The sequence below is a fragment of the Erpetoichthys calabaricus genome, chromosome 1 (genome assembly GCF_900747795.2).
Source record: "Erpetoichthys calabaricus chromosome 1, fErpCal1.3, whole genome shotgun sequence".
In the NCBI taxonomy this organism is placed as follows: Eukaryota; Metazoa; Chordata; class Cladistia; order Polypteriformes; family Polypteridae; genus Erpetoichthys; species Erpetoichthys calabaricus.
In genome coordinates, this window is record NC_041394.2 from 307,501,987 (window position 1) to 307,574,075 (window position 72,089).

A 72,089-nucleotide genomic window follows, 5' to 3' on the forward strand; every position below is an offset into this window, starting at 1 on the left:
TTTTACTGATTCAGCACACTTTTTGGGTGTTACTTTTGATACTAGCATGTCATTTAAAACACAGGTTACAAAACTATCCAAAACACATTTTTTCCATCTTAACATGTTAGAAGATTAAAATGCTTTCTAAATATGCAAGATACTAGGAAATTAATTCTTCTATTTATTAACTACTGCAATGTGCTGTTTGCTCGCTGTTCTGATTGCTCTTTATACAGCTTTCACTTAAGTCTTGTAGCAGCATTTTGAATTATTACAAAAACAAGAAAAAAGAAAAAGTCAAAAACAAAGTCACAGCCCTGGGGACCTTGGCCTAGCCCCTCCTGAGATTTCTATATTTGAGTCTTGTAAAAGACTTTTTTATTTCTCTTCAGCCGTGGGGCATGCCTTCCTCGTGGCCCACAGGCCCAACACAGTCCCAAAAGCACTTTAATATATAGCACAACAAACCACACTTCTCTTCACCTCAGCACCACCACTCCTCCTCAGGCTTTGTTCTCCTTCCTCCCAACTCTGGCTCTCTGAGTGGTGGTGGCTGGCCCTTTTTATATCCCACCCGGAAGCGGTCCAGGTGCTTGGACACCTGGTCCTAATTACCCTTCCGGGTGGGGCTGAAGGTATGACCAGCCAGGCTGCTGACTCCACACAGCTCCCCCTGGCGGTCATCCGAGCCCCCAACCAGGCTGTGGAGGACTCCATCTCCCATGGAGCCATGCGCTGGGCTGGGGAATCATTGGCTGCCAGGGAGGCTGCCACCAAGCGTCCCGGGGGAGGTACTGAACAGTCCATGGCTGCTCCCCCGGAACAGATGTAGGAGAGGCGTCCCTGCCGGGCATGGGATCCGGCTGTCCTTTACAGTGCCCCTCTCTCAGATGAGGCTTCTGGGGCTCATCGGCCTGCCCCGCGAGGGCTGCTCCTCTCCAGGACAGGGAGTCGGCTTCCTTGGCTCCGCGGCTGTACCCTGTGGAAACATAACAGGTCTGGGGGTGTTGCCCCGACGTCCCTGCCACTCGGATGTCCTCTCTGGACAACACCTCCAGAAGTGACCACCGCGGCCGCAATTAAAGCGCAACCGACCCCCTCCAGTCCAACCCCTGCGGAAGCAGGCAGGAAACCCTTGCCCCTTTGCCCGCTCTGAGGAGGGCACGTGTCGTCTCTGCCCCTCTACAGCGTAGGCCTCCTGCGACCCAACGGGCTTACGCTGTGCTTTGTTAGGAGTTCCCGTTTTCTTCTTCCGGGTCCTCCTTTTCCTCTGGGGTGTATTGACAGTCTGGACCCCCTTATGGGAAGAAGGGAGCCCCTGAACCGTCTACACCCCTTTAGACGGTCGTAAGACAGGGGCGGGCAGTCGGGGCGGAGTTGTTTGGCAGCTGATATTCACCAGCTGCCTCCCCGCGCACTCTTCTGCCACGCCGTCTGTCATTACAGCCACGTCTTGTGTTGAGGACGGAGCGGTCTGGCAAGCAGTACTAATCATCACTGCTGCCGCTGCGCACCGTCCTCCTTCCTGTTCGACCCAGGCTTTACCTACCTGAGTCGCTGCATCCTGCAGGCTGGAGGGTGACGCCCCACGTGTCCGAAGCCATTCAACCAGGGCTCCGCACGGGCCGCCGAGCTTCTTCTCAAGCCCCTCCTTTCACTCCTGCAGGACCTGAAAGACTTTAAATAAGGACTGCAGGGCGAGGACAACTGATTGCACCTCCCCTGTAGCCCAGGAAAAGTTAATAGTTTCGGTCGACGGTGGACTCGGGCTCCCCTTGTCCCCTTCCGCCGATCGCGAGCCATCAAGGCCCTGCGGCATCTCCGCAGGCCCGTTCGGGCATTTCGGAGGCTCAGGGAGAAGATCTGTCAGCCCCACCTGCGACCTTTCCTCGGCGGACAACTGACACACGCCCTCCCCCCCCTTCACCTGTTTCCAAAAGGAGCTCCTGCTCCTTGAGCGGTGACACCACGCTGGGAAGCATATCCGGGCTCTCCTCCTTCACTGGCTTCTATCTATCTATCTATCTACTTGGGCCGAAGAGAAGACACACCCCAGCCTCGCTCTCTCCTGAGCTCCCTTCGCCATCACGCCACAGACAAACCTCCTCAGGCCAGCAACGGGTGGTTTGCCCCTCGGCGCTTTGGAGGTAGGCTGACGCGAACGCGGAAAACCCTTCCCGCGGCCCATCCCCTTTGGGCTCGTCACCTACCTCCGGCTGCAACCCGTGAAGCTGGGTGACTTGACGGCGTCTGGCTTCTGTGTCCTCCCGGCTTTCTTTCTCCCCATTGCGCGGTGTTTTGCGGCTCCTGCCGCAGGTGGGCTTTTCAGTGCACTGAGCTGCGCGGCTTCCCTGCAGCTGTGAACGCGCTCTCCCCGCGCTGTGCTGCGCGTGTCCGCCGGCTAGTCCCGTCGGCGCGTACCTCGCGCTGCGCGCCGGTGGCGTGCTTTCCTCGGGAGCGCACCCCGCTCTGAAGTCCAAAGGGCTTGTCTGCTGGAGCACCCTCTCTGCCAAGGGAGTGCGCTTGACGCTGCTGAGCTGTGTGCGCTCTCCGCGCTTGTGATATACGTGCCTCTGGGTGCTGTGCCGAGCTGATACACAAAGTTCTATGCAGGTTCCGGTCCAAATGGACGGACCGGGCTCCTGCCAATTACGGCAGTTGTAAAAGGTGCTATATAGCGCCCGACCCGGCACAGACTCAGGCAGAGGCACGTACTTAAATAAAAGACTTTTTTATTTCTCTTCAGCCATGGGGCACGCCTTCCCCGTGTCCCACAGGCCCAACACAGTCCCAAAAGCACTTTAATATATAGCACAACAAACCACACTTCTCTTCACCTCAGCACCACCACTCCTCCTCAGGCTTCGTTCTCCTTCCTCCCAACTCTGGCTCTCTGAGTGGTGGTGGCTGGCCCTTTTTATATCCCACCCGGAAGCGGTCCAGGTGCTTGGACACCTGGTCCTAATTGCCCTTCCGGGTGGGGCTGAAGGTATGACCAGCCAGGCTGCTGACTCCACACAGCTCCCCCTGGCGGTCATCCGAGCCCCCAACCAGGCTGTGGAGGACTCCATCTCCCATGGAGCCATGCGCTGGGCTGGGGAATCATTGGCTGCCAGGGAGGCTGCCACCAAGCGTCCCGGGGGAGGTACTGAACAGTCCATGGCTGCTCCCCCGGAACAGATGTAGGAGAGGCGTCCCTGCCGGGCATGGGATCCGGCTGTCCTTTACAGTCTGTATTGTTTGTCCAATCTAATGAGAGAATCTTTCAAACCAATAATTCAAATACTTTTTTCCAAGATGACTTTTCCTTATGCAGGAGAGCAGCCTGGCAGTAGAGCAGTGGCACCAAGTGCCACATCTTGATACTGGGAAGAGAAGATATGTATAGTTAGTAACGGTTTATAAATAATGCTTCACTTCTATGTCTGTGCAAGTGGCTAACATATAGAAATGCAGTATGCACAGCTAATCAGCAGTTCTAGTCAGGGTATTCTAGACTAAAGTAGTAAGTCTTCAGCCTGGATTTAAAAGACTGAAGGAGGATCTCTTATATTAGCAGGCATATAATTCTACAGATTCAGGGCTCTGTAACTAAAAGATCAACCTCCCACTGTTATTTTATTAATCCTTGGAATCATAAGTAGGCCAAGGTTTGGTTTGTAAGTAATGATTAGTTCAAATAAGAAAAGAGGGCCTTGGCCATTTAAGGGTTTATATGTTAAAAGGAGGATTTTGAAATCAGCACTAAGCTTAACTGGAAGCCAGTGTAAGAAGTTGAGAACCGGAGTTACTTTTTTGGTTCTTTTAAAAATAATTCTGTCTGTCTATATTAACTTTGGTCTAACAGGGCACAGTGTGACAAGAATATAAGTGGGTGGATTTTTTTAATTTTATACACTATTGCTTAACACTAAAATTACTAAAGCCTACGAAAAACACTTGTAAATCGGTCCCACCTTAAATTCCTTTGCACCTCTCCGTCAGAGTCTTTTGTCATGTAATTTTGTCGATAAGCAGCAAGCAGCCTGCTATCACATCCCCCCACCACCGCACAGTTTTCTCAGCTCAAGTCTGTTTACCTGTGTGTCAGTTGCTTAGAGTTGTATAGAGTGAGAAGTCAAGCAAAATGACACCTTTTATAAATACTATATTATTATTTGGAACACATGCATTTCATGTGTGTTCCGTGCTTACAACAATCTATGTAAACACATTGTTAAAACAGAAACGTTTTTCATGTTTTAGTAATAAATGACAAAATGTAGACATGAAGTGTGTCATGTGTGAAGCCTGAAGTCCAAATATCAAATAAACACTTTCACAAAAGGTACAAATATAACAAAACAAGTCTTGCTAGCTGGGCAAACTGCCACAAATAATACATTATTTTTAACAAAACTGAGTACACTGCTAGTTAGTTATGAATTAAATAATTAAAATCATTACAAATACAGTGAGTAGAAATGTGTGTGAATATGTATAATACAAATTGTAATGTTTTACAAGATTTAAAAATACCTGATATATTCAAACAGTGTATTGCAATGATAAAGGCTAGCCTGGTGTAAGTTCAATATTGCCACATCTACAGGTATTCTGTACTAATAAAGTGTTAACATTTTCTAGGCAGCAATTGGGTAAGGGCTTATTTAGGTTCATTTAAGATTATTTTAAAGCTGCCATGTGGAAGACAGAAAAGTTAATTAAAACTGAATCCCCCTGTAGGTCATAAAGGAGTAAAAGACTACAGTATGAAGGTAGTCTGTAATTAATTAAGACAGTTTTAGAAGCTTGACTGAACAGGAATGTTTTAATCAAGCTATGGGTAATGCATATACTCTTTGCTGCACACAGGTAATGAGTTTATTTTATTCATGAAGGTATTTCCCCACTCATCATGAATATTTAAAGACTTTTTTAATGTAATGACTGCCAACGTGTCATTTAAAAATACAGCGCAATAAACACTGTTGCATGGTTAACTTAATTTTCAATAATTTAAATATTAACTTTTTTGCTTTTAAATTCTTGATCATTACTGTTAAATATGCATGACTTTCAGAATTTAAGTGTGCCAATTACAGGTATAACTGGGCATTAAATTTAATAACCAACAATATATCTCAACATAAAAAGATGTTTTGAGGTCCTGATGTTACATTTTAAAAATGAAAGAAATATATTGTTAAATGAAAACCTTCCTGCTGATTTTTTTCTCTTCGTCCTGTCTGAAGGCTGTTTGTGTCACCACCCTATAGAATGGGCCATTGCATCTGAATGTGTGACTCCCATCTCTTAAGACAAGTCCTCTGCTCTCAGCTAAGCCACATGTAGAGAGTGGAGGGTGGGCAGAGGAAACATTGTAAAGACACACTCAAGAACTTCAATTAAATTACATTATTATATTGCTTTAAAAAATGTAGTTGAGGAATTAAGCCCCATTCTTTCAGAAAGCTATTATCTGTTAAAAACAGGGGTTTAAATGGCTTTTATTTTTAAACATACTTTACACGTTAAAAAATTGATACAAATTTATTTAAAGAATATGCAAAATATATAGTATGTATTTCCCAAGTACATTGCATAGACATTTTGCTCATGTCTAATTTTCATGTTGGGAACATTTCAATAAACCTCCATAAACAAGTTTTGCTTACATAGTCATTTATGTCCATGCATAATTTTCCCCACATAAAAAACACAATCTGGAATAAATGAGATATATAATTTTAAAATACACATATACAGTTTAAAGCCTGAGCAGTAGTATGAGTGCAAGTGTTGTCACATGCATAAAGTAAAACAAATGTGCAACATGTCGTCACTCTTCCATACCATAACAAACAAGAATGTATTAAATACAGTCGTCAAAAGAACATATAAGCTATTTCCCATTGTAACTAAAAGTATAATTTGGATTAGACAATTACTTGACACTAATGGCAAAATATATAATTGCAGACTTTATTAGGAGTTACCTGTGATCATGTTGTAGGTTATCCCTAAAGAAGTCCTGCCTCTTTTAAAAGACTTAAATGCTAGGACCACAGAGACTTAGTATTACATATTAGATTACAAAAAATGACAAGAAATGGAACAGTGAGTACTTAAGATCACTTAATGCAAAATAACTATTATTGCAGTGCAAGCTTTTTAGAACAATTTATATAATATTCCAATTAAATGGAATAGACTGCTGATGTTATCGACTAAGTATTATGTAAATATCAAAGTTAAATATGTTTTGTGTAGAACTGTTCACAGAATTAAACATTTTTGAAGCATAGATGTAAATTTGACATAGACCAGAAACTTTGCACTATTCATTTGGGTCATGTCCAATACTTATACAATTTTGGTGTCATTTACAAGATGGCATAAAATAACTATTTAATAGAGGTGTCTCATTTAGTGAAATGGAGATTAGTGTTACTTTTTATATCCACTAAACAACATAACTTATCGTTTATCATTATTATAACAGGGTAATTACTAGCAATTTTATTCATAGCAAATTTATTCTGAAATAGATTAGCAAAATTACTACATAAATCACATTCTTTAATAGCTATATGTGTTCTTGTTGTTTGCATTTGTATGTGCAATTATTTATGAACTTTGGATTAACATTAGTTGCTGAGGGGGCCTAGCTACAGAATGCACACCATGGTGCTACATGGTTCATTGGGCAACACTTCTTTCTCTCAACACAGACTTCTCAGAAGCGGATAAGTGATAGCAATAGAAGAAGAGGGAGCAGAACTTTAAAAAGAAACTTTAAGTGGCCGGCAAAAGACATAAAAACTTTGTGCTAAATATGTTCAGAAATCTTATGATAATTCTCCATCATTCAAATTGGCAATTACTGTAAGTACATTATACTTCAGTAGTCAGCACTGGGAATGTTTTTCAGTATGTACACTCAGTGGACACTTTGTTAGATACAGCTCTCTATACTATGCTACACATGACAGTCCTTTGTCTCCAGCATAGCCTAAATTGTTTGAGACTTGGACTCAAGAAGGTGCTGTAAACATTCTTTAGAATTATGTTTTGTGCTAGTGCATTTCCAAATTGTTTTTGATAGGGTAGGACACTGTACTCACTTAAATCTTGGCTTTCTTTACAATTTCTATTAAGGAAAGAGCAACACTTTTCAAAGTTATAGTATTTGGTCTGTATTCCTTAGTTAATTGCCTTTTTCTCAACATTACCATAGCAATATTGTCTAAACGACGTTTTAGACGGTGTAGCAACACACTTTGTTACAACACTGCTTTTTTGCAGAAGGAGAGTTTTTAAGTAATCAACAAAAGATGGGACACCTGTAGGAATTGTTTGCATCCACATTTAATGCTCAATTAACTTGAACAGCTTCAGATAAGCTGTAAGTTGTTGACCACATTACTTATTCTCTGTAAAAGTCCTTTTTGTAAACTCTAACCTCTGGCAGTTGGCCTCTTATCTTTCTGCTAATTCACTGTCTTGAACTGCTTTTCAATAAAAAACTGAAAAAATGGGTGTGTTCTAAATGTTTTAACTGGTAGTGTGTACTTACTGTATATACTTAATGAGGGAATCACCCATTATCACAAGCCCTCTTTCTGGGGATTGGTTTTAATGTGGCCCATTATGGTTCCTCATGCCTGCCTACCACCTCAGAGTTTTCAGAGAAACCGCCCAGCTGTGCAAGGACCTGAAAATGGTTTGACGCTTCCGATCCTGGGTTTGATGCTCCTGGACAGTATGTACCCATTGCCTTGCTACTCTGCCCAACTGTGACCCACCTATTTCTATCTGTCTGGTCTGGAGTGTCTACCCATATCATCCTAATGATATAAACAGTCAAGCTCAAGGTGGGGGATCAGCTGGCATCTCCTGCAGATGTAGCCTTCAAGGAGGATAGACACCCCCCCAAGACATTCTCCAAAAAGTCCAACATGCAACAGGACTTGCACTGCACTGGACTCATTTTTTAAATTTGTCTGCGGATTAGTTACTAAACTGATCAACCATTTTATTACATTTTAATCATTTAACTTAAATAACAGCAGTAGTTCTTTAACCAATTTTTTAACCAAAAGTTATTTAACCTTATCTTTTCCATGTCTGTTTTCCTAGCTTTGCACCCCACTTATTACATACTTACATTAAATTTATTTAATGAGCACATGCTTTTATCCAAAGTGAGCTACAAAAGAGGTCAACATAATCGAGTAACATCAGTATGGGGACTGTTCAGAAACAAATATTACAGGACAAGTGTACAAAGTTAATTTCCACAAATACAATGTTTAAAACAAAATATAAGCTAGTTACAATTCCCATATATATAAAATGCTTAAAACAAAATAAAAGCTAGTAATTCTCAGATATTTAAAATCTAACAACTATCACTTAGAAATACATCAAACAAGAGAGTCGTCAAACACTTCTTAAATATACTGAGGGAGTCAGACTTACGAATGGAAGTGGGCAGCTATTTCCACCAGCCAGAGGCTGCACATGAACAGGGTCTGGACTAAGATTTAATACCACACAGAGGTGGCATCACCAGAACCTGTTCATCAGCAGATCTAAGTGGTTGAGAAGGAGCACAGAATCTCACAAGTGTCTGCCATAAATATATATAGGTTCATACCCACTGACTACTCTGTAAGCAAGCATCAAGGATTTGAACTTAACACATGCTGCAACAGAAGGCCAGTGTAGCAATTTGAAGTTAGGAATGACATTTGCCTGCCTCAGCTGGTTGAACACCAGACGTGCCGCTGCATTTTGAATCATCTGTGACGGCTTGATAAGATGTGCTGGTGCTTCTGCGAGCAAAGAGTTGCAGCAGTCCAGCTGTCTTTGTCAGGTAGAACTGGAGATGGTGCTCCTTCATATCCAAGTTGTAATATCATTCTATTTGATTCTGTGTGGTCCTCTCGAGGGAATTACAGGTACAGCTGGGTATGATCAGAATAGCACTGAAAACAGAAACCATGAGAATTGATGATAGGGCCTAGTAAAGGAATGATGAATGGTATAAAAGGAACCATATTGCAGTTTAAAGTACAATTTTAATTCAGACATTGAAACTCTAGTTTTTGGAATTTTTCCACAATATTTGCCCAGGGAGATACTGTTACTAGCACTTTACTGACTCCTTCTGACCCTGCAGTTATAATATGTGGTGACTTCAACCATGTCACTTTGGAAGGAACTATGACACATTTCTATCAGTTTGTGTCTTGTCTCACTCAAGCCTTTAAATCTAAACTTCTGGCAATCTGATTCATCTTATTCCCACCTACAAGCCTATTATTAGACAACAACCTGTTACCAACAGGATAGTGAGACAGTGGAGCCTGGAGGTTGGAATGCCTCTGAATGACTGCTTTCAAATGACAGACTGGGACATAATGTGTTTGTACCATATTGTACTATAGGGACAATATTGAGGGACTCGGTCACTGCAACAAAGGCTATATTAAGTTCAATATGTTTCTTTTCTAACAACAAGCCATGGATTACTAAGGAGCTAAAAGGTCTGAATGAGAAACAGAGAGCATTCAGATCTGGTGACAAAGTGGCTGTGAATGGCGCACAGTGTTTCTAAAGAAAAAGCTGAGCGAAGGAATAAAGGATTTCAGAGCTAAAATAAAAAAACAAACTCACTCAGTATACAGTAATATGAAAGATGTCTGGAAAGGACTATGCATAATTACTGGACTTAAGCAGGTGCTAAAAGGGGATGTGGACAAAGATAATGCTCTGAACCAATTTTCAAATAGATTTCTAGAGTTCACCTCTGTTATAGCACGTCTTTATTTGAAATCTAACAGTGTCAAATTGGCAGGAGTGTGAACGTGACTGAGAGAATAAAGCTGAATTAAAAAGAAAAAAGCTAACTTTTACAAGTACCATAAATTTACACCGGCTGTTACAGACTCAAATCAAATGTATGTTTTTATAGTAAGAATAAGAGCAACTCACTACTCAAAATGGAGGCATCCAGGATTGAATCGCGAACTTCTTGATTATGAGTCAGTAGTTCTTACTGTTACACCACCAAAGCGGTCATATTAGGTGTGTGTCAATGTTGCACCCTAACGTGAGTTCTTTTTCTGCAGTTACAGTATATTCTTGAATAAAAGCACACTTGTTTTGCTATACTTGTACCTGTTGTGAAAGTGTATATTTGATATTTGGACTTCAGGCTTCACACATTATATACTTCATGTCTACATTTTGTCAATTATTACTAAAACATGAAAAACGTTTCTGTTTAATGATATGTTTACATAGATTGTTGTAGACAGCGAACACACATAAAATGTATGTATTCCAAATGATGATGTATTATTTACCCTCTACAACTCCAGCACTTCACTTCAAGATAAACACTGAACACTGAGAATCTTCTTTGCAAATTGAACTGCGGCAGTGGGTAGGGGGGTGAGATAGCAAGCTGCTTGCTGCTTCTGTTGATTGACACATTTACAACACAAAAGTCGATGACGGAGAAGTGCAAAGGGATTTAAGGTGGGCCGGGATTACGAGTTTTTTCGTAGGCTTTGGTAATTCTAGTGTTAGTGGACCTGGAGGGCGGTAAAAAACAACAGTGTTAATGTTTATAGTGTAGGTGACAGTGATTGGGTGGTACTCAGAAGAAGTGTAATTTGCATATATAAGCCAGCAGTGAGAATCTCCAGTTCTTAGAGACTAGTAGTACTTTCTCTCCACCTCTTCCAGCAGACCGACAGGTATGAGAGAAATGGAAACCAGAGAAAAGCGATGCTGTTATTTTCTGACTGGATCCATATCTCAGTCAATGCCACAACCTGGAGTAAACTTTGGGTGGCAAATGCTACAATAAAGTCCATTTTGTCCACTGTGGACTGGTAGTTCCAACAGACCAAAGGAGAAAGGAGTTTTTGAAGTTGTGTCTTATCAATGCAGTTGAGGGTTTTCTACATTGCCTCCTCTCCAGTTAGTGGGACAAGAGAAATTTCTAATGTCAATGATGGGAATATATTGAAAAAGCATACTTGGTTGGGGAAGAGTATCCACAGCCTTGATCAGTGTTCCTGCTCAATGGACTAGCGTGGTAGAATAGTGGTCTTTACACAAGCTTGACTTCACATGAGAAGGGCTTCACATGAGAGCTGAAGCTCCTTAAATACAGAGCAGCTGATTGAGCACAACTGCAAGAATCATAGGACTAAAAAAAGACAAAGCACTTGCAAAAACGACAACAAATGAAATTGGTCAGTGAAACAAAAGATGTGGAACAATCACTAGAGTAAGCACACAAATGCTAACTGAAAACAATTAATCTAACATAGGAATAAACACTTCAGTACACAAAAGTTAATAATAATGAACCAAGCTGATATACACTTTGCTCTCAAAAAGATACCTGAAGTGCAGACATTATTTGCCTCCTTGCTTGAAGCTCTCCACTTGCATGATATTTTTTTTTACTTCCTACACTGCAAAAAATGAAATCTTAACAAGCCAGAAAATCTTGAAAAGAAATAATAGATCTTGTTTTTTTATTTTAAGAATAACTGACTTGAGTAGATTTGTATGTGTAAGATATATAATCTCATTTTTAGAAAATTTAACAAGTTAACAAGTTAAACTTTCTCACTATATTGGCAGATAATTTTGCTTGATTCTAATACCTTTTTCTTGTTTTTCTTGTTAAAACAAGAAAAAGGTATTAGAATCAAGCAAAATTATCTGCCAATATAGTGAGAAAGGTTAACTTGTTAAATTTTCTAAAAATGAGATTATATATCTTACACATACAAATCTACTCAAGTCAGTTATTCTTAAAATAAAAAAAACAAGATCTATTATTTCTTTTCAAGATTTTCTGGCTTGTTAAGATTTCATTTTTTGCAGTGTACTAATGAAAACTTATGCTGTCACTCTCCTAATAGCACTGACTTTCCTGACAGCTAAGAACTTTTCTATCAAGTAAAATGTTTGACGTACTACTGCTGCTTCAAGGCTTGATGTGTTGTGCATTCAGAGATGCTCTTCTGCATACCCTGGTTGTAATGAGTGGTTATTTGAGTTACTGCTATCTTTCTATCAGTCTGACCTCTGACCTCTGGCATCAACAAGACATTTTCACCCAGATAACTGCAGCTCACTGGATATTTTCCCTTTTTCGGACCATTCTCTGTAAACCCTAGAGATGGTTGTGTGTGAAAATCCCAATAGATTAGCAGTTTCTGAAATAATCACACCAGCCCGTCTGGCACCAACAAACATGCCACTTTTAAAGTCACTTAAATCACCTTTCTTTCCCATTCTGATGTTGGGTCGTCTAGACAATATCTACATGCCAAAATGCGTTGATTGGCTGCCATGCGAATTGGCTGATTAGTCATTTTCGTTAACAAGCAGTTGAATAGGTGTACCTAATAAAGTGGCCGGTGAGTGCATATGTACATGCAGTACATAAAGAGAGAGTGCTACTTGATCAAGTGTTAGAAGGATCTGTCAATCTCCTTAATGGACAGATTTAATTTAGTTATTTAGTTTAATATGCATTTATATATCACAATCAGGTTGAATAGAAAAACAATGTAAACAGTTCATTTTAAGTTTAGCTTGCCAATTTACTAAGTAGGTAACTGGCAAAGATTATGTACTGTACATAGCTAACCTCCTAACCAAAATCAGTGTACTGCAAAAATTGATAAAAACCTTCATTTTCAGACTCCTCTCCTCCCCATCCAAGTGATAAAGTCCTTAATTTTTACTTTCAATTCCCTTTTTTTGCCAAAATGTCTATCCGATACATCCTTTTCTCATTCAGATATCTGAGAGATTAAGTCTCCTGGCCATGTGTCTTTTATAAGGATTCCCATGGAATGGAAACATGCCATTCCAGATGTGCCTAAGTATATCATTAATATGTGATGGTCTGGCACCACAACATAAACACACTGAAGGAAAATGGCAAAAATAAATGTGGATAATGCTTTGAAAGTAACAAAAAACTGAATCCACACTACTAATAACAATCATACAGCATGTTGAGGTTCCAGGATATTGGGCCTTAGACCTTTTTTGTGTACTGCTTACAACATTTTGAGAGCCCTTACACTTTCTTTTAGGCATTGGTTTGGTCTCTGCTGGGTTTTTTTTTCTGGTGTTTTCTATTTGTTTTTTTTTTTTGGTGTTCATGGCATTATGCAGCAATGGCATCATCAGGCTGTACCACTGGCATCATTGTTAATACTGCAAATGAACCACAGCCATTGGTCTAAACGTATGTGGCAAAAGCAGCTCCCAGGATGCCACAGACAGGAGATAAAAATGGCCAAAACATATTATAGTTCTGGGTCAAAAAATAATATTTGTGATTATATTTAGTTCCAAGTGAATCCTGTTTTGTTTTGATTTTATGCTAATTAATGTAAAAACCTTGGAACATTTAAGCAGCTCAAACTGAGAAGCTGCTCTCTTTCAGTTCTCAAGTGGAGCATCAGCAGCATCGCGTTCCTGTTCATGTGGCCATTTCACACTGTGTATTGTTGTAAGATTATATTTGTGTCTTTTTGAATAGAGACCGTACTGCATTGTTAAATGAGTTACTCAGCTAGATATAAGCTCTTGTTTTTATTCAGTTCATTTAGCATGGTGGTCACTGTCTTGTATTTTAGCTTACAGCCATTCATCTTTTTTTCTGTCAAGATCTAGATGGGTTGATTATAATGAAAAAAAAAATTATCATGTTCATTATATAACATGTTGGGTCAAGTGTCTAAGTGGTAGGTGCAGATGTCAAAACCTTATAGAACATGTTATTGAGGCTTATGCTAAAATTTAAAGGGAGTGAAAGTGTCACGTCTCAATGTCTTCCATTTTTTTAGCAAGAACTGGAAATGTTAAGTTTGGGACAGAGGGCCACCAGAACAGTAAGGGAGGCAGACACACAAATAATTCAAACAATTAAGTTAAAACTGAATAATAAATATTGATGTAAAGATAATGAATAAAATGGAACAACAAAAGCATAAAGATGTTTGTAAAGGCCTTTAAATGTTCTATCTAAAAATAGAAAAGAAAAATTCTCAAAGTGCCGTAATATTTATTAGTGTTACAGCTAGGCTCTAAAAAAATAGCCCAAGCACAATAGTGTCTTATACTCCTTTTCTCAATTATCACGGAGAAAACATGGCTCACCCCTGACTAAACAGGAGCTTGCAGTGAAATATTCCATCATGCAAATCAGTGTGTCTGTACCTGCCACATCGAAACCCAGCCATCCTCTGGGTAATTCACTTTAATGAGCTCAGGAGCTCCAGTTCCAAAACAGAAGTTGAACTAAACCTGAAAAAACCCTCGGCATTCACTGCTGGCTTTTTAAAGCCAATCATTCCAGACTGTTGTTTAAAACTGCTCTTTCTCTCTCAGGTCACATGCACTTGAATGCTTTGAACAAGGCAAAGTACGATACCTCAGTGTGTATGTATGCTGCTTCCATCCAGGCAGCCATTTCAGCTTATAACCAGTCACATCGTCTCCTACGAGAAACAACTCTGATGAACTGAAACCAAAGTTAAGTCAGCGACAGATGTTCATGCATCCAATGTTTGTAGGCCTCCAAACAATATACTGTACTTACACACTTTTTGAGCAACACTACCACTCTCCATAGCATACTACATGAACACCTGGAGGAGCCAGTAAGTTTTACAGCAGTAAGAATTACTGCTTTTGCCACTCTTATCTTTGACTGATCTGCTAACAAAAAATAAATTCCAAAGCAAAGGTCAAAACCAGGGATATGAACAAGTACATAAAGCAAGAAAAAATATGAGAACAAAAATAGAATAATAACCAGAGACAGCAGAACTCAAAGCCAGGAATACTAAATAGCCTTTAATGCGTTCAGGTAATAGCCGTCTGAATGATGCTGAAGACCATACAGTAGAGGTCATCAAACAGATTTGGCCTAGAGCCGAATTTACACAGAGGATACAGTCATTGGGCCAGGCCAGGCCAGACACAACATGATGTACCTTCCCCCAAACATAGCTTCACATGCAATCCTGGACGCTCTCATTTAATCACTCACTCATTTACATCTCACACACATTACCTCAAAGGAATCATCAAGTTTATACCACCCTGGATCCAATCTTGTGTCTTTATATTTCTAAATGAACAAGCTCAACCCTTTAACGTTATTTTTTCTTATTTTCTTGAAAACTCACTGTGTTTTGAAAGAGAAATCTTCTGATCCCCGGTCCAGTAATGGTCTCGTACACAAAGGCTCTTTAGACTCCTGCAGTGTGCAAAAGATTTTATTTAACTAAGATGCAGCTCAGGAGCAGAGCACACGTGTTACCTACATCATGCTGCAAACAGCCACTATGTTAACATTTATTCTGCAAGCAAAGGCTTTATAGAATATTCTAATAACACAGGGGGTTTCTTTTACATATAACTGATAACACACAAAACGTTGGTAGATATAGACTTATAAGGAGTAATAGAACCATCTTGAGCTTAGCTTTGTGACAGATTCATGGCACTGATTCAAGGTCAGAGGATATTGGATATGGGCTGCCTTCCTGAAGAGCACTAGATTACGTTAAGGCAGACAGATAAAAGACAATATGAGCTTTAAACCCTAAGATGCTGAAGTATTAAAGAAATTAATTTCTTATGGATTGTACCCAATTACTGTATGTAACTTTTACATACATTTAGCCTGTGTGGCCTCGAGGGGGGGTGTCACTGAGTCCCATACTCAAGACACAACTGCACCAACACAGTCCCGGCTTCAAAAGAAAAAGACTTTTATTTATATGTACCTTACCACTGGTTCCTTTTTCCAGCACACAATCCAAAACAATAGAATTCTCTTCTAAGCAAGAGTTTTTCACCTCTTCATGAGTCCAACTTGCAGACCAAGGTGAGGCGGATTCTTTTATGCTAGACAGGGGAGTAGTTCTGGTACCATTGCATTGCACAGTGGAAGCAGTTACAGGTCATGCAGAAAATGCATAAAGCTGAGACGTCTTCTCCTGGCAGTACACCCTTAATGGCATCCAGGACCCCAACAAGACTGCCCTGCAGAACTACAAGTCCCATCCAACCCTGCAGGGGTGTTACGACCTACTCTAGATCTTTTTGTTAAACTCAGCTTGTTTCCTATAATTTGGTGCAGATGACTTAATTGAGTCCTGCCCTAATTACCCACCTATTGAGTTGCTGTTATTAAATCACCTGGGTTGTGGGTGGGGTGTAGGTTATAAAAATTAGCTTGTTTGGGTTTTTAGAGTAGAGAGAATGTGTGAGAAGAGAAGGATTTGGGTTTCACAGAGAAAGGTATGGAGAATTAGGGTTGGATGGCCTATGTTTGGGTTTTCGTTTTTCATTGCTAGTTAAAGAAATATAATTGTTGTAAGATAGCCATCTATGTGATAAATGTGTACAGTGTGTATCTAGCTGTGTAAACTTGGTTTAGCTAGATAACTAAGTTAGTGTTGTCGTCCTGCCTTGTTTCTGCTTTGTGTGCAACTTTCTCCATATTTTGTGAGGTTTTTCTTTTTGACAATAAATGGAGTCTTTTTAGTTAGCTGGTTTAGTATTTTTTTTTTTCTTGTTTTGTCTCCCTCTCTCTCCCTCACTTGTGTGCGGCCTATTTATATACCCCTGGGCCTTTTGGTAGGCCGTAACAAGGGGCCCTGTCAAAGGAGGTAGTGAACAGCTTTCTGTTGGCAGCATCTTCCCAATCTGTCCATTATTACTTCTTCCTTAGTAACAAAAAGAATGGGAATCATACCATTCGGGTTGCACCTCCATCCATGCAGTCCATCCTTTAAGCACTTTGTTCCAATCTGGATGGCCATCCATCCATTACAGCAGGAAGAAACCTTCAAAATTCAGGTTACAGAAAAAGTGATGCAGAAAATTGTGGTTTCAATGACAGATGGACCAAAAAGTATGTATTTATAAGGTCATCTTTCCAAAATGCTCAGTTAGATAATCTGCGATGAAACAATCACTGTCAAAAAAAGAGGACAATGTCAGGCACTACTATCTTCAGAAACGGATGGATTAAGTTATCAAATCTGTGAAATAAGCACTTCTATCAGGTGTAAGTGCTATGCATTGTGTTCAGCACAAAATATCCATATTTGGGTGATAGATGGTGTCATTCAGTTTGATAATACATTCATATCCAATAATGAATTAACAGACAACACAGATGAAGTACAACCGATGAGTTCACTTCCTGACGTTTTTATTCCATCATGTACTGTACCACTGAAATATGGAATGTTCTCAATGTGAACGGGACAGAGGAGTGTATATGATGTGCTAAATTTGTGCAAGTGAAATTGTTGAAATAGTCTGGTACAGAATTGAGGAGGATGTTTCCCCCTGGTCATACAGGCAAATTGGTGTTAGACAAGAAACAAAAACAAAGCAGCAGCTGCTAGAATGAACCGCAGACTGCACAAACTAAAATCTACTAACAGGAGTGCAAGCAAGCAGACAGGGACAGATACAAAATAAGCTGCGTATTAGTTAAGAAGGTCTGCCATGGAGTGGCTACTGTGCAGTTCTTTCAGTTTGCCATATACTTTTCAGGGAGGTTATTTCAGTTTTGGGCAGTCATCATCAAGTGAAGTAACAAATGTTACTGTTATGTGAGACTTTGCTAATCAATCCAGCCTAGTGGGCACTTACCATCTTTCTGTTATAGTTTCCATAGCCAGTCAATCAAATTTAGATGACGGCAGCCATGATATTGTCGGGTCTGTTGCCAAGGTAAAGGATGGTGACTATCTTGTCTGTTCTGCCGGATGATCTCACAGGCAGCCGTTGATGTTCTGATGTCTAAGTTATGTTCCTGTCACCTGATGAAAACTTTGGTTCCCTCTTTAGTGTACACCCCTAATTTAAATACACACTTTCCTTAACTGAGATGTCCAATTGCTCCTCTATACAATAATATTTGCATGTACAGTATATCTAAATTTCTAGTTATTACTTTGTTTTGCAATTTCATTATGATTCTGTTTACTGCTTAAATAACCTTTAACATTTAAAATTACTACCAATGATTCTGCCGACCCAACCAAAAATGATTATTCTTCATTTGTAGTGATAAGCCACTCAGCTCTACTTATCAAAAAGGCAATGCCATTAACTAACTTTTTTGGTGGTGTGAAAAAATTGAAGAACTTTGCCTGAATGGTAGTTCTGCAAATTGGAATACAAAATAATACTTAAAATAAAGCTCTTGAACTTTTAGTTTTGCTGATTCTGCATGAAGTTTAGGTGTTACTTTTGACACAATGAATTAGCCTTTAGTCATCACATTTTCTCACCAGTCACAACCTGCTGCCTGCAGTACAGAGATAATGCAAGTTTCTAAAAATACAAGATATAGAAAAGCTAACTTGTTTATGGGAAGATGGGTGACATGGAAATAAGTGCTGCTAACTCACGGCTCCATTAGACTGGCTCTACATCCCACACCAGTCACTGTGTAAAGATTGCATGTGTTACCTATGTTAAAAAATTTGTGTTAGGAACCACATCCCACTCAACATATTTTCTTGCTTTTTACTGTTTCTGTGTATTATCTTTTTTTATTTGTTTGCCTTTATAAGTTATTTGCCTGGCTGACTATCATATTGTTTATTGTAATCCAAAATAGCAGCATTGCCATAATATTATACAGTGAGTCAGCTCAAATGCATTGTATGTGATTTTAATATTCTGTATTTTTACTATAAAATAAAGGTTGAGAACAGTAAAATTTATTGACTTTTACTGGAAAGCAGAACTCTGTCAATTAATATTTGTTTTCATTTTGTCAGCAATTAATATTCTTTTTGTTTCTGCAGTTTGCTGGATGCATTCTGACCCTTTTTTTGCACCTATTTAGATGTTAATTTTCTGATTTAATTGTCAGTTCTGTACACACTTTGTTATATTCACCCAAGTACTCACACTAGTCATGTACTGCCAGGTAAGATGCCATGTTGGCTTATGCTACTAACTCCTTCTCCAAGTAAGTGATGGAGGTTGATAGAGATCCTGAAGTATCACTTTTATTATTTCAATTTAAGTGATTTCACAATACCACTTGAAAGTTATTTTTAAAATCGTGTGCCAGTTGGATTGTGCCAATATGTGTCTGAGTCATCCTTTCTCCTGGTATTTCTCTTTTCTTTCCAAACCTGAAAAGATGTGTTCATCTCTAAGCTGGCTGCACATAAGTGATGTTAGTGTTGTGTACTTGAGTTTGTACTGCAATGGACTGACACCTTATCCATACATGCTGCAAGGAAAGCATTCTAAATTGGATAAATGGGTTTAGGAAATGAATGGAAGGTTTTTATCAAGCCAAATTGGGTACTGTGATTTTATATTGTCAGGCAATTCAAATCATTCAATTGCCACTCAGACCACTGACTTGCTGACTTACAGAGTTGTTCCCCTCATTGACAATGTCTACTAAAATCTGATAGTTGAGTTTGGAATATAGAAGGATGGTATTAAACACAGTGATAATGCTGCAAAATAGAAAAAAATCATTTTTAAAATGCTTACTTCCCTTCATTTTCTTGCATCCACCCTGAGTTAAGGCTTTATAATTTTATCAGATTGTACTCCCCACCTCAAGTCTTTAAAAATGTGTGTTTTGACATCTGTTTGTGCCATCGCTGCAGTCTTTTTAAAGAAGCCTCTAATTACTTAATTGACAGCATTCTAGACCTAGTTGGCTGCTCAACTGAGTCTGCTGTTTTTCCTAATTACCCACGGATTTAGAAAAATAACCTGAACCAGTTTGCTTTGGATAGATTTAGACCTATATCTCTATCTTACCTCTGTTAAGCAACATTTTAGAAAAGCTGTTTTTTCATCTTTTAAAGGATCATTTCAATAAATTCTATTCTTGAAAAGTACCAGTCATCCTTCAGAACTAAACATATCACCGAAACTGCACTCATTACTGTAAATGACTAATAGCTTCATGACTGCGCTACTGCTTTTGTTGTGTAGAAGGATGTGAATGCTACATCTATGGATGAGACCCACTGCATCAGATGCTCTAGAATGGTGTGTCATAGCAATAATAAATAACTTTGGTTACATTTATTTAGAATGCCTTGATGAACTTGTTATTCTCCTCTACAGGTTTATTTTTTCTACCATCTTCTGAGCATAGCATAGCATCTCATCTCATCTTCTCAATCACTTTTCCTATTGAGGGTCGCGGTGGCAACAGGCCAAGCAGGTCAGTCCAGACTTCCCCGTCCCTAGCTACAGATTCCAGTTCTTCAACTCCTGGTGTTCGAAAGCCAGCTAAATGATAGTGTCACCAGTGGGACAGGCCTGGAACATCTCTGGGGGAGCTACCCAGGGACATCCTTATGGCATGTCCAAACCAACTCAACTGGCTCATCTCGATGTGGAGGAGCAGCAACTCTACTCAAAGGCTCTCCTGAATATCTGAGCTTCTCACCCTTTCACTGTGTGTCAGTCTAGCCACCCTGTGAAGAATCCTCATTTCTACCACTTGTATTCGCATAATCTCATTTTTTCAGTTATTATCCACAGCACATGACCATAAGTGATGCCAGGGATGTAGATTGACCAGTTAACTGAGAGTTTTGTCTTTAGACTCAGTTTCTGCTTCACCACCATTGACCGCCAGCATAACCACGACCATTGCTCAAATCCTCTATACTGATCAATCTAATGCTTCCTTTTCCATAATTCATGTACAAGATCATAACATGCTTGAACTCCTCCAATAAGGGCAGTTGTTCCCTCCTCACCTGGAGAGAGGAATTCACTCTTTGCCGAGCGAGAACTAGGACCTCAGACTTGGAGGTGCTGGTCCTCACACCAGCATCTTCACACTTGGCAGTGATTCACTTGAGTGTGTGCTGAAAGTCATGAGGCAAAGAGGACAACATCATCTACAATAAAGCAACAATGCTATCCCTAGCTTCCCCAAGTGGACAACCTCACCTACTTGACTGACCCTTGATATCCTATAAGGAGTAGATAGCATGCAGGAACTGCCTTGGTGCCTCATATTCCTGCAGCACCTCCCACAACATATGCCAAGAGACACAGTCATATGCAAAACACATGTACTGTACACTAGGTTACCATACTCCCATGCACCCTCCAGCAGTTGTGCCAGGGACAAGAGCTGATCAATTGTTCCACAGCCAGGACAGAATCTACATTGTTCCTCCTTTATCTTTGTCTGAAACATCGGATGGATTCTTCCCTCCAGCACTTTTGCATATGCCTTACCTGGGAAGCCAAGAAGTGTGATCTCTCTGTAGTTGGAACATACCCTCTGGCCACCTTTCTTAAATAAAGGGGCCATCACAACAGTGTGCCATTATAAGGGTGCTTTACCCATCTTCCATGCAGCACAGAATATATGCATTAACTATGCTCTCCCAGCATCTTCCAGTGCTTTCAACATTCCCTATTGGATTTCCAAATCAACAGCCTTACCAACACGGAGTCCTTGGACCACCATGGTGATTTCAGCAACAATGATGGGATCCTCCCCCAATAGACGTGTCCAATGCTGCCTCCTGGTAAAAGGGTATGTCCACTGGTTTGTGGAATTCCTCAAAGTACATACTTTATCAAATTAGACTGATTTTTGCAAATATAACTATTTGATTATTTAAAAACTACCTACAGTCATTACTGATTTAATATGCTTCAGTTTTGGGGTTCTTTGGTTTTTACTTATTTATGTAAGTATATTTTTTTTAATTGTCATTTTCCTTTTACTGCTTGAAAAGCACTTTGCACTACACTTTTTATGAAAATGTGCTATAGAAAAAAATGTTGCCTCCTTTTGTTTGTGTACTGTCTTTTTGCCACAAAGCTCAGAGGCATGTTTCATACAGATAAATGTTCTGGTTTTGTACATGTGCTTTCTCTTATGAAAACAACAATCTGAGCTTGTAAATAAAATATACAATATATAAACTTAAACAGAATATACAAAACCTCTACAGTCAGAGGTTTATTAAGTTTATGAAGTTTATGTTCTAAAGTGGTGATTTTAGCTTACTGTGTAATTCAAAAGACATTTTTATTATTGTTGCCATGTGGCTGAATGCAGCAATAACAATACAACATGTATTTGTCACAATACAAGGTTATATATTTGTACTTTCTTATCATTTGCAAAAAGTGATTCTGCAATTGTAGTTTTGATTCTAAGAATATACTGTGTAAAAAGATGTGTTGCTATGGATATGATTCAAGCAATTACAATTAACAGTTTTTTCAAAGTATGTTTTACACTGCTCTCATGATAGTGGAGTTGAAAACTCAATTAGAAATCAAATAGTTGATTAAAAATCTTGCTTTGATTTTTTCCCTCCTTGTGAGTTTGCTCCTGCTGTGTCACAGCTTTAGATAGCGACATTAAATTTGTAGCCCATTATGTTCTGTAAAGTTTACATGCTCTTCCTGTGTTTTTTTCCTACATGTAGTGTGGGTTTGTCCTGTTAGCCCAAAGACATGCAAGTAGACTAGCAGTTTTAAATTTAATCATTATAAGTGATAGTTGATCCGTGAATGTTCCACAAACAGGCTGTTGGTGTTTAATCTATTAGGAATTTTAAAGGTCAGGTAGGTTTTATATAACATCAACTACAGGAAATATTGCACTATTAAAAATAACAGTTCAATTTACTAAGAATTTATTCATGTTGTCAACAATAGTGTTTAAAGTTGAAATTTATTTAACAATTATATATGTACAGGTATATATACCGATTAATACCATGCATGGGCAGGTGTCCTAACTGGAGATGTCTGAGGTACCTTTCCTGGATGGGAGCCCGACCCTTAGTAGGAAGCAAGAAGGAAGGTGAGGATCGTCCTGCCCCAGCCACTAAATAGGCAGGAGATGCCAGTGCACAAATGGGTACACCAGCATCCTGCCAGGATTGAACTGAGAAACAATACCCAGTCAAAAGGCCAGTGTGATAGAAGGACATGGGGAGAAAACCTGTCAGGGCTATGTGCTCCCCCAACACATTAGGTGGTAACATCTCTGAGCGGTGTTACCAGTATGGACACCCACAAGGCATGCTGGGAACTGTAGTCCCATAGTGTGGCGCTTCCACATGTCCTGGAGGTGCTTCTCAGGTCTCAGATAAAAGGAACCACTCTGCCTCATTCAGATGTGTTGGAGTCGACTGGAAGAAGAGGGAAAAGAGAGAATGAAAAGAATACTTGTGTTTGTCACTTTTGAAGAATTTTGTAAGATATTTGTGTTAATAAGCTTTTTATCTTAACCTGGGATTTGGGGTGCCTGCAATGTCCAATAGTGGTCACTATACTGTATACATATGTATATATATACAGTATATATATATATAGTATATGTGTATATGTATGTACATCTGTATGTATATATATGTATGTGTGGGGTGGCACGGTGGCGCAGTGGGTAGCGCTGCTGCCTCGCAGTTGGGAGATCTGGGGACCTGGGTTCGATTCCCGGGTCCTCCCTGTGTGGAGTTTGCATGTTCTCCCCGTGTCTGCGTGGGTTTCCTCCGGGGGCTCCGGTTTCCTCCCACAGTCCAAAGACATGCAGGTTAGGTGGATTGGCGATTCTAAATTGGCCCTAGTGTGTGCTTGGTGTGTGGGTGTGTTTGTGTGTGTCCTGCGGTGGGTTGGCACCCTGCCCAGGATTGTTTCCTGCCTTGTGCCCTGTGTTGGCTGGGATTGGCTCCAGCAGACCCCCGTGACCCTGTGTTCGGATTCAGCGGGTTGGAAAATGGATGGATGGATGGATGGATGTATGTGTGTGCATATATATAAATATATATATATATATATATATATATATATATATTGTGGGAGATGGCCGGCTGTTCATCCCGGCCAATACCCCCAGGCCGCTAGATAGAGCCCTCCCTGTAACATGGGAGTGCCCCAAAAGCCAGCAGGGAATTATGGACAATTCAGTTTTTATTCCCAACCCTGCTGGACACCGTGGGGCCCACCAGAGGATGCTACAGGGAGGCTCAAGGACTTATACGTGCCCTATAACCCGGAAGTACGTCATGATCACATGACCAGAAGGAACGACGTGCTTCCGGGTTGAAGAAAAGGACCTTTTAATCTGACCCGGAAGTGATAAGGAATCATGGACTGTAGGATTGGAACCACTTCCGGGTCAGGGATTATAAAGGATTGTGGGAAACCCCAGACGAGTGAGCTGAGCTGGGAGGAAGGGTGTCAACGTGTCTGGGAGTGGAGGATTGTGATTATTGCGATTATTGATTGAGTATTGATTATATGAGTAGTGTGGAGTGGAGGGTGCTTTGTGCACTTTGTTATTATAAAAATAAAAAGTCTTGGACTTTTACCTGGTGTTTGGCATAATAATAATAATAATAGGGTTCAAGGGTGCTCTAGCGTCCCCTACTGTTACAATATATATACAGTGCATCCGGAAAGTATTCACAGCGCATCACTTTTTCCACATTTTGTTATGTTACAGCCTTATTCCAAAATGGATTAAATTCATTTTTTTCCTCAGAATTCTGCACACAACAGCCCATAATGACAACATGAAAAAAGTTTACTTGAGATTTTTGCAAATTTATTAAAAATAAAAACACTGAGAAATCACATGTACATAAGTATTCACAGCCTTTGCTCGATGCACCTTTGGCAGCAATTACAGCCTCAAGTCTTTTTGAATATGATGTCACAAGCTTGGCACACCTATCCTTGGCCAGTTTCGCCCATTCCTCTTTGCAGCACCTCTCAAGCTCCATCAGGTTGGATGGGAAGCGTTGGTGCACAGCCATTTTAAGATCTCTCCAGAGATGTTCAATCGGATTCAAGTCTGGGCTCTGGCTGGGCCACTCAAGGACATTCACAGAATTGTCCTGAAGCCACTCCTTTGATATCTTGGCTGTGTGCTTAGGGTCGTTGTCCTGCTGAAAGATGAACCGTCGCCCCAGTCTGAGGTCAAGAGCGCTCTGGAGCAAGTTTTCATCCAGGATGTCTCTGTACATTGCTGCAGTCATCTTTCACTTTATCCTGACTAGTCTCCCAGTTCCTGCCGCTGAAAAACATCCCCACAGCATGATGCTGCCACCACCATGCTTCACTGTAGGGATGGTGCCAGGTTTCCTCCAAACGTGACGCCTGGCATTCACACCAAAGAGTTCAATGTTTGTCTCATCAGACCAGAGAATTTTCTTCTCATGGTCTGAGAGTTCTTCAGGTGCCTTTTGGCAAACTCCAGGCAGGCTGCCATGTGCCTTTTACTAAGGAGTGGCTTCCGTCTGGCCACTCTACCATACAGGCCTGATTGGTGGATTGCTGCAGAGATGGTTGTCCTTCTGGAAGGTTCTCCTCTCTCCACAGAGGACCTCTGGAGCTCTGACAGAGTGACCATCGGGTTCTTGGTCACCTCCCTGACTAAGGCCCTTCTCTCCCGATCGCTCAGTTTAGATGGCCGGCCAGCTCTAGGAAGAGTCCTGGTGGTTTCGAACTTCTTCCACTTATGGATTATGGAGGCCACTGTGCTCATTGGGACCTTCAAAGCAGCAGAAATTTTTCTCTAACTTTCCCCAGATTTGTGCCTCGAGACAATCCTGTCTTGGAGGTCTACAGACAATTCCTTTGACTTCATGTTTGGTTTGTGCTCTGACATGAACTGTCAACTGTGGGACCTTATATAGACAGGTGTGTGCCTTTCCAAATCATGTCCAATCAACTGATTTTACCACAGGTGGACTCCAATGAAGCTGCAGAAACATCTCAAGGATGATCAGGGGAAACAGGATGCACCTGAGCTCAATTTCGAGCTTCGTGGCAAAGGCTGTGAATACTTATGTACATGTGCTTTCTCAGTTTTTTTATTTTTAATAAATTTGCAAAAACCTCAAGTAAAATTTTTTCACGTTGTCATTATGGGGTGTTGTGTGTAGAACTCTGAGGAAAAAAATGAATGTAATTCATTTTGGAATAAGGCTATAACATAACAAAATGTGGAAAAAGTGATGCGCTGTGAATACTTTCCGGATGCACTGTATATATATATATATATATATATATATATATATATATATATATATATATATATATATATATGCATGGCAGTACAGTTTCTAACTAGATTGTTTAACAAAATAAATGCGAGACAATGCCTAAGGAGGGGAGAAGAAGTATATAAGGTGCCAATTTTCAAGAAAAAGGGAGGTGTTTAGAACTGCAGTAACTACAGGGTTATAAAGTTGATCAACCACACTATGAAGATATGGGAAAGAATGATGGATGCTAGGCTGAGAGGAAAGATGGCAATCTGTGAGCAACAATATGGTTTTATACCAATAAAGAGTACAAGAGATGCAAGGTTTGCTTTAAGAGTGTTGATGGAGAAGTACAGAGAAGGTCAGAAGGAATTGCACTGCATGTTTGTGGACTTAGAGAAAGTATATGACAAGGTGCTAAGAGAGGAGTTATGGTACTGTATGAGGAAGTAACAGAATGTGAGGATGGTACAGGATATGTATAAGGACAATGTGACTGTGGTGAGGTGTGCAGTTGGAATGATAGCCTGGTTCAAGATCAGAGTGGGATTACATCAAGGATCAGCTCTGATTCCTTTCCTGTTTGCAATGGTGATGGACAGGTTGACAGATGAGGTCCGTTTCTAGGTGTAAAAGGGTAGACAGGGTTAGGAATGAGTGAGTATATTAGAGGGACAACACAGGTATGACAGTTTGATGACAAAGATAGAGAGGCTAGATCGACACGGTTTGGGCACATGCAGAGGAGAGATGAGGGGTACATCGGGAAAAGAATGTTCAGGATAGAACCACTAGACAGAAGGAAAACAGAAAGGCCAAAGATGAGGTTTATGGATGTGGTAAAGAAGGACAAGAAGGCAGTCTGTGTGGCAGAAAATGATGTAAAAGATGGGGATAGATTTAGACAGATGATCCTCTGTGGTGACCTCAAAATGGAGCAGCTGAAAGAAGATACACATATATACACATATATATATATATATATATATATATATATATATATATATATATATATATATATATATATATATATATATATATATACTGTATTAAGTTGACTGGCTGACTGACTCTCTCACTTATCAACAAAAACATTATTTTGAATTATATTTCTCATATTGCCACAGCACTGACAACGATTGGAAGGAAAAATGGGGTGTGCCAGTTTATGTAAATAAGGCCATCTGCAATGCTCATAGAAGACAATAATATCAAGTGCTTGGCAGTCACTGTGGCTGTAAGTGTAGTCACTTTGTACGACTGATCCAGTATAAAAATGCATTCAGTATATATTATACACCTACTTCCTTCATCTTATCTGCAACCTCTGTGCAAATGCCTAAGTGTGAACTACAATTCTCATCAGCCTGTGCACTGCTCCAGAAGATTTTGTCAGTGCTCACATAGTTTAAATGAGCATCGACAAATGTCATCAAAGATAACAACTTCTGCATTTTTTTTCCCTCAACCACACTGGGATAACAATTTCATTGTATCGGTGGAGTATAGTGTTTGTCTACATTTGAAGAGCTGAGGGTGTTCCCATTTCATGAATTGAGCCTGATTAGAAGAGTGGGAGGTGGGGGGCGTGTGGTGAAATTAGTGTAGTGAGAAGCAGGGAGAAATATCATTCAGCAGACCAGGAATGTGTCACGCGTGACAATAAATCTAAGATAAACTGATTATGCTATATTTGTTATCAGTGCATAGCCTCGCATTAAGTTTGCAATACCAATCAACAATCAGTGTTATGAAAAAAGCAAAAATAAAAAAAATATAAAAAGCATAAATTGATCAATGGCGTCAAGCCACGACTGAGCAGAATGAATGCTGTTTTTCAGAATGTGATAAGAAGAGAACAGGACAGTGATTTTGAGTGAGAAAAAGTAATTAGCAACATCTGTTTATTTTGTTGGTAGACATTTATGCAAATCCACTGTATACTGAGACAGTACTTGTTTTAGGCTTTGATGCATAAAGTGAATTGAAATTTTGAACAGTTTTTAGCTTTAAATGAACCAGTTTTAAATCACCTTTGCAACATTACTGAATACCGCTTTAATACGGACTTCTACTGTGCCCTCCATCACTCCAACACTAGCAAGGAATGTATGTAGCATGTTCAATAGTAAGCAGTTGAAGTTAACTAATAGTATTAGCCTCTGATAAAAAATATTGAATACAGAAAAGTACTTAGTTACATATTACTTCAGATACACTAACTGAGGCCCATTGACTTAGATTATTTCCTGGGCAAAGCTGGGTAACACTTAATATAAAACTGACACACATTGAGTAAATGCCACTGTAAAGAAGTATATGCTCATTTTTAAATTTTGTAAATCTGTCTGTAACAACGGGTCCAGACATAAAGATGGGTGTTTTGGTGCAACTGTAGCATTCAGCACCTGTTTCCACCTACAGCCCATACACTGCCAGGCCCCTTAGCAATTCTGTTTCCTCTGGTGGCAGCATAGTAGTACAGTGGTCACAGCTTCTGCCTCACAGGTCCAGAATCCGGGCAGTCCTCCTCATGTCTGCATGATATTCTGTGGACAGTTTAGTTAATATTATTGTCCTGAAGACATGCATAGTACACTGACTGGCAGCTCCACCTTGAATTAGCTTAAACAAATGTGTGTATGCCTGTGTGTGTGTGTGTGTGTGTGTGTGTGCGTGTGTGTGTGTGTGAGAGAGAGAGTGCTGTCCAGTGAATGTTTAACATAGAAGAATAACTGCAGCTAAAAATTAACATTAACCCATAGATTTGCATCAGAAAAACGTTTGTCCCAAACATTATGTCTTTTGAGTAATTTAGTTACTTTTATATTCACAGTAATATTTTTTGCATACTTCAAAGTTACATGACTATTATCATGATCTATTAATCAAAATAATTCGATTTGTTTTGCAGGATCTACGTACATATTACAGATGATGCTCAATAAAAATTTTAACAATATTAACTGTGAACCAGTTTCATGATCTGCACCATTTGTATCTGTTTTAGAAATACAAAATTCAGATGATGGTAATTCATATCTAGTGTCATTATTAAGTTGCTTCCCTTTCATTTTCTTCTACACTTCCCACCAAAACATTGTTTTACAAAAATCAAAAAGGATAGTTGATACTCTTAATTAAATGGAAATATTTTCTTTGACCTGCTACAAGTGAATCTAATAGGATTAAATGTTATTAACAGAACATCCAACTTTTCAGGTTATCTAGCTAATTCCATTTAATTACTTCTAAAGCAAACACTCTTTCAACTGTCATTTATAGACAACGTGTCTGGAATGATCAGAGAGACTAGTTAGTTTGTAATGGGGAGCTGTAAAGTGACATTGGTGACACATCTGTTTTATGGATGAGTTGCTTTAGGCACACAGGGAGTATCTGTCTAAACATGTATCTTCAAGGATTGAATTAGCCTTCTGATCTGTCACTCAAACTAAAAAAATGTGAAAAGCTAAGTGTTTAGGTTCAGATGATAAAATGATTATCAATAAGTGCCATTGGACAATTACATTTTGCTAGATGGAATGTCTAATCATTTTTGTTTTACAAATTAAGCAATGCTAATTTAGAACATTCCAAGACTGAATTAATGATTGGAATTAGTAAGGATTTAACAATAATGTTCTCCAATTATATAATGGATAAAGAATTATCTCCTTTTCCCTTTGTTATATCAGTTGTGGAAGGCTGTTTTATGATAATAGAATTATGTATTATGTTGGGTGACTAACAAAGAAATCCCAACCTGCTTGATTGTGTTATTTTTTTAATGTAAGAGGCCACAAACCTAAGCATGAGAAAATAAAGCAGTGGGTCATTTCTGGGCAATCACTCGTAGTCAGAATTATAACCTCAATTTTTGAAAAGAGTAGAGCATCTTAATCAAGGGAGTAAAATGTAACTTACAATAGTGTACATGGAAGGATCAGAATCAGAAAATCCGAAGGTTAAAGCTTCAGGAGGTAGCTGATGCATAGCTAAACAGACTATCTATGCAGACAAACAAGAAGAAGTAGCTGCTGGTCACCTGAGTGGCAACTAGCTGTCCAGTGTAAGATGGAACAAGTACTGAGGCCTTCAAGGGTAAAGATCGGCTGACCCCACAAATTAATTGTTAGTAGTCAGCAATGGGTTGGCAAATCTCACAGACAAGATGAAAGGTATGGAGAAGGTAGTTAGTTTCAGTCACCCAACTTTCAAGTCAAAGTCAAAATTAACTTTATTGTCATCTCAACCATATACAGAGAAACAAAATTGCGAAGCTCAGGGTCCACAGTGTAACAACATGACGTGCAATAAATAAATTAAAAATAGAATTAAAATTTAAAATGTAAAAATTTAAAAATTAAAAATTAAAACACAAACAAGACAAGACATTGTGCAAAGATAGGACAAAGAAGTAGCAGCAATATTGATGTGTAAGATATGTAATATAATAAATAATAAATAATAGATATAGATAATACAGAAATTATCATTGTATGCTAATAGTTGTTTAAGACATGTCTAAACAATAAAAGGTCAGAATGTTTCACAGCAGAAGGATAACAAGAATGTCAAAATCCTTAAAGTTCAGTATGAGATTTTCAGTTCTTCTCTACATGCACACTCGTCTTTGCAGGAAAGTGGCTTGCATGTATAAAAGTTCTGTTTTTAGAGGTGGTTGAGGCCGTGTGGAAGGTCCCAGGGGGCAGTAAGGTGTTAAGGAGTGTAACAGCTTGGGGGTAAAAACTCTTCTGCATCCTGGCAGATCTGGCTTTGATGCTGCAGTATCTTCTCTTGGATGGCAGAAGTGTGAAAAGTCCATGTGAGGGGTGTAAGGGGTCCTGCACAATGCTGCAGGCCTTGCGGACACTGCGTTTGTAAAATATGTCCTGTAATGAAGGGAGAGGCACCCCAATAATGCTCTCTGCTGTCTTCACTATCCTTTGCAGGCGCTTGCGGTCGGATATGTTGCAGTTGCCATACCAAACAGTGATGCAGCTGGTCAGAACACTCTCAATGGTGCCTCTGTAGAACATAGTGAGGATGGAAGTGTAGTCTCTGCTGGGCTTTCTTGATTAGTGATAAGGTGTTATGTGTCCACGTAAGTTCCTCAGTTATGTGCACACCGAGGAACTTGGTACTCCTAACAGTCTAAACCGTTGATGCTGAGTGGGATGTGGGCAGGGCATGATTTTCTGAAGTCCACGATTATCTCTTTTGTCTTATTGAGAGATAGATTGTTGTCTTCACACCATGCGGACAGCCATTCCACCTCATATCTGTATGCTGTTTCATCATCCCTGCTTATCAGTCCCAGCACCGTCGTATCATCCGCAAACTTGATGATGTGGTTGGTGTTGTGCGTGGCTGTGCAGTCGTGAGTCAGCAGGGTGAACAGCTGTGGACTAAGCACGCAGCCCTGTGGTGCTCCAGTGCTCAGTGCTCCAACTTTCAAACAAAACACAGATAGAAAATAATGAGCTCAGTGGGCCAGACAGAAATAAAAGCTATTCATTTGTTGGTGAAAAGAGAGTTTTAAGAAACAAATCAAACTATGTGAAATTCTATGATATACAATAGGAAGTTTAGGAAAATCATGTATCAGCTTCAACTGCTTTGGTGCAAATGAAAGTGACAACAGGTGCACTGGAGAGGCAACAGTAAGACAACCCCCAAAAAGGGAATGGTTTGGCAGGTGTTGGCCACAGACAATTGCTCTCTCCTTATCCTTCCTGACTGATTCTTCTCTGGTTTTGCATTTTGCTAGTGTCCTTGAAACTACTGGTAACATGAGGCAGTATGTGGTAGTAGTACACAGGTAGTTCAACTCTTCCAGGATGGCACACCCATATTTGCCATCACAAGAAGGTTTGCTGTGTCTCCCAGCTCAGTCTCAAGAGCATGGATGAGATACCTGGACAGATTGATATCTTTGAAGCTTAATTGACTTGGTGTTAGACTGGGATGATTATGTGTTCCCTTAATTTTTTTGAGCAATTTATAACAATAATAATAATAATTTTGTACATATATAAAGTGCTTTTATCACTACTCAGAGTGCTTTTACATAGTAACTGGGGAGCCACTTAAACCACTTGTAATACGCAGCACTACACCTGGGTGATGCGACGGCCGTCATTTTGCGCCAGTACGCTATTAGGTGGGGAAGGGGTGAGAGAGATAGCCAATTAGAGGCAGGGGGTGATTAGGGGGCCAGAATGACTAGGCCATGTTGAGCAATTTAACCAGAACATCGGGGTACCCCCTAATCTTTTCCATGGACGCCCAGAGATCTTTTGTGACCAAAGAGAGTCAAGACCTCAGTTTTATATGAGGATGGTGGCATTTTTACAGCACAGTGTCTCAGTCACTGCACTGGGGCATTGAGATGCACATTCAGACCCACAGGGTAAGTATCCCCTTCTGGCCTCGCCAGTGCTTCTTCCAGCAGCAGCCCAAGCTTTTTCCTTGTTGGTCTCCCATTCAAGCAATGACCCGCACCGAACATGCTTAGCTTCAGGTGGATGACCTGTTCTGAAGTGCATGTGGAATGACTGCTAATGGCCATTAATCTTTAATAAGCTAATAATATTTTCCTCACTTCAAAGTTGAAAAATATTCCATTCTCAATCCATCTTTTAGACCAAATAAAGGCTCATCTAGTCAAATAATCAGAATATTTATCTAATTTACTTTGCAAGAGTATTGCATTAGCTCTTCTTCTCATCTGATCTCCCATTTTTAGAAAAAAGTGTAATCAAATATACAGACAGATCTTATAAATATTTATACATTTCACTATAAGCTGAGTTTTAACAGCATTCCTCCAAACCTAGAATTTTCACTTTTGCAATCGTAAATGCAGTAAAACTACTGTAAGTTTACTACACAGCTGAAAGAAACAATCAGTCATCATGAAGCAGGGAGGTTAAATGACTGGAGCATCTAAATGTGAATCTGACAGTGATTGTTACTAAAGATGGAGTCCAGTAGGTTTTTGAAGCTGCTAAGAAGGAAAATAACAATTTACAGATGCAGAAACAGTTCTCACAATATTATAATCACTTCATATTACTATTTCAAGGCTAAGATCACTTCAGACAGATTCTACTCTATTTGGAAAACTGCATTTTCAATTACTCAATTCCCAAAAAGCTTAATATTATTGGGTCATAATTAATTCACCACATTATGCAATGAAAGTATGATGGATTATGCTTTTAATACATATGTAAGGTTAGCAATTAAGTTTTACTTTTATTAACTGGAACAGAAACTATTGCTTGATGAACTCTGTGTGCTAATTTAATTCATGAGTTAAGGGATGTGTTTATGTAAACCTCAAGGAATATTAGAATTAAATCATAAGGCGTTCCAGCTTTAGAAGCTGTATTGTGAGGCAGATGCATTTGCAAGCAGAGTGAATAAGACATGCAAAACAGTGCTGGTACTTGGGGATATTTCTGACAAATACTGTTTGACAGTCGATCTGCAGAGCTCCAACAGTGAGATACTCCTTTGATAAAGTAAATGCAAGACTGCAAAGTTAATTTTATATCATTCTTCTTGCTTGCACATCTGCTGCCTGACACAATTCCTTAATTTTAACATATTTTCAGGAAAATACAATGTATTTAGATATACAAAACTCTCGACATACAGAAATATTAAAGATAAATGAATTACTGTAAACTACATTATATCATAACATTTGTTCAACCAAACAAACGGTGAAGTTTGATGCTGGAGTTATACCCTTAAATGCATCACAATTCATTCTTTACACCTTATCACCTAAAGTCTTAGGTGATAATGATGGCAGTATCATAAATAACCAGACAGATTATATATGAAATCAGTAAACTCTTATCCTGGTGTTGATATCCCAGCAGATCACCGTCTGCTCTTGGCTATAATAAGAGTTTGCTTAAAGAATATTAAGAAAACTTGACACACAGGAACTGAAACAAGATGAGGTTCAACATTAACTAGCGAAATTACTGTGTGACCAACTATGGAGGATAATTCTCCATGCTGAATAAAAAATGGGAGTCCATGAGGAGGATATTGGGAAACTACTGATAAAAGAAAAAAAATAATGGATGACTGTGAAGATTTTTGACTTACTGGAAGAGGAAAAGTCACAGCAGTAGAAATGAGGTGCAATATAGGATGATACATAGAGATATAAAATGAAAGAATAAGCAAGCAAAGAAAAGTGTGAAGAGACAGAATTGTTGGAGAATAAATATGATACCTTAAAATATAATAAAAAGTTAAAAATGGGCCACTAGGTAGTACATTGAAGAATGGCATGAACATGATGGAAGTGGAGAATTAATAACTGCTAAAGGGATGCTGGGACCAGCAATTACTAATGAGAAAGTGAGAAAGGCTATACACAAGCCAGAAGTAAATATAACAGCTGGCCTGCATGGAATACTGGGTGAATTAGTAAAGCTTATGGCTGACAAGACTCTGTTAATAATAGCAAAATTCTTAAGTGACATACAGTATATGATGTGAGTAGTTTACGAAGGAATGGCTATTGCCAAAAAATGTAAAGACAACTGCATTGCCAGCCTAATGTGTTACTGTCTAATAAAATATTTTAAGGGTTATAAATAAACAAATTTATCACAACTTGTAGGTTAGATCAGGTTAGAATATGTTCCCTTTTAGAACAGGTATTAGAGTAAGGAAAGCACTGTTTTTCTTATATGTTTTAATAAAAAGTGGCCAAGGTATTGGAGGAGAATTGTTTTCTTTCATATTTGATTATGAAAAAGTCTTTTATAAGATAGTCCACAAATTTGATTGAAATTCTTTGATTTTCTGGATAAGATGATATTAGAATCATCAGGAATTTATACTGGCTCCATATAGCAATAGTCAGGGTAGAAGGTCGGGTATCCCCAAAAGCGCTAAGCAAGAGAGGAGTGTGGCACGAATATACAAATGCAGACATGTAGAATAAGTGAAAAATACCACTTTATTGTGCGATATGCTGCCTGTTCTGTACCATGAGCATTCGTACCATTTAAGAACTGTGACTGCACTAGCTTAAAAATCCACTAAGTGACACAGTGAAAGGTATAAATGGCATGCTACTGACGAAAATCCAGCAAGTTGAGCAGTGAAAAGTTGTAATTACATGTTATTACAATGAACCTGCACTCAAATCTGCACTCAATGAAACATTTATTGATTCTCGTTTGCTTTGTTATCTGCAATTTATGCAATTAAAACAATATCATCATCCAATCAGAGTCTGGCTATGGAAATCCTGAGAGTGAGCCTGGAATGTGCTTCACATGGAGAACTGAAACGGAAAGATGGCTAGCTGTGAGATATCTGAGTGGCAGATGTTTACTTGCTGAATAAATTTCATTTACTGGGGACCTGGGTTCGCTTCCCGGGTCCTCCCTGCGTGGAGTTTGCATGTTCTCCCCGTGTCTGCGTGGGTTTCCTCCGGGCACTCCGGTTTCCTCCCACAGTCCAAAGACATGCAGGTTAGGTGGATTGGCGATTCTAAATTAGCCCTAGTGTGTGCTTGGTGTGTAGGTGTGTTTGTGTGTGTCCTGCGGTGGGTTGGCACCCTGCCCAGGATTGTTTCCTTGTGCCCTGTGTTGGCTGGGATTGGCTCCAGCAGACCCCCGTGACCCTGTGTTCGGATTCAGCGGGTTGGAAAATGGATGGATGGATAAATTTCATTTACTGTGTCGGTGAGTGAATATGGAGTGAAGCAGTTTACGATAAAATGTAAGCAGCTGCGGCATCGCTGCAAACTACATACTAAATAATACTTAATCTGTCATTTGTAATGATTTCACTTTTTGATATTTTGCATGGTCATGAAGGCTTTAACTTTTCCTTCATTCATCCATTTCCTGACCCTGTATTAATCGCTTTTATATTTCAGAAAACAGGAGGCATTCTTAATATCATGCACAAATGAAGAAAGTAACCAACCTTAGGCGGCAGGTCGAGCAGAAGTGAATGTTAACTGTTTAAAATGAGTTGATAAGGATGAAAACTTTTTTTTATAAAAGACAATAATAGTGAATATTTTGTTTTTTTATTTTAGTTTTAAAAATGTTTATTTGCTTAGTTTTTTATGTAAAAAATATTTATGTGCTAAGGAAAAAAGCCACTTCACGTCAGAATCAAACACTGATTTCCATAACAAAAGGCAGACATTTCGACAACTATACCATCTAATAAAAGTAACTGATGGCTATTAGTTAACATGTAGCAACTGCGCAAGTCAAATTCAAGGTACTGTTTGTAATGAAAACAGAATATTGTAGTACCTTTTAGCAACAACGTTCTATTAATATATACAAAATTTAGATACTTGTAAATATGAATATATTTAGCTTGGAAATTTCATTTTTCTCATTAAGCGGTTTCTAAAAGGTATGTGATTTTTTTTTTACTGTGATAACAAACAGAAGTATTGAGAGAAACTGTAAAACAGTGCAGCTTTTCAAAAACTATATAAACTGAATACAGTCATAACTTAAAACAGCATAATTTTTTCAAAGCATAGCAAATGACCAAGTACCTGTAAAATTGCCCATTAAGTGGATTTAAATGTGCATGGTAAAGAAAGAAAATAAAACAATTGCATCAACAACAAATGATGCATTATGTGCACCACCTTTTGATCATTTTTGCTAGCCAGTCTTTTAACACAGTAGCTTGCACATGGAATATTATGACCAGCTACTGCAGCACACATTTTTTGTGGCTGCCACTATATATTTTGGCAGCCGTTGTATATTATTCGTAGCACTCTTCGATGGTTATTCTGAAGAAATTCTTTAGAATATTTTACAGTAATTAGTGATTGTCATGCTCTACTCAGTAACTCTGTAAGATTGTGAACTTTTTTTCTGTGAAATACAGAGCAGTTTATTTTTAAATTACTTACTGAGCTGTTGTTCATTCATAATCCTTGATAAATCCATCACTGTATACTGTAACTTCAACAGGAATCTTTTTGAACTATTTGTAACACTTCCTTGTCGTAAACTAAATATGTTATTCCACTATTTTATTGATCAGACGTCTTAAAATACAGCTAGAAATTCACTTTCAAAATAAAAGTGAAAACACTTGTTCTCATAATTGAAAACAGCAACTGCCTACATTTCGACTCATCTGGCAACTTGGGTTTAGCAGAAACTTGAACAAAAATGAATAATGTTCAAATACCTAATAGACTGAATCTAACAGGAGACGACAGGAGTTAATTAATTGTCAGTACATTGTATCTAGAACAGCTTGATTAGTGTAAGTGCACGCCTGCACAGACCAAATCCTGATAAGTGTGCAAACAATACAGAGCTGCAAAAAAGAAGCCAGAAATTGCCAAATAAGAAGTATTCAGAAAGTTAAAATGTTCAAAAGCACGGCCCATGTTTTAAGAAATCACATCCAAAATGACAAAGAAAAGGAAAATGGAAAATGGGTTAATGAAAAGAACCAGACAAAAGAGTACTCAGGTGAACAGGCTAAAATATAAATCAGGAAGACGAGAACAAATGCAAATTGCAATACACTAAACAAAAGTTGAAGATCTTTTTCATGAACATTTCACTATATAACTATAAGATTGCAAAGCTTTTGTTGATTAAGAGTTTCCAAAAAATTGGACAAGAAAAATGCCCACACCACTTAAATAGTTACCAGGGATGATGTCATTTGGCATTGTGTGTGGCAGTCACATGCAGCAATGACCCATTGTTGCTACAACAAAAACTTGTGGCTACTAAGATGAAAAACAAAATGGCAGCAACTATGACCCAAAACAAAAAACCAAATAGCATTATGGTAAGTTATCAATAAGGTAAAAACAAAATTTGGATATAACTATAAAACAAGTCATATTAAATTCACAGTAGTTCAAAATGTTAAAATCATGATACGAAGATGCATGTTGCTCTAACTTGGCTGCAGAATTAAACATCAAAAAGATGGAGTCACCTGTGTTTTTTTCATCAATTCAAAGAACTGATCTTTTTAACTGTTTCTCCACTCCTATTTGAATACACAAAATTGCCATGCCTACTATTTGATATCATTACATCACATTCATCTCAGAAAGCAGTGCTAAGACTAAATGTGGCCTGTATTTACATTTTTTTGTTATTTTGTCTCATTCCCTTGTTTGCTTTATGATTTTTTTGATTTATTACATATTTAAAATTTTTCCTTTCTTTAATATTTCTTACTTGGTGTTACCTCAGAGCCTTATTTAGATCACCTACTAGCAGCATTACCCTGTTGTAGTAATTGCCCTTAAAAAGTGTTCTTCAGTTCTTCTTGTTTCTCAGTCTTGAAATCCTTTTGACCAATTATATTTTGGCTTTTTCTATTTTTTGGCTTTTTCTCAGCATATTGATTTTTGGATTTGTGGACTTATTGCCTTTGTCCTTAGCTTAACTACTTTTTTTTATTTATCTTTTGCAGTATTTTTATTTTCAGTTCCTTTGTTCTTTAATTTGTATTTTATTACAAATGGTTCTATAGCAATACCATACTGTCCTGATGTTCAGAAGCCTGTTAAAATTTTAAGGGATACAGGTGCTTCTCAATCCTTTTCGTTAGAATGAATTTTTCCATTGTCTGAGAAGATATCTAAGGGATCAAGGGTATTAGTGTGAGGCTTTGAAAGGGGCTTTGTGAATGTTCCACTCCATACTGTGATTTTGAAATCTGACTTAGTGTCGGGGCTCATTACTCCTGGAGTGTGCCCTAGATTTCCTGTGGAGGGGGTTACATTTATATTGGATAAGGACTTGGCTGGGGGTCATGTGTCACCTGTTCCAGAGGTTTTGGAAAAGCCTATACCATCCTGTCCTGATGAGCTAGCATGTCAATTTTCTCAAGTGTTTTCTGCATGTGTTGTGACTCGTGCATAGTCCAAAAGACTTAGGGTAGATAGTTCTGAGGAGTTGCATGTGGATTTATCAGAAACTCTTTGTAATGATAATGATCAGAGGGCATCTGAGCTCCAGTTGTCAGCTTTACGTGAAGGTGAAAAAAGCTTAAGAAAATTAAAACCAAATGAGACTGTAACTGAAGATTTATTGCCTTGATCCATCTCATGAGAGCAATTTATTATAGAGCAAAAGAAGAACCCTGAACTTGCATCAGTTCTCTCCATGGTTGAAAATCTGGGTGAACTGTCTATTACTTATTTTGGTTGAAAATGGAGTTTTGATGCATAAATGTTAATAATCTGGATCAACTCCTGAATAGGATGCAAAATTTCAAATTGTTGTGCCTGCTTTACATCGTTTAAATATGTTATCAGTTGCCCATGATCATTGTTTAGCTGGTCATTTGGGAATAAAAAAAACATGTGACTGAATACATAGGCATTTCTATTGGCCAGGGGTATGGTCTGATGTTAAACGTTATTGTGAAACATGCTCTGATTATCAAATGGTTGGAAAACCAAATCAAAAGATTCCTTCAGCTCCACTGTATCCAATCCCAGTAATAGGGGAACCTTTTGAGCTTAGTATTATGGATTTGGTTGGTCCATTGCCTAGAACAAAATCTGGGAATCAGTATTTATTAATCTATTATGTGCAGGGCCACAAGATATCCTGAGGCTATTCCTGTAAAAAAAAAGTGACTGCCTCCATTACTGATCAAGGGTCTAATTTCATGTATAAATTGTTTGCACAAGTTTTACAGCAGTTAACATGTAAAGCATGAAATATCAAGGGCCTATCATCCAGAATCTCAAGGGGTTTTAGAACGATTTCATCAGACCCTGAAGGCTATGCTGCATACTTATTGTTATCAGTTTGAGAGAGACTGGGATGAGGGTATCTCTTTTGTATTATTTGCTGTAAGACAGGTTGCTAAAGACTCTCTAGGTTTTAGTCCTTCGGAGCTTGGATTTGACCATACAGTACGGGGACCTTTAAAATTGCTTAAAGAGAGATGGAGATCTGAAAAGTCTAAGAACTTTTATTGGATTATGTTTTGTGATTTTCATCATAAACAGAGTTATGCTTGTGAAATAGCTAAAAAATATCTGAGTCCTCTCAAAGAAAAATGAAGTGAAATTTTGACAAGAAGTCTGTGAGTCGAAGTTTTCAGCCAGGAGAGAAAATATTAGCTCTATTGCCCATCTCTGATTCTCATTTGCAACCTCATTTTTCTGGTCATTATGTAATTGATAGAAAAGTGAGTGACCAGGATTATTTTATCCATACTCCTGATCGTAAACATAAAACTCAATTATGTCATATTAATATGTTGAAATTGTATCAAAGATTACATAAAGAATAAACAGGGTGTTAAGTTAGGTGGCCTTGAAACCTCTGTGGTGTTGACTGTGCCCTTGACCTCTGAGGATGGGTTATCTATGTGCTATGCACATGTTGTAAGCAGTCAAAAAGTGCAGAGGAGCATCTCACAAGCAGGCACTCTCTCCCTCTCCCTCTCTCTTTCACACACACACACACACAAACAAAACTCTGTGAGTGGGGCTTGCGGTAAACCAGCGGAATAGCCTGCTGTGAGTAAATGAATGCCACAGTATAAGATACGAGAAGCTTAATAACTAGTTAAATAGCTTGAGCACATGAATTTAAAGATCATAATTTATCAGTTATATGTCTTTTTCTATAAAAGGGAAACGATCTATCTAAGCCAAGAGATAGAATTGATAAGTTATCTACCTTTTTCTATAGGAGAGAATAAATTAAACTAAATGTTCATAATTTTATGTTTTGTGTTGTTTCTTATCTATCTATCTATGTATCTATCTATCTATCTATCTATCTATCTATCTATCTATCTATCTATCTATCTATCTATCTATCTATCTATCTATCTATCATTGTGTTTATTTCAATGAGTGAGTTTGGGTTATTTGTGAAATAAGTCTTCAGCCACGTCCAAACCACAACAGAGAAAGTGAAAGTGTTAAAGTAGATGTAGCTGCGTTTTCCCAGAGTTTCCAAAGTTCAACAGCTCTAACTCAAAAAATGGGATTCAACAAAGGCCTGACGCGCAGAAATGATTCCACACAAAAAAGAAATTTAAAATTGCAAAAAAAGGAAAAATTTATAAGAAAAATTTAGTTCTAAGCTTAATCTTGTTACATCTTAAATCGTTACTAATCACTTATAATTTCTGAACCATTTCAAAAACGGTCAGAAAACTGTATGCTTATCCCATTTCTAAGTTGAAAATGGGTCTTTCAAGTCCCTGTTTACTGGGACCTGCTCTAAACACAACAACGTCTAATATCACACTATTTCTCAGTTATAGCAAGAAGATTCTATCTCTTACTAACTTATAGGGGGAAAAGACTATACCATTGACTATGACTATGGAAGAGATTATATTCTATTCAAATTAAGCAAACCTTAATATGAGTTTAACTCAAAACTTTAACTTTCTAAGATTGGCTCTTACATAGACTTTTGCCAATTTATAAACTTCATTCAAAATTGTACAGATATCCTCACTCTTTCTACAGCTGTTAATTAATTTTAAGCTTAATAGGTTGTCTATTAAAATCTTTTCTTTTTGATTCCATTTTTTAAGTGTCAAAAGTCTTAAAATGTTATCTGACTAAGTGAAAGCAAAAGGTTTTAAGTGACAGGAAAATAAGGCTGTGAAGCAAAACAAACAAGAATTCTTAATTCATGGCAGAATGTTCTCTTTTAGTAACTGCTCTTATTGGAGTTTTCTTTATCTTAAGATTCAGCAGTGCCTTCAAACAATGCACTCTCTTTCAGAGTCATTGTGTTGAGGCAACTGAAAATGTGAGCTCGTGTGCTGCCATGTGAAGATGAAAGCAACTCATTACATTTAGGAAGAACCATGCAAATGCAGAGCTTGTCCTATGGTGAAGCCATTACTGATGTATATGTGTTACAAGATGAACAATTATTAACAGTGTCAGAACAGAAGTGGACAGAGTATGCACACTCTACACAGGCAGTTTCCTAGCCTGGAAGAAATGTGGGACCCCAAGATGTGATGAGGGTGCCTCTCAATGTAAATACAAAATTCAAGGAGTAACTGCCCTTCACTTGAAATCAAGCAGAAGCTAAATGATAATGCCTAATTAATATATGATTAATATATTTGATATATCCTATGTTTTGTCACATAGAAATACTTCTGATTTTTGTTTCATAACATGGAAAATATATACTTAGTGAGGTGTTTTGGACTGGCAGAGATATATCTAAATGAAAAAAATATACGCTGCATTATATTTTAAATATGAAAGAATTCCCTCCATTAAAATACAAAAGATATGCCTGCAAAGATTTACAAAGACACACAATAAGCATTGACCTAGTCGTTTTAAGAAGCAAAAAATTAATGATTTTTGTCCTAAGTAGCTTACATGCACTATTGCTCACGTTGATTAGACAGGAATTCATTTTCTATGGCCCAGACCTCAATGGATCATTTGAGTACACTTTATAAAGTAACATGCATCTCAAGATAGCAATTTTGTACTTTAGTACTCATAGCCCATAGCCCAAGAAATTACAAAATTCAGCAGTGAATATAGTTATAATAAAGGAAGCTTCTCTAGAGCTTTTCTTCTCACTGCCAATCAGATAGTATGTAGATGAAGCCAGATGGCACTCTGCCCCTAGTGAGTTTCTATCTTTTGAGTACTAGAATTCTCAATTAGGAAAAAAATGCAAAAAGTGATATCTGTACCGTGCTCTAAGAACTCAAGTAAAATGGAGAAACATTGCTCGATGAGATGTCATCTGATTCAGTTTTCTAGCCCATAAAGACAAAAAATTTTATCAGAATAATATGTTGATAGAGAACAAAGCAGTGTTTTCATTAAATTGGAAAATCCAAGAAATGAATTGGAAGCATTCCATTGGCTTGGACACTAGAACACAGAATGTATCCCTAGATCATCATATTATGCCTGCTGAGCCTACACAGTGTCCCTTTGTGGGGGTCCATGTGCAAGACTCCTGCATGCTTTAATTAACAGTGTTCCTGTACAAATGTGAGGCGGTACTTAACATTTTCAGTTTTTAAATTTAATCTGTAAATAAGCTGATTGTATGCTATCCTTGGCCATATTAGCATATGCTATCTTTTAGATAGATAGATAGATAGATAGATAGATAGATAGATAGATAGATAGATAGATAGATAGATAGATAGATAGATAGATAGATAGATAGATACTTTATTAATCCCAATGGGAAATTCACAAATTTTGCGTCCACTGTATTATACTGATAATATTTAAGGTAATTATTTCTTAAGATGATGAGGAAGCTGAAATGTGATCAAAAAAGAGTATTTAATGGAGAAGGGTCAGTGAATTCTAAAGAATTTCCTGGGGCAGGGGACGTGGAAATAAATTAATGGAGGTGTTATTTTGGAAGACCTATTTACAGAAACAGAATTTATTCTTGTGGTGTCATTATTACTGACTTCTGACTGACTGTTGTGAGCTGTACTCGCTATCGGCAGAAGCCACACTGACTTATTGCAAATGAATTTTTCAGCACATTAACCTTCTTAGCGCAATATGAAAGATATGTAAATTGCAGTACTGCTGCAGATTTAGTACACATCCTTCATGTGATATTTTTTTGAAGCACACTGCCTGATATTGCAATTGGGACAATAGAAACATGTTTCTTTGCACAGTTGTTTTATAATATTTTTTCTGTTGGCTGTGCATGAAATGCAGAATGTTGGTGGTTCATCTACATGATCAATGCGCCCCTTGTGTTATTGTAGGCCACCTCAGCACAAGGCTTAATGTTCCTACATTTACCCTGACACAAACATTGACAATTGCTGCATTGTGAACAGTGCTTAAGGGTTCTTTGTTGTCCTTCCGCTTGATTGCATTCATTTTACCTTTTTGACATGAAGCTACTTGCACCACAGTGAACCTCCATGTGACTGAACTCATCAGGCGTATCATTGTGCTTTGGTCGTACAGTGCAGTATGCATCAGTTTCACTATCCGTGTCAACATTTGATGAGCAATTTACATTTCCATCACTACTGCTTAATTCAACTAATGATTCTGTTTGGATGTACAGTTTTCCGTTTACACGCCATTTTATGTTTTGGTTGAAGACTTCACCCCACTCATGAATATTAATGAGTTACCATTGAGTGGCAAAATGAATATATGTACTCACAATCTTTTTGCAGCCTGATGTAAATGAATCCATTAGATGACAGCAGGATACTGGCCCAAGCTTTATTTGGGCTTAATGCTATGGCTTATAACAGGTTATTCTGAGAGTGACTCTGGGTTAACCATTTTTACATAGGATTCTGAGCCTGAGAGAGGCTTGGGGTTAATGCCAATAAGAATTATATATATACGTTAAGCCATGATGCAAGATACAATGTGAACAATGCATACCCTGCAATAGTATGCTAGCATGTACAATTTATATAGTATCTTAATGATATGGACGATACTGACACACATATTTACTGACGCAGTAAAACTTTCACATAAAGATTTTACTTCTTTACTTATGTTTGCCTCATATGCAGTATTTGAGTTTGGCTCAATAGCATCTTCTACAGACCAAAACTGACATATCTGGTGGCAGACATACTTACTTACCTATCCAGTAAAACTATTGTAAGCACTGTTGTAAGTCGCTCTGGATAAGAGCGTCTGCTAAATAATGTAAATGTAAATGTAAATGTATAAAGAAACAGATGGCTTCCCATATAAAACAACATATGATCATAACATCATAGTCCGTCTATGCAAATAAAAAAGTATGTATAAAAAATAATGTAACTGATGTTACATGTAAGTGGTATGGAAAAAGGTAAGTGGTCTATACTGAGAAATCCTGCATATATGTCATTAAAGCAAAAGTCAGGGAAAGCACAGTTCAAAATTAGTCAGGGACACCAAAAGGTGAAACATCTTCATACAAGGGGAAACATTAGAAACTCAATTAAATGATGCCAGGTATTCAAGATGGTTTTGTGTATTCTTCTGAAATGGGCTGAAGGCTATGCCGACAAGAAACAAATATGCAAGTGGGTGAGCTAGCTGAATATACAAACAGGTGTAAAACAGTTGCCAGATGTTTGTGAGTCCTCCAGCTGCACAGACTGGAACCAGGCATCTTCCAAATGGTTGAGTCAGACAGTTTTGCATCTAAGGTAGAGGCAGACAGTCGCATAGACAAGCAGTCATCTGGAGGCCTGGCTAGGTGTTAGTGCGGATCATGTGGTCCTGTCTTGCTGAATGAGCATTTAAACTACAAAAGGGGAAGCTGCTGTTAGATTGGTTGGTTGACTCAAAGGGCCTGGCAGCTGATGTTCAGTTTGATATACAATACATATCCCTAATCATAAATTAGATGTTACTGCCAACTAAGATACAGATGAATTATAGGAATAAAAACAAAGCAGTTCAGAACTGCTAAGAAAGAGACAGTGAAATGCATCTGTCAGGATTGTAGGAGATGCTAGGTGTATTGTTGTACTGTTCTTCTTCTTGTTTGGGTATTTGGTTTGGTTTATACTTCATTGAACCTATGCTTCCTAGTGTCTATGGTTCCATTTTACTATGATGCCATGCCACTTTAGACATTACTACACTTTACTAATAAAGTGTACGCATCCAGCCTAAAAACACCATTCTCTCTAATTTTTTTAATTGAAATAGACAAAAATAACTTTTTTACCATGAATGCCCTGCAGGATTGGACTAAGTGAGAAATATAAATAATAACTAGCACAGAAGTTTGACTTTGTTTCCTGTCTCAGTTTGTTTTGTTTCCATTTTCTGGATAATTTTGTGGTGCCCTTCAAGTTCCTGTAAAATTGCCATTGGTTCCAAAAGGCAGCAACACATTCTTTCTGAGGTGGCCAAAGCGCTCACATATGGAGCTTTTTCTTTTACATGCCTCTCTGTCATGTTGGCTGATCTCAGCATCTTTGACAGCCAGCAGCTATGATGTCGTTTTATTTTTCCACAGGTGGCTCTATCTTCCAGATAATCTCTGCTTGACCATTCCTGTCAATCGACATAACAAGCTGGCTTATATAGTAGTCAGCCACCTCAGGTGTTTTGGCTGTCTGTTTGCTTTTTCTCTCAACAACATTTGATTTGATTTACACAGCTTGCTGATTTGATTGTTTGGTAGCTGCTATGTTTGTTTAAAAGTTGTTCTGATTCTGACTTGGCAAGTTCCTGATTTAGAAGTGCACTGACTTTAGTAAATTATTGGTTTTGAGTTTATGTTTGCCCTTGACATTGAGTTCTGTTTAATACCTTCACAGACATAATATTCTTGTGTGACATGGTTACAACTCTTGCTTTGTTTACTGACTATTTTGACTGTCAGTTAGGTACATAACCTTTGCAGTTAAATGAAAAGCAACACAAGCAGGCATAATAGAAAAACATATTTTTGTTTCTTTCTTTAAATTATCTGGATTAAATGAATAATGCAAGGCTTCTACTCAGTCCAGAGACCCCAGCACAGACACTAACAAACACAGCAAGTTAAAAGTTCTGTTTTACGTTTTTGTTAAACAAAGCAAATGTAATTGGTCTCTTTTGTATTTTTCCTTTGACTTTGTGAGGTGCCACATTTCCCACACAAACCACCAATGCACCCTTGCAACTTCATAATGTGATGCTGCAAACTTGAAAATAAGGTAAAACACAATAAAACATATAACAGAAAAGAATTGAAAACAGAGCAGAACACAAGAAAATAAAAAAACTACATCAACATTTGGCAGAAATGATGTTACAATGCTTCAGGAGGTCATAGAATCACAACATAATGAGCTTTGCGTAACACTAGAAGTGCCATTTACCATGGCAAAGGGGGTTGTTTTTTAAATTTTAAAATTATTTCAAAAGCTTGCATGTCATGCTTCTGACCTATACTGACTTTTCTAATAGCTTCAAAGCAAATGCCCATGTTTTTGTAACTCTAAAATTCCAGTCAGAAGAAAAGACAGATGATGTTCTTAGTTTTTTACACCAAAGACCCACCCCAATACCACTGCAAATTCTCTCTGTCTCTTCTCCAGCTCTGGCCTGACCACATTAGCATATTTTTTTTTCTTTAAAGGTTCTCTCATGGCACCATTTTTGACATTATTGAACACTACAGCCAAAGCCTGAATTGTATGAGAGAAAACTTATAGAAATGTTGTAGTTATAATCACTTAGTGTTTCACAATGTGTGATGTATGTCACAGGCAAATCTGAAAAACTGTCCGTGTTCCAGTTATTTCTACTGGGGATTATAGTAAGCCTTAGCATCAGGGGGATGAATGCAGATACAAGGAGAATGCTGCAGATACACAGGAGACATCACCAGGAGCAGTGTTTGGTAACGCCATATAAAGGATTAAAAATCAATCAAAGATGGTTTGAAATTGCTGCAAATCACAACTCGGAATGACTTCATCATATTATGGGCTTATATGAATGCTTACTAAAACAGACAGTACTAATTACTAATTATTTGTCATAAACAAGTCATTCTATTCTACGATATTCTTAGCAGGAGCAACTCAATGTGCACAATTCAAAAATTCAAACAATAATATTTAAAAAATTTGATAATTGGTTTGTGGTTGGCTGGCAATATTAAGCAACAACATACTGTACATGTGGACAAAAGCCTTAGGTCTTTCAAAAATGTAAAGCTTCAATAAAAATGTACTGTAATCAGATCATTTCAGATTTATTACGCTATGTATGAAGTATAATGAATTCTTACTTGCATACATGACCAGCACCAGGCTCACTCCATACATTATGAAAAATATAACAGAATATAGCAGGTAAACAAAAGAAGCACCTGGTTTGTAATTTTAGTTAGGTAAAATGCTATGTTTTTCACAAAATTTGGAGTAACTACTACACCACCTGCATCTATTTACACCTGGAGAAAGAATAAGATGGCATAGAGTGGATAGTGCAAATAATGGATGAAGAACACAGTGCTGGAAGGCTGCTAGTTCATAATGTTTTCAAAGAAATGACAGACATGACAGCCTATGGAAATGCGTCAATAGTCAGTTTTCTTTACTTGATGCAGACACATATCCAAGATTTACTGTGGCTGTGGCTAGAAAGACTAATGCAATGTGAAACTTTACCATATATGGTTTAGAAAAACAAAATTAATTGCATTGGGTTTGCATCTGCCATCAAACCATTGTGTCTGTATACTCACAGCTGTGACACTTTATCATACAAATATCTCTAAAGCTGCATATTATTGTAAAAGTCTATTTACAAGAGAAGTTTGGAGTTTTTGTCTTTCCAGTTGTTTAAGTTTGTCTCTGACTGATTTCAAATTTTGTTTTTACTTTTTAAGCCTAAACGAATAACACTATGCTTTGCTGTACTGATGATTACTTGAAAGGGGTGAATGTATATTTGATTAATTATTTAGATTTTTGTATGTGTAACTGGTTTAGACCACAGAGATCTGCTTTCACATTGACATTACAGTCTTTACTATTGATCAATGTCAAGTCAAATTAAATCTACTGTAATGCAATATTGCATAACAATAAAATGTGACAACTTCCAAGGGTTTTTTTTATAGGCACTGTACCTGTACAATTTCCATGCTAAGATCATGTTATGTTATTAGGGGAAAATATTAAAATTGATAAACTAAAACTGCCTACTGAAAATTAGCACATGCGATTGTTACTTTAAATTCCAGCAATGTATCCATTCATTCATCTGATTAGCTTTTCCATTACAGGATCAATGATTGGTAGAACATAACCAAGATTATGGATAATATTTCCTGCAGAATATACTCTGGCATGCTTTTAATCTTGTGTTTCATGTGAATGTCTGATTTGTACTGTAAACGTGTATGTCAAGGGTAGATATGCACTGTTTATTGGCATGGTTACAAAAGCTACTAAGAATAGCTTTAAGTTTTATCATACTTGCATTTTCCATCCATCCATTATCCAACCCGCCATATCCTAACTACAGGGTCACGGGGGTCTGCTGGAGCCAATCCCAGCCAACACAGAACACAAGGCAGGAAACAAACCCCGGGCAGGGCGCCAACCCACCGCAGGGCTACTTGCATTTTAAGAGATCAAATAGAGCATGAGATTAATTTGGTACTCTTTACAGGGATAAATCACTTTTGGCTATCTAATTTGAAATGTTGAAGTCAACAGAGCTATTGACAGTGCTAAATTACAAAACAGCAGAGCAGACAGCAAAATTGTTCACCTTAATTGTATCCTTTTTCAATCCATTTTACTGATCAAGTTATTCCATAATATAATTTGGATATTTATTTTTGCCTTTAGATGTATTTGCAAGGAAACACCTGTGCATTTTGCCATCCTCTACAAGTTTAACAGAGAGGTTTCTTCAGAGACAAACTGATGGGATTCTGCATAGATATTATTAAAGAAATTAGTGAGAGCATAAAAACCACAGCCATGGCAGTTCCATCCTTTGGGAGAAAGTGTGTTTTTAATAGTCAAAGAGAAGCATTAGGTTACCCCAATAGTTAACACTTTAAGAAGATATCACTAAGGTTGCTGTAAAATTGTTTTCTGCTTTACAGATATGACAGTTTGTGGCTAATCATAGAAAATATCATTGTGCAAATTAAAAAGGTTACATGTTCTAAAGCAGTGATTCTCAACCTTTATTGTTTCAAGGTCCCACAGTGCACCACATGAATATGTGAGGTCTCCCTTACGCAGGCAATAATATTTACCCCTCTGGAAATTTCCATGCAGTCTTGACAAAGGTGCCTGTTTTGGAATTTCCATTTATTAACAAAAACATATTTGCTACTAGTGCTATTACACTGTCTATGTTTTCTTTAAAGCATAAAACACAGGTGGGCAGCATTGGCCCTGGAGAACCATAGTCGCTGCATGTTTTTGTTCCAACCCTATTTATTAATGAGGAGTCAATTATTGCTGATGCAGCACTTATTACTTAAGTGACATTTGGTGTTTCATTTTAGTGGTCTCGCTTGTTAAAGCTCCTCACCCTTAATTGCTTATTTCAATCTTAAACAGCTGCATTCACTGTTCTAATGGCTCCTTATTAGCAATAAGAGGCAAATTACAAAGGAACCAGCAGTTCTCAATATAACTTGTTTCCATTTACATCTCTGTGGATTCATCATGCACTGTTTGGTTTAATAAAACACTTAATAGAAAAATGTGACAGGCTGGAAATGTTCCATTTTAGGCTTCAAATCATTTGGATGATATTCTTGGAAAGGAAAAAAAACTATGATATAAGAACCCAACACATCAGACTAACAAGCCATAAAGTTAAGGAAAGTCTGAGACTGGCAAGGATTGGTTTTTAATTAAGCAATTGGGTTGGAATGAAAACCTGCATCCACTGTGGCCCTCCAGGAACGAGGTTGCTCACCCTTGGCATAATACATAGATAATAGCCAATTTCAAAAACAGCCGATGTCTTATTACCTGAATTTCTTAATCATAATATGAAATGAGTAGGTACTTTTAGGAATAGATAATAATGCTGTGATTACTATAATACATAATTGCTCACTTTATTTTTAATAGCAGCAAAGGCTGCTCACTACTCTCTTGGCTTATGTATTTTTTAATTAATCCTAACAGGATTCAGCATTTCTGAAAATAAATACCCAAAGTAATTTTTAAAATGTAGAATTAGGCGTGGCAGACATGTTCTCTTTACTTAATTACTGAAACTGCTTTGTAATCCTGTGGATCAGTGTTTCCCAAACTCGGTCCTGGTGAACCCCTGTGGCTGCAGGTTTATGTTCCAACCAGCTTCTGTTTTTAATTGAACTCCTGGGCTAATTAAGTGAACTTGTATTTCCCAAGTTCTGTGTTTAGGGAACAATATAGAAATTAGAAAACTAAGTTTGCTAAAAAAAAAAAATAATAATTAAAATGTACCAAGCAGTTATATAGGAATAATGTATTTTTTTGTTTTTAACAGTATTTTCATCTTGATTTTCTTTCTACTTTTCTAGGTCTTCTAATTGTTTAATTAATCCATTATTTACTCATTAGTGGGTCGGTTGCTAAAGTACTTGCAGCCTTTGATTATTTAGTGTTGTTTGCCTGCGTGTCTGCTCTGCTCGTTTTAAATTGTCATTATTAAGATACAACAAAGGGGGAAAAACTACACAGAGAAAGGGCAAAGTATAATGAAATCAACAAAAGAGAGTTAAGCATTTAAATCTATAGCAAAAGCAGAAATATTTCTAAATGTCTTATAAATGTAAAAATCATGCTGCTGTGCTTTTCTGAATGTTGAATAAAAGAAAAAAAATATCAGCTAATTAAATGAGATCAGTGCTATCAGGTGTTGTCACTGATTAGGAATCCGGTTGGAACAAAAACCTGCAGCCACAGGGGTTCACCAGGACCGAGTTTGGGAAACACTGCTGTGGATGCAGCACCGGATTGTTTCCACCTGCAATAGCCACAGGTAACACAATTAGAAATGCAAAGTCGTTTTCCCTCCACATACAACAATCAGCTCAGCAGAAAAGACAAAAGAGTTGTATGGCACTTTGGCATCAGCCAGGTGACTTGTGCAACTTAAAAAAGTTAACAGCATGTGTAAAGTTGAGCCACCATCTCATTCACGAGTCTGTTATATCTTTGCCATCTTCTTTTCACATTTTCTTGCTGGGACATTATGAGCAGAATATTCCCATTCTAACTATAGAGGTTAGTGACTGTAATGTGCTGTAATTATTTGAAAATAAACACAAGCCATCAATAAACCCATTTCTGCTGTGCATATGAGAAATCGATCTGATCTCTTATCAGGACATGATGCAGACACAACCCAGCTAAACCATATATGAATACAATCTATGTATTGTAGTGAATTCTTCATGAGTAGAGAAAAGGAAAACATATGACTCAGTGAATATAGTCAACCAAAAAGAACCGTTTACTATGGTATGAGATTCAATGCGAGAGGACAGTGCAGGGGTGTACAGGTTAAAAGAAATAATGTTAACTATGTATAATATCCCCAAATGTTCTGTCTGTGGGTACACCTTAACTAAGCGGAACTGGCATTTTTAGATGACTCCTATGGCTCACAGCCACTGTTCTTGGTACTCATACTCAACCTCTGTATGGCAACCTTGTTCAACATCTTCTGATTCTCCATCCTTAATGTTATGTATTAATTGTTTATATATATATGTATATGTGTGTGTTTATATGTTTTATTGTTATTTTTATTTTAATCATATCCTTAGATTTTCAAATGAGTGTCTGCTTATAATTCCAAGAGCTAAACTTAAAATAAGTGATGAGGCAGCCCTTCTGCAGTTATGCACCTAACATCTGGAATAGTTTACTGACAGAAATTCGCCAGAGTAATACAGTGGAGCACTTTTAAAAACTGCTAAAATCCCATTATTTTAACATGTCTTTCTTACAGCTTCATTTTAGTGTAACCCTGATATGCTGTATATGCATTGAATTATCATTTTTATTATGGCTCCACGATCTGTACAAACCCCTACTTTCTTTGTTGTTCTTTTTCTGGTATTCTGTGGTGCCAATCTGCACCACCACCACCTGATCAAGGCACGATCCAGTCTCTACACTGATGGATTGAAGGCCAGAAGTCCATATGACCATCATCATCATCTAATTCTTCCACATGAAGCCTGAAAACCATGAGGACTGATTGAGATCATTTACGTTAGGTAGAATGCCCAGTGGGGGCTGGGTGGGCTTGTGGCCTTAAACCCCTGCAGATTTTGTTTTTTTCTGTCCTCCTGGCCATCAGACCTTACATTATTCTTTAGTGCTTAGTATACCTAATCTTATTATTATATTTTTATTTATTATAAAGGTTTCTTTCTTCTTGTAAAGCACTTTGAGCTACATCATTTGTATGAAAGCGTGCTATATAAATAAAAGTTATTGTTGTTTTTGAATGATTATTTTTCATATTTTAATTGGGGATACTGTTGAATTAAAAAATGTAATCACAACAAATTGCACAATTCAAATTTTTATTTGAAATGAACTGCATATTAATTGCAATTTACCATATTTATTTCAAACATATTAATATTTGTATAAAGCAGAAATAAGTCAGTGATTAATTTCTAATACAAACTAGTTTTAATAATCACTTGCTTATGCATATTAAATTATTCTAAGTAGTTTATTGAAAAATTTTGTGTAACACAAGCATTGCTCAACAACCATCAAACACAAGTGAGGTTGCTATAATATTTGGAAAAAACAATATGTATGGTTTGAACTGCTATGTGGTAAGACAGCCCACTAAAATCAGTAAAATTTACACACACAATTAAATATTAAAAAAAGAAAGATAAAATCATATTTCAGCTTTTCTGCACAATCAGCACTGCTATAGTTCAAGTTGTGCTTAACGGCGTGATACACACAAGTTAACTCATGTTGAAAAATTTGGATGTGTTAAATTGCAGCTTGCCAGCTACTGTTTGTTGGTGGTAGAAGAAATAGAGATTCAATAGACCTGACTATATTTCCATTTATTGATTGTCCAGTTTTGATGATCTCATAGCCACCTCTACCATCATTTTTATGTTTATTGGTTGACAGGAGCAGAACTGGGGGTCATCACCATGATCACGTGGTGCTGTAGTCCAGTGGTCCCCAACCTTTTTGACATCAAGGACCACTTTATTAGATGCAAATTTTTCCACGGACCGGTCGGGGGGGGGGGGGGGGGGGATGTGGGGGGGGCAATTTTATACACAATTTACATAACATTTCTTTTATTATTAAGTTATTAAGCAGTTCGCATACGTTTGCAACCTGAGATTTTTCTTCTTTTTTTGCATATAACAAAGACATATGCTTTGCACTTGCCATTCCAACAGATTGCACATCACAAACATTAACACTGTTATCGTTTTTTTCGTGTCTGCCGTTTCTGTAGGAGGGTGACAATGAGTTAAATTCCAATGGATGTTTTTCAAATGTTGACAAGCAATAAGCAAAAGGTATCACTGAAAACCACAGAAAACAAAAACAGCAAAAAAAAAAAAACAGTACGAGGAAAGTTTGAAGAAAGAATTTTTTTTACAATGTTTCTGTTTGGGGATCGTTGTGCAAACGTGCACATCTGAGCTGAGACCACAGATCTAACTGCTCTGTAGATGATTCATTCAGGCATTTCAAGGTCACTTCGTTGTAATGAAAGCATCTGCTGAATGTACTTCGTAGTAACGCGATTTCTACAGACTCGTGTCATATGGGGAAACTGTCGGGACCGTAACAATACTTTGTTGTAATACTCTCTCAACTCGGTCTCTCTCCTCTCTCTGCGCCGCTGCAAAGCCCCACCCGCCAAGCGTTCTGAAAAGTCTGAGTGAGTCTCCGTTGCCGGCAGTTCTCTCGTGGCGGCTGCGGCCCGGTAGTGGGTCGCGGACCGGTGGTTGGGGACCCCTGCTGTAGTCCCTCCACTTCATGACACACAAGGTTGTGCATTCAGCCTGGACAAGTGCCACTCTAACTTATCTCATTTAGAAGTTTTTATTGACTACACAATAAATTGTTTGTTTTACTGTCCATTCTCTGTAAATTATAGAAGCTGAAGTTTTTTTAGAAAATTCCAAGGCAGCAATATTTTTCTGAAATGCTAGAACTGACATGTCTATCACAAACAATTATATCACGGTCAAAGTCACTTCGCTCATGCATCTTACCCATTCTAATATTTGAGGGAACCACAACTAAATTTCTTGATAATATCTCCATGCTATATACATCAGCATGCTTGGCTGTTTCAATGATAAGGGTATTTGCATTAGTGAGCATATCTGTATATTATATACTGTATGTCCAAGACTGGTTAATTGATTTTATTCCAGTTTTTACTATGTTAATGCTACTTAATAAATAAATGATCAACAAGCTTCTGTACCAGTAAAGAAAGGCATTAACTTGTAATTCTTCATTTATTTTCATGAAATAATGACTGACTCTGTAGACAATACACATCTGGGGGAATAAAACTTTACAGCAGCAGATGTGTGATTTAAAATAAATTGCAGGCCATCTTCAAAAACTGTTACACGACACACACTAAACTAAATTAGTAGGAAATATAGCAAACAATTCAGGTAAATAGTTTGCAGGGATTGATCATCCAGTACAGCGGTCAATCATTCATGAAGATAGAGCACACACATCAATATGGTTAGGAATATCAAAAAGAGTGAAGATGAAAATGGCAAATTATAGAATTTTGAAAGACTTCAAAGGACAAAGAATAAATGGAGTTACTTTAACTTCCAGGAAACAAAGTTCATGAAGCTTGAGAGCAGCAAATTCCATATGCTTCTTACACAATTCAATGAAGAAAGAGTGCAGTGAATGAAAATGCATTATGGTTCAGAAGACAATTTTCTATAAGATGAAATGGCTGTTTCAAAAATTTCAGAATTCATACTATATATTCACATAAACTTTCTTTTTGATAATATAAAACAGGACTAAATGTCATGCCCTAATTTGACAGCATGTAAAATGTACCTCTTCAGTTGTTATTTAGGTTATGCAATTTTCAAATGCAGCACACAACAACCTTGGGGAATAAAGAACATACTTCCTAACATTTTGATTGAGACTGGTGACTTCAGCATATGCAACTCAAGTTGGAACCAATTTAAAGCTTATAAAGTCACAGTCATTTTTTTGATAAAAGACTGAAGCTGGAATTAACAGATGGCCATGAAATTCATACATTCATCATAATGTGACACAAACTTTATCTATAAAAAGATGAATGGGAGACCCTTCTCAGCTGCGCACTTGAAGTAAGCCATGCATGAATCTACTGCATGATCCAAATAAATCTGGAATAAACAAAGAATGCAGCTGAAAAGATGGCCTTTCAAAACCAACTGGATGAGAATTTTAGGGTGTAGCAAATTTCTATTGAAACAAGCTTGATGAACTGAGTGTTCACTCGAAATATCACACAACAGAGTGCTGGTCTATAGCCCTGTTGTAATGTTCAGATTTTAAAAAATATTTAGTTGTACAGTACACCCCCAAAATTCATGGGGGTTACTTTCCTAGAGCACCCACGAATTGTGATAAACCGTGACTTTTGGATGTGGTTAAAAAATGCCTTTTAAATGCCTATTTTTATAGTTTAAACCCTAAATACAGTATTCCCCCAAAGCACTTTAATTTCTAAATTCAGCTTAATATATTAATATATTACCTAAAAACAGAATGTAAAGGTAAACCCATATACTGTACAGTACTGTACATGCAATCACGTTTTCTTTGGTATGCGCTATCATTTTCTTTGTTATAAGCAGAGTAACTACATAATAATTTCATTTAATTTAAATACAGTAAAATGTACGGTTACTCACCAATGATGAATGATATTGATGATGATGATGAAGTACCTGTGCAGTACGATGCAGAGGATTTAAAACTCCTCGGGTGGCGTCACTTCTTCAGGCGCTTCAGGAGGAGTTGTATCTTTGGGCGGGTCTTCTTCTGGTGGGGTTTCATGCTGGCTTTTCTTTATAGGTTTCAGGAACATTGTGATGGGAAGTTGCTACATTGTCTCCTGTAGCGAACTGCTGGTACAATTTCCATGCTTTCTCACAGATGATGTTACCGTTCAAGGGGATGTTCTTCTTCCTATAATCAGTGATCCACAATGCCAAGGCAGATTCCATCCTGACGATATTTTTATTCCTTATGGTCATTACCTTTTTGGCACAATCACAGAAACTTACAGATACGGTACTCCGAATCGCTGCCTCATTCTTCTTTATGTAGCATGCGGTGTTTTCATTAATGCCATAGTGGCACACTACTACAGCATAACTTTTTAGTTCCTGGAGCAAATCCAGTAGTTCAACCTTCTTCTGGAGTGTTTTAAACTTCTTCTGGTGCTTAGGCTCAGTGCCAGAAGCCTTAGAAGGTGCAGGGCGTTTCGGCGACATCTTGTGTGTTTAAGAATAACAAAATGAATACAATAACAAAATGGAAGGCACAAGGACACTCAGCTGGAGACGCGTCACAGGTCGGCAATCAATCAACAGCAAGGAGAAATGAATAACGCTCTCAGATTGGCTACTTTCACCATCCTAAATTGTGTTTCCCTCAGCGGTGATAAACCCACTCACCTGGAGACGCGCCATAGGGCAGCAGTCAATCAGCAGCAAGGAGAAATGAATAACACTCTCGGATCGGCTACTTTCACCATCCCAAACCATGTTTCCCTCAGCGGTAGTAAACCCACTCACCTGGAAACGCATCACATGGCAGCAGTCAATCAGCAGCTAGAAGAAATGAATAACGCTCTTGGATTGGCTACTTTGACCATCCCAAACCGTATTTCCCTCAGCGGTAGTAAACCCACTCACCTGGGGCCTCATGTATAAACGGTGCGTACGCACAGAAATGTTGCGTACGAACCTTTCCACGCTCAAATCGCGATGTATAAAACCTAAACTTGGCGTTAAGCCACGCACATTTCCACGGTAACTCATTCCTTGGCGTACGCAATTTATCCGCCCAGTTTTGCAGACTGGCGGCACCCAGTGTCAAAGCAGTGCTACTGTTCCTGTGTGGTTACCCTTTCTTAGATCCACATCCACGGCGGCGGCTTTATCAAATACACTGAAATTAACCGCATATCGTTCATAAATTTAATGCATCTGATTGTAATTAACCTGTAACAATATAATGGTCCACAGAATGATAAAACTACTGTTCCTGTGTGCTCATCCTTTCTTTCTTAGCTCCACATTCCTGACACGGCTTTATAAATACACTGAAATTAACTGCATATTGTTTATTAGTGTAATGCATCTGATTGTAATTAACCTGCTGCAATATAATGGGCCAGGGAATAGCCATAGTATTCCAAATACCAGAACTGCTTTAGCGTTGTTACGCTCACTGCATCTTGTTCTTCTTTTTGCTGTTCCCGTTAAGGGTTGCCACTGCGGATCATCTTTTTCCATATTACTCTCACTGCACCACTCGGAGTATTTATATCACTGTATCTGAGTGTGAATCACAGCAGCAGATGATCGGAAAGAGAATTATCGGTATACAGTTTCAAGTACACACTACCTCAACCACGGCAAAAAGCGTCAAACCCTTTCCTGTACGGACCTCGCGTTTCAGAAACAGTTTCATCCCAAGAACTATAAACGCACTCAATGACCTCACTGTAAACTTGCACTACAGTTATAATATTGCACAACCTGCGCTACTTTATAAAGCGCGTATGATGACAATATCATTTTTAAGATGAAATGCAGCAAAATATGTTGCTTATAGTATACAGATAAAACTTTAACTTCATTTAAATAATCTGTATTGGTAATAATTAAACATGTGAGGACACGGTGCCGAAGCGCTAGCTAGTTCAAGGATAGCTCCTGCCTTGCGCTGTATTCTTGCTGGTGCTGACGCGACACTGGAAGGATAGACGAATAGAATAATTAAACATGTACTACGAAGATATTTCAATGTTCCTTAAAAGTTTTGAAGAATCGGCGTTCTAAGCTTACAATTGGCTTAACGTCTATTACAGAGCTGATTGTGTGGCGATTGGAGAAAGAAAAGTATGGACAGGAATTGGAGGTTAGTACGTTTGAAAGAGACAGTACTTCTGTAATAAATTATTTCATCGAAGGTCACACATGGTGCAGCAAGCCTCTTGCGTGAGATATGAACAATCACTGCGCCACCGTGTTCCCATGTTTAATAACATGCTTTCATTCCTATCATCATGAAAATGATATCACGTATACATCTCAGTATTTTAATTATTCAGAGAGCTGTAATATCTCGAATGTAATGCATTCTGTGTCGTGTCAGAGAAAGAACGGAAGCACGTAGTGATTCACACACATAGAGCACATAGAAGATCAAACACAGAAAAAAGCATTTAACATGCTACTTGAGAAACTAGTAAAATAAACAATTTTAAGATGAAGTTTATGATGTTCTACTTTAATGGCAAAATAAACTACGTGATTAAAGTGGAAATTTCGAGATTAAAGTTGACATTTCGTGCTTTTTTCCCACTGTGTGCCTATGTTTTTTGTTTGTACCCTAATACGCTTTCATATGACACTCAGACGGTGGGCTACAACTCGCCTTTTCACAACGACTTTGATATGTGATTTCTTTTTTATTTCGGGCACTGTGCGACTTTGTGAATTTGATCTTTCGAGTTTTTCCGACACTCTGTCACTCGATCAACTTTCTTTTGTTGATTATACCACTGTTTAAACCAACAAATAGTATGTTTTTCCTTTGCCTCCACTTGGTATTCGCTGAAATTCTTATATTTTCCCCTGTGCTTTTCCCATTGTCTTTTAACAGAAGGCTATTTATATTGATTTGCATATTCAAAGAGGCGTAATTCTGGGAGGAGTTGGGGCGGGACAGAAGGCGCGTGCACGTGTGTTACTTTTCACGCAAATCGGGATTTATGTAGTGGAAGAACATGAAAGTATGCGTGCGCACAGATTCCTGCATCTGGATTTTTCTGTGCGTACGCACAATCCCGCTTTTGTGCTTACGCCATGTTATAGTGTGAGTTCTACGCACGGCGTTATACATGAGGCCCCTGGAGACGCGTCACATGGCAGCAGTCAATCAGCAGCTAGGAGAAATGAATAACACTCTCGGATTGGCTACTTTCACCATCCCAAACCACGTTTCCCTCAGCAGTTGCTTCCTGTTCTCTCTACAGCACAGTATTGCCATGAAAAAAGCCATAAGAAACTGCGGAGGATATTTGCGCTTTCCTCTAACAATTATTAGTTAGGTTCCAAGGAGAAATCCACAAACAACTGAGTCCGCGAACCCTGGACCGCGACTTCACGGGGGTCTACAGTATATCCTCACTTTACCTAGATAAAGTGAAAATAAACATGCTGTTAGCTGCATTTTTTGTTTTATTGATTCTTTTTCCAAATCTGTGCATAACAGAAGTTATATAATATGACAATAGCACATACAGACAAGGACAAATTTTTGGTACCCCACCATGACAAGAGAAGAACCCGCAAGTGTCTCTCAAATAATTTGAAACTGACAAAAGCAATTGGCACCCATCATTGTTTATTCTGTATTTAACAAAAAATCTGTCTTTGCTTTAGAATTTTGATTGAACAGAATTTAATTTTGATTGAACAGAATATAACACAAATAATAACACAAATGAAAATAGCATGGACAAAAATGATGAGACTCTTAACCTAATGTTATGTTGCATAACCTTTAGAGGCAATCACTGGAAACAAACGGTTCCTGTAGCTCTCAGTGAGACTTCTGTACTTTTCAACAGATAGTTTGGCCAACTCTTCCTAAGCAAATTACTCCAGCTGTGTCAGGTTTGAGGGGTGCCTTCTCTAGACTGCATGTTTCAGTTCTTTCCATAGATGCTCAATAGGTTTCAAATGAGGTCTTATAAAAATCCACTTCAGAATAGACCAATGTTTTGTTCTTAGCCATTCTTGGGTGACTTAAGTGTGTTTTGGGTCATTATCCTGGGATCCATGACCTGCGACTGAGACAGAGCTTTCTGACGCTGGACAGTACATTTCTTTCCAGAATGTCTTGATGATCTTGACATTTCATTGTTTCCTGTACAAACTCAACCCTGTGCCAGACACGGCAAAGCAGCCTCAAAACATAACTCAGCCTCCTCCATATTTCACAGTAAGTTTGATGTTCTTTTTTTTTAAATCTTCATTTTTTTGGTCTGTGGACATAGAGCTGATGTGACTTGCCAAAAAAGCCTCAGTTTTGTCTCATTTGTCCAAAGGACATTTTCCTAGAAGCATTGTGACTTGTCAATATGCATTTTAGCGAATTCCATGCTATTTTTATATTTTTCCTTCAACAGTGGAGTCCTCCTGGGTCTTTTTCCATTGAGCTCACTTTCACTCAAAAAGAGATAAATGGCACAATGAGACACTGATGGACCTTGACCTTTCAGTTCAGCTTGTATCTCTTTGGAAGTTGTCCTTGCCTTTTTGTCTACCACTATGTTTCTGCACATTCTGGGGCCAATGCTCCTCTTACAGCAGAGAAGTTGGTTATAGTCCCATGGACATTAAACATCTAAATAATATTGGCAACTGTTGTCAAGCTTCTTGGAGATGCTCTTATAGTCTGTTCATTAACATACCTGTCTATAATACAATAGTAATACAAAAAAGTTATTAAACAATTTACAAAAATAAGAAATTTAGAGAAAAGTTAGTGGTACAAAAAAAACACTGTTTTACAGTCTCTAATTTGCTAAAATACTAGGAGTTTAGCAAAGACACAGGCAGGAGACTTATTTTAGAATAACGTTAATGAAATCTATAGAAGCGCTACACAGTGTCATACACAAGCACATGGGTGGCACTCAATGGGCTTACTACGCCAGAACAGGGTTAATGGAATGCACTAATGCCTTCTCTCTCTCCTTCAGACCCTCCATACAGATGCCTGCCTAACTCCACCTTCACTTCCAGAACCTTCCATACCAGTGATCTCATTTCTGGTTCCAACCCCTTGGACACACCCCTTCCTTCTCAGCAGCTATAAAGGTAGCCACTTTCCCCCATTCACCAGTCCCATTTTGGACTCAATCTAAAGAGACTACACTGCTTCACTAAGCATTTATTGACTACACTGTTTTCTTTTAGATTGGATTTTTTGGATATATGGGGAGGAACCCCAACCCTTTTTCGTGTCGTGTCTCTCTTGATCATTTACAACAGTTTCACACATGGAAATTTTTGATAACATTGAAAACATTTCTTCATTGAGCTATAGAGGGTGAATTAGTATTCTCAGTTCTCTTTTTATGTTGACTGTACATTTCTTATCATGCAATTTGTAATTTTCTTTCTAGTCTTTACACTTTCCTATTTGTATGTCGTAAACTGAATTTACATTAAATTTCACCTGCCACGAATTTGTCGAACTAATTCTAGATTAACTGCCTTTACATACTTTATGGTATTATCTGCAAACTTAATTAGCTTGTAATTTATATTCTTATCCAGATTGTTTATGTATATTAAAAGAGCAGTGTCCTTAGCACTAATCCCAGAGGGACACCACTTTTAACATCACCTCATACTGAAAACGTTCTCCTCACCATCACTCTCTGCACCCATCTAAACATTGTTCATTGAACTCGCACTCCTTTTAATTTGATCACAAGCATTTATTGAATGAAAATCAAGATATAAAATATGATATGCACCTATTTGATGAAATTTATTTGGTGCTTTCACATAGAATTCCAACATATTACTGAATCACAATGATTTGAATAATGTAGTGGTAGAGGCTAATTGTGCTATCACATAGCTTCAATATCCTTGTCTTCAATATCTTCAGATTTTAGCCTAGTTAATTTTTACACCAAGTTCTTCCCATGTCTGCTTTGGGCTTTTCTTGGTATTCTGTTTTCCCCTGACATTAAAAGCTATTTGTACAAGTTTAAGAGATTTTTTAATCGCTTTGGGATGTCCTGTTGTCAGAATTAGGGCCAGTCCCTGCACTGTACTACTTTGGAGGCTGCAAGTCTTTTTGATTCTACTGTACATTACACTTAGCTGGTTTGCAAATTAAACATATTAGTTATATATATAATTTGAGTGATAATATCATGTAAGAATGAATCTGTGTCTAGTTAACCAGCCAATGTATTTGTCTCTCTTGTCTGGATTCCTTTTCACCTTTTCTGAAGAATTCTAATAATGCCACAAGGTTACAACTTAAGTCTAGTTTTTCTTCACCCACTAGTATTAGGTTAACACTATAAATGATTGTACTACCATATTCAAATAGCATCAGTAGTTCTGGTAAATAAATGACTGATGCATACTGTTGTTAAACACCAGGTAAACTCTTTGTTGTTTATTATGTTTCAATTCTATTCAGTTTATTTTTGTACAGCACTCTTCATTGAACGCAGTCTCAGAGCGCTGCAATCATAATTATGATATGAATGATACGTTCATTAAATTTACAGAAACATATGCCATATTACCATTTTGGTTAAATTACTTTTTTAAATGCATTATATAAAAAATGCATAAAATTTGAATACTACTAACAGTTTTTCCAGATGTTGCCAAGATATTATTTTAGAACTCTGCTCTAAATTTTACTTCACACTCATCTGAGCTAACAATAGCTCACAAGAAAAGCAGATTGATAAGAGATGTATGGCTAGAAAACAGAGGTGTTTTAATGCGATGAGACGACGCTTCTTAAAAGTACAGTTTTCTTTTCCTACTGTACATCCCATTAAGATTGTCACCACTCATTCTGCCAAAAAACTGCCTGGGTTGTAAACATCATCCACTTTCACCCAATCACTTTTTGGGGACATGATGTGGGACAACAGAAATTATATGCAATAAGATTTCACCCACCCAACCAAATCATTGAGAAGGTGTATAACCTATATTGCAAGAAAAAGTATCCCCAAGTTATACTCAAATTTACTTGAAAATATAGTATATACAGTACAGCCATTTTTGAGTGAAGACAGAACAAACAGACAACAGTTTACGTTTATTTACAATATGTAGATTTAGCTGTGCTTCCCTGTTTTACCTGTGCTATTATTTCTAAAGTCTGCTGTAAATTTAAAGTAGGAAAAATGATTGCATTTAGACTACTGTAAATGTAATCAGTGATCGCAATTCATTATTATATGTCACTACGATGTGGGATTAGAATATATGAAGTGCCTGGCAGAGGAGAGAACAATCTAATATGACAGTGAAATAGAGCTGGGACAGGTTGCATTGTTGGTGTAATATTAACAGGTTACACCTATGACAACAAATTTAGAATCGCTCTGAAGACAATATGGCCCAAATGAGGTGGCTTGACACAGCCATGACAAAAACAGTGGGGCAACTACTTGTGAAAAAAATGACCTAGAATTCCCTGCTTGAAAGGAAACTGTGCTTACCATTGCACTGCCATCCAAATCTGAGTCCAATGTAGAATTTAATGTCACTTACTCCAGCCTCAAATTCACCCTACCCCTCACTCGTACTGAGACATTCCTGGGTGTCAATTTCAATTCTGTGGCTTTGGAAACAAAGTTTTACAGAAAAAGCAATCAAAAAGGAAAATTGTGCTTCACAGACATAGTGTTTACAGGATTCACTCGAATAAATAATTGCATTATTTTACATTTGAGGAGACTGAAATGATTTTTGTCTGTTATATTTCCTTTGTTTTGGATAACACATACTTTATCTGCATGGTACACATATTTTGAGAGCCTGTTGCACTCACAAAATGATTTGTAACATTGAACCAAGTATAAGTGGAACTTGAGATCCATGATAAAAGAAAGGATTTACACTCTCCAGAATATTTTACGCTTATGTGGAAAATCACAGGCAAAGAGATGTTGGGCTTACTAATTTAAACACTAATGTTATGATAAGAAGGTTATTTTTCCTCTTTGTAATATCTAAATCTTTAAACAGAATAGTCCACCCAAAAATTATATTTTTTTAATATGTTACTTACCCCATGTAGATGGTAGTGATGGCCGAGAAAGAAATTTAATCTCATGTTTTCATAGAGAAAGGACATAAGAAAGTTTCTGATAGAATACGCAGAACAACAGCAAACAATACTAAAACGTTCTTGAATGGGTAACACTTTAGGTACTGCATCTATTACTAATTTACTCTTCTGTAACAAAACCTTAACAAAAGCTTCTTCTGGTCTTCATAACACATATAAAACATCAGTAGATAGCTTATTCATCTCTGTGCAGTGTGGCATTTTGACATGATGGTAAAATGTCTTGTTAATATGAAGGATTCGTTGAAGGTCTTACACTAAACATGTAATATCAAGAGAAATGTGTCTCAGTTAAGCCACCTTAGACCACCCCAAAGTGAAGTTCTGTTAGTAGATCACTGCAGAGATAAGTAAACACTTTACTGATGCTTTGTAAGTGTCATAAAGACCAAAGAAGTGCATGTTAAGGTCTTGTTACATAAGAGTAAATGAGTAATAGATGCATTTTTGCAGTACCTAAAGCGTTACCCATGAAAGAATCTCACGTTAGTCGTGTTCCATAATCAACATATCTAGTCATCCAGTTGTATCCTCACAATGTGCAGAGTGCATGTATTTGATCGTAAAATATTGTTAAATAAATATGAAAATAGAAGTAGCCAGAAGCCAGAAGCCCTGTTACATAGGGTCATGATTTTGAGTGGACTGTGAACTACTTAAGTTTTCCAGAGCTTTTAAAAAGACATTTAACTATAACTTGATTTAGTACATCGACTAGCGTTATTACTGTGTTATATCATTGCAGAACTTAGTGCTTTTTTGTGGCCTTTTCATGTCTGCATTTGTACACCAATGATTTCTAAGACATTATTTATCTAAGAATTAAATAAATATAAATGGACAGATGATAGTCAATCTGTTACAGTTTTTTTCTATAAATTGTATTATTTAATTGTTATACCAAGTTAAGTCCATTCATCCATCCATTATCCAACCCGCTATATCCTAACTACAGGTTCACGGGGGTCTGCTGGAGCCAATCCCAGCCAACACAGGGCACAAAGCAGGAAACAAACCGCGGGCAGGGCGCACACACCCACACACCAAGCACACACTAGGGACAATTTAGAATCGGCAATGCACCTAACCTGACTGTGGGAGGAAACCGGAGTACCCAGAGGAAACCTACGCAGACAGAGGGAGAACATGCAAACTCCACACAGGGAGGACCCGGGAAGCAAACCCGGGTCTCCTAACTGTGTGGCAGCAGCGCTACCCTCTGCGCCACCGTGCCGCCCATCAAATTAAGTATTTTATGAAATAAACTTTATTTTAGTAGACTTATATTAATTTGAGTGTCTTCCTGCCACACAATTCACCAAGCTATAAAACATGCACAGTGATGACAAGGATTCAAAAAAGGAACAACATTTCAGATCTTTTCTGTTTCATGTCTGTTCATACTGCTTTGCTTAAGGCTTCTATTGAAAGGTGTTATTCATGACATTACATTTTGTCAGCCAAGTATGAAATCCCACCTATTGTGTTCATCATGTAATCTCAAGCCCCTTTCTGAATAAGCCTTAGGCCAAAAACTTCAGCTTCTGCCTGTGGTAACCGTCTTCCACCTGCCCGGCTATTGCTGTCCTCATTTAAATCACACTATTAATTAACCCGTCTGCCTTACAGAAATATTTTAACCATGAATGCTTTGGCTTATATTTTCCTGAATATAACTAATGTGATTCTTTAGTTGTGGTGATAACTAAATTGAAATGGGACATATGTAGCTGACAGGAACTTTACTTGTATATGTGTCAAAGACCAACTAAATGGAATACTCAAACTTGGAAACATCTCAAAATTCAACTCAACAAAATAAATGCTGCTATACATTAGCTAAATTTTCAGACCCCATTCTGTCTGAATGTTAAATTGAGATTGTTAGATTATTCCAAATCCTAAAGGGCATGCAGTAGAGTTTCTAGCAGTGAACAGCAATATTCAGAGACAGAAAGAAAAAAGAAAATGCAATGTGAAGCAAATCAAGTCTGATGAGAAAGGTGAAAATACGTGTTTAATGCGTCAAAGACCTGATTAAGTAAATGAATGCAGTGAAAATAGATGTTTGTTGTTTTTTGTACTTTACAAAATAGGTATACACACTGAGTTGAAAATTAAATGGCATTTGTTTATGACTACTCTCAAAAGAAAGCTAAAAAAAACACAAACTAAGGAAAACATTTTTATTGTGGTTCCTTGATTGCTATATCCATTGCAAAAGACAAAAATTAAAATTGTGACTAGAAGAACCAAAAATCTGAAGATCAAAGACAATATCTAAGGGCTTTAAAATTAAGAAAATGGCTGGCAACTCAAATATTGAACAGAGTAAAGAAAAGATTCTTCTCTTATTTTTGGATGGGGGTTGCATTTTCTTTTGTTTGCTTTGGATTGACTTAATTGTGTGGAATGTTATCTACTTCCAATTAAAATTAAAATCAATAAAAAGAAAGATTCAAAAATAGTGGTAAAATATCCTGCTAAAACAAAACATCACTCTATATTACCTGGGGCTACTGTTCAATACTCACCTTGTCTAGTACAGGAGATGCAGAGAAACAGTTAATATCCTTATTTCGCTGGGTGCCTGGAAGATACTAACCTTGGACAGGACACAAATCTACATGTTCAAAAAAAAAATGGCCAGTTTGTCTTATATGAGATACTTTTCTCAATTTGGGCATGTTTTTTTTTTTACATCAAATGCAGAAAAGCTTAGATGAAGTCCAAATCAGAAGCAATACATTTTATGAGATTGTGCACCTTGGTTAATGGAGGAACTAAATTCATCATTAAAAAATGATATCCATAAGATTACTCAAGCTATTGTTTTTTCTATTATTAACATACTAGCCATGTGCGCCCAACTACGTTGCACGTGTTAAAGTTGTCTTTGAAGGGTTCCCTGTTTAAACGCGGCTGCCAGTCGTGAACAGGGCCCTTCGTCGCACAGCATTATGATTTTTTATAAGGGAAACAAAATTACAAAACAAAACCCTTGGACATTGATTCGATAGAAACGGCCTACTCAGAATCACTGTCCGAAGAGTAATTATGTGGTGGTGGAGGAGCATTTCTGCTTCTCTCCGTTCACAGTCCATCTCGTTTTCACGACGCTGTCGTTTCCTCTCACGATCTCTTCTCAACCTTTCTCCAATCTCGCAGGTTGATTTGTGGCAATCCAAAGAGTAAGGCAATATACACGGAGCAATGGTTATAAAAGGGAGACACATAGGTATCCAGGCTCTTTAAAGCATAAATAGGGATCACTTCACTGACATGTGAGCAAGCCAGGGTACAACTGTGAGACGCGCAGCACTCGCCGGCTACAACGTAACAATAATAATTTCCGGAACGTGCTGTTACGTTGTCATTCATTTTACCCACTGTCTTTCTTTCATTCATATGTTACGTAGGCACGTACCTTTTATCTTCGGCAATCTCATTCTCTAACCAGGCCTCAGGAGCTAACCAGCATAACACTGTCCACCACCCCTTTCGTTATTCCGGCACATTGTTGACATCCGTGAGTAACAACAACGTACTAAACTGGAAGGTGGTCTACGCATGCGTGGAATTCACGGACAAACAAAGATCAAGATCCAAATGAAGATTATATATAAAGATTAGTTAATTTAAAGCACAACAATTTGTTTAGTTTGAATGTCTGTGTTTTGAGGTGTGACTGGAGTACTACAGTCTTCAGTAGTATAAGCCTGGAGGAGATTCTTAATGCAATGCCTATGTTTTAGCTGTCTCTCTACTGCCATCTAGTGCTTCTTCTTCTAATTCATTCGCGGACAAACAAAGATCAAGATCCAAATGAAGATTATATAGAGAGATTCCAGATATATACCAGCTCCTAAGACGCAGGCATCAAACATGCACATCTGGTTTAGAAGAATGTTTTACATCATTGTTGGTCAACCACTGGGTTCAAAGTTGTCATTGTTTATACTGTATAATGGTGGGTAGCTGTGGATCACGCTCACCATCCATCAAATCCCCTCTCCCTTGTTTTGCTCCATTCACCAAGGGGGAGCCACTGTGATATGTATGCTCATTTTATGAAGGGGGTCCTTGCGCACCATCTCAATTACAATTGCTCTTGGTTCATTCAGCAAGAGGGGATCCCCTGCTCTGACAATCGAGCTTGAATCACCCAGAGGGAAAAATTAGGTTGCAACACCAAAAAAGTGAGAAACATTAGATGGAACTGACAGAGTAACCTACGGACATGGCTGTCTCCACAAACCCAGTAATGTTTTTCTGGACCATACTTTTGTCAACAAATTAAGTACTGTATTCAACTTGAAAACCCAGGCAGCAAGAATACATTCTTTGGATTTTATATTCTGGTTCTTAAATTTTAAATGTGACACATGGAAGGCGGCAATACAAGTTTATAAGTAAATGGTTCAGTCTGTTTAATTATGTAACTAGCTGTGCTAATTGCATAAGACAGTTTGAAATCTATGTAATCAACGTAGACCTCAACATTAACACTTGAAATGCACCATCTATTGGAATGCATTCCGAAATGCACATAGTAATACAATACAATACAATACAATACAATGGGCTTTAACAGGCCCTGCCTCTTGATAGCCTACCAGTCTTGACTCTAAAAAGACAAGGAAAAATTCCCCCCAAAAAAAACCTTGTAGGGAAAAAATGGAAGAAACCTTGGGAAAGGCACTTCAAAGACAGACCCCTTTCCAGGTAGATTGGGCGTGCAGTGGGTGTCAAAAAGAAGGGGGTCAATACAATACAATACAATACACAGAACAGAACAAATCCTCAATACAGTATAAAAATAAAAATTTTAGAAGTACGGAGCAGAATTTAACAGTAGATGATATCACATAATATGATTTGGATTTGGTTAGAGTCCTGGAGACCTCATCCATCAAGCTGCCTCCCCCATTTGGCTATTCCACGGCTGAAACAGCGCTGAGCCAGCCAATCCGATGAAAGGACTACTCTTTCCCACGATTCCTGTGATCCTCCATCAGGGATGACTTTACCTTAGGCAGGCAAAACAACTGAGCAGGTGGGCCGTGGCACCAAGTGCCATATTTGAGTACTGAGAAGAGAAACAGAATAGGTGAGGGTTAGTATCCAATTATAACTATCATGTTACTTATGTTTTAGTGCTAATGACTAACAACAGAAATGCAATATGTACAGTTAATCAGCAGCTCTAGTCAGGATATGGTAAACTGAAGTAGTGAGTCTTCAGCCGGGATTTAAAAGCTGAGACCGAAGGGGCATCTCTTATAGTAGCAGGCAGACCATTCCACAGTTTAGGAGACCTGTAACTAAAAGCTCGACCTCCCACTGTTATTTTATTAATCCTTGGAATCATAAGCAGACCGGCATCTTGAGATCTTAATGCGTGCTCTGGTTTGTAAGTCATGATAAGTTCAGACAAGTAAGCCGGACCTTGGCCATTTAATGCTTTATATGTTAAAAAGAGGATTTTGAAATGCCCTAAACTTAACTGGGAGCCAGTGTAAGGATTTAAGAACTGGAGTTATGTGTTCGTATTTTCTTGTTCTTGTAATAATACTTGCAGCCGCATTTTGGATTAACTGGAGGCTGTATAAAGAACAGTTTGAACATCCAGTGAACACCGCATTGCAGTAGTCAATCCTACTAGAAATAAATGCATGAATTAATTTCTCAGAATCCTGTTTATTTAGAAAGCACCTTAATTTCCTAACGTTTTTAAGACGGAAGAAACATGATTTGGACAACTTTGTAATATGCGCTTTAAATGAAGCGTTATCACAATTACTTGATGCTATAAAGTCATTTCAAGGTGGTAAAGCAGCAGGCCCTGATGGCTACCCTGCAGAATTTTATAAGAAATTCTCCACTCAGCTAGCTCCCCTCCTATTAGCAACATTTACAAAAGCTAGAGACAATCAAATTCTACCTCAAACTTTTCGCCAAGCATTAATCACCGTCTTTTCTAAACAAAATAAGGACTTATTACAATGTGCATCATACTGACCAATTTCACTTCTGAATAATGATGTTAAGATACTCTCAAAAATCATAGCTAGAAGGATGAAGAAAGTGCTGCCTTCGGTAATATCACAAGATCAAACTAGATTTATCAAGGGTCGACACTTATCCTCCAATCTTCAACGCCTGTTTAATGTAATATACTCACCAACAAAATGAAAATATTATTATCATTGGATGCAGAAAAAGCATTTGACATAATTGAATGGAAATACCTTTTCACTACATTAGAGAAATTTGGGTTTGGCCCGAACATTTGTGCATGAATCAAACTACTGTATACCAATCCAGAAGCTTCAGTTTGTATTAACAACACTTGTTCAGACTACTTCAAACTAGAACGTGGTACCAGACAAGGAAGCCCCTTGTCACAACTGCTATTTGCAATCGCCATTGAACCACTGGCGGTTCACTGTTGAAATGCTGATCAGATAAATGGGATTATTAGACAAGGACTGTAAAAGAAAATTTCTCTATATGCAGATGATATGGTACTGTATATATCAGACCCACAAAATTCTGTGCCTGCAGTCTTAACAGCACTTACAGAATTTCAAAAGATCTCTGGTCTCAGAATTAATCTGAATAAAAGTGTACTCTTTCCAGTGAATTCTCAACCATATAATATTAGATTAGACACCATACCTTTTATCATTGCAGATCAGTTTAAATACCTAGGGGTAAACATCACAAGTAAACACAAAGCACTTTATCAACAAAATTTCGCCATCTGTATGGAAAAAATTAAGCAAGACTTGCATAGATGGTCAACCCTTCATCTCACTGTATCTGGAAGAATTAATGTTGTTAAGATAAATATTCTTCCTAAGCTTCTTTTTTTATTTCAAAACATTCCAATATACATCAATAAATAATTTTTAAGCAATTAGATTCAACAATTACCTAATTTATTTGGAACTCAAAACATCCATGTATCCAAAGAGTGACCCTACAAAGACCTAAGGCAGAAGGTGGCATGGCTCTACCTAACTTTCAGTTTTATTACTGGGCAGCAAACATACAAGCTATAAAAACCTGGATACAAATAGATGAACATACACAGGCCTGGGGCCTCATGTATAAACGGTGCGTACGCACAGAAATGTTGCGTACGAACCTTTCCACGCTCAAATCGCGATGTATAAAACCTAAACTTGGCGTAAAGCCACGCACATTTCCACGGTAACTCATACCTTGGCGTACACAATTTCTCCGCTCGGTTTTGCAGACTGGCGGCACTCAGTGTCAAAGCAGTGCTACTATTCCTGTGTGGTTACTCTTTCTTAGATCCACATCCACGGCGGC